Consider the following 72089-nt stretch of genomic DNA (forward strand, 5'->3'; position numbering starts at 1 on the left):
AGTGCCGAGTGCGAGTGTCGAGTGATTGGGAGGACTGAGTGAAATGATACTCTGTAAGTATGCATATGATTTTATCACTGAGTTGCATCGCATTGACATGCACACATTATATACAGGCATAGAGATGTATTTTCCGCATGATGTACTGTATCACATCATTCATGATTTCTCAAACATGTTGACAGATGGGTATAGTAATGCATTTGTTTTACACGGGTTATCTGAAAAGAAAATGAAACATCTCATTTATTATTGAAAGGATTTTGGGAAAATTATTGTTTTCAAACTTATTCATATTTTTGGCGACTTCGGTAAACGATTTGTGTTTTTACTGATGTACTTGAAAGGAAGAATAATCTTTAGAAATAATTATTTAGCTGAGCATTTTATTTATGAGTTATTTCTGGTATTACTTGTTTAAGTTGTTATGAACTATTGTTGGTTATTGAAGTTGGGACCCGGCCTTGGTAAAAGCTCGTCACTACTTTCAACCTAAGGTTAGGTTTATTACTTACTCAGTACATGGAGTCGGTTGTACTGATCCTACACTTCTGCACATGGCGTGCAGATGTTGGCTGTTGTTGTTGCTATACTGGATGGTTGCCGGATTTGAAGATGTACCTACGTTCCTATTGAAGTTGCCTCTTGTTCATGGTAGCCTTAGATTATAAAAACTCTGTTTATGTACTTTTCAAACAGAAAATGTATTTACTTCATATCAGATTTGTAAATTCGATTCTTAGAAGCTCATTATTTGTACTACCAGTTCTTGGGGAATGTATAAGATTAAGACCTTTATTTACTTAAATTACTTTAAAAATTGTTATTGGAATTGGATAGTTAAAAGTTGGCTTACCTAGCGGGTTGGGTTAGGTGACATCATGACTAGTTAGATTTTGGGTCGTGACAAGGTTGTATCAGAGCTCTAGGTTCATAGGTTCTACAAGTCATGAACAAGTGCCTAGTAGAGTCTTGTGGATCGGTATGATGACGTCCATACTTATCTTCGAGAGGCTATAGGGCATTTAGGATATATACTTCCCATCTTTTTTTCCTTATCGTGCGGGATTGATTCAGCTTGAGACATAACTCTTTGAATTCCTTGCACGTATTCTTATGCGCACATGGCTCGGTATCAGATGAGCATCACGGCTTGTGATTCTATGAACGAGGTTCGAGATGTGTATTATGTGTTTTGGTGATGGTCCAGTCTAGAGGACCTGAAGCCAGGTTTAGACCGTAGCTTAAGCTCGGTAGCTTCAGTTGTAACTTGTACAATTGCACTCATATATCCGGTAATGACTCTACAGTGGAATTTATGGCTCGATGAGCGGTGGAATGGCTTTATGATGAGTATGATGTAATTGCGGGATGTGTTAAGATGATTTGAATATGACGAGAAGTGTTTCCTTGAAATGTAAAGGAAGGCCATTGGGTGCTTTATTTTCGTTTTGATGTGACGTACAGTCGTGAGTGTGAATATTTTGAAGGATCTATCACGATTGTTAAATTTTGGGACAAATTAAATTATCATGTCTGGTTAATGAGTTTTGACTCAGATAGACTAAGTGATTGCATAGTAATTGTGACTGCGAAAAGATATAACAAGATGCCAATTTGAGGCTAGAGAGGTGGGTTATCTCCTGGAAAGTAATCTACGTAGGTGTGTTCCTTGTAATGTGAGTGGAGGGTTTCTTTTCTGCCAGTGGGCGTATGTGTGGAGAGTTGAATTTGAATCTAGCTGAGAAAGTTGACTTGAGTGTCAAGAGAATGATTGCGAGCTTAGCAGATGATTTGGGGTATTTTTATGGTTGGCATTGCATGAGTTTGAGAAGAAGTTTTGTTGAACTGATTACGGTATTACGACAGTAATAGAGTATGGGTATTGTGAACTATGGAGTGTTTCAATCTATGTCTTTGAGCCAAGTGGGGGAGTCTGATGTTGACAATATAATTTCATGGTTATGTGTTGAATTTTAATTTTAGTCTGAGGCATACTTGTGGGTTAGTTATGACTTGCAGAGGTGGAGTTCAAGAATGACTGAGTAAGGAAATTTCTGGATACGGGTTATATTGCGCTTGATGAGTATATGAAAATCAAGGGATGAGTGAGTTGTTATCTCTGAATGATGTAGTACGCATGGAGTATGAATTTGATCAGTGGTCTTAAAATAGGATTACCTCTTTGAGTGATGTTGTGCTAATGGGGCACGTGTCTTTCAGCCCATTTGGGCAATGTAATTTTGATTTGAACAAAGTGGGTGACTCTCAAGAAAGTTCCAATAGATTCGAGGTTTATATATAGCAATTGAGAATTTCACCGAACTTGTGTATGGATAAAAATCTGAGATTTGCATTTGATGGTGCATGGACTTGCGGAAATTTCTGTATGACTATGGATTCTACATTTTAATATAAGAAAGGTAAGAAGAAAAATTTCAAATTCACATGAGGTATTCTCAAATTTAGTGTTACAGTTGTGGTATTTTTGAAGGTGCTTAAGAAGAATACAGTTGCTTATGGGTCGTAGGGCATTGTGGTTCTATGCTAGGTTTGTGGGGTGAGCTGTGGCTAAAGATAGTGGCATTTTAGAAAGGAGAATTATCAATTTGAAGACAAATTCGGAAGAAACTCAGAGAAAATAAGACAACTGGTTAGTAGGTTGGATCTGTATGGTAATGGATATGATCGGTTTTTTGGGTGCTTATGATGTGGGGGTTTTCTATAGGTGCTTTATGGCAATACACCTGGGTTTGTCGACCTGCGTGGATGGGTTGATCTAGAAAGATTCACTCTGATGGCTTGATTATGTGCAAATGGATTCCAAAGCATTCTCGAAGATTTCTACCACGGTTTGAGATGGGTATTTTCCTACCGGCCTGAGGAGCATGTTGAGCATTATGATTTTCTACCGGATGGGATCAAATGGAAGGCTTCTGACTGATCGGATATGTATTCTACTTGTGACTCAGAATGCTTATGAGGTTCTCGTATATTTCAAATGATGGCATGATAGATGCGGTGTGCTGTGTGGGATTAAGGTTGGCATGTGCAAGGTCACAGTTTAGCGTTGAAAGGGAGGTCATAAATTCTTAGAGGGAATGAATAATTTTCGATGTTTAGATAAATGCTATAACTATTTGGTATTGCGTGAGTAGGGTATACATTTCATAAGGAACACTATTTTTTGAATTATGGATATTTCATAGGTATTGCGTCATTTTCCTGGTTGATCGACTGCTAATTTTAAGACGTTGCTATGTAACACAAAAGAATAGGAGAAATATTTCTCGTGGGATGATTGTGTATGAGAGATGTGTTAGACATTCAGGCGGTGGAGATGGAATCAGAAATGGTGATTCGTGTGTTCTATGGATTTGGAGCTGATTGTTTCATGGTCGAACTGTAAAGTCATAGCCGAAGCTAGCCAGATAATGGTATGTATTATGCTTCAGTCGTTATGGGTTTTCGGAGGGTTATTTGGAGGATTATTTATCTATTTGTGGGTGACCAGAGTTGATTTGGGAGTCCATTGGTAGGCCCAATTAAGATGTGTATTCTACACCGAGCCGGAATAGTTGGCTCCATACTACTATTGTTAAGGGATGTACCATTCGGTTGATGTTGAACTTATTCATGTTCTGAAATGATCCGTGTGTTACTCCTTTATGCTACGAGGAGTTGTCATGGTGCGGTTCTATTGGGGGCCTCATGGCTGAATTCGAGCGTGATGAGTATTTGGGTATTGCATGATCGATTACGTATTGGTTATGTTCTTTCAGGTTTTGTGTGGCAGTTTTGTCATTTGCCTCTCCATCGTTATTGATTTTGAGCAGGGTGGCTCGAGGTAGATAATATGGACTAGCGTTTGGATGGGGTCACGCGTTGCAGCGGAGTTTTGTTAAGGTATGAACCTTGTGTTGGAATCGTGTGATGGTTCTACGGTGTGTGATGTATTTTATGCATTTCGTTGTGGCGGTACTTGTTAATCTTGCGGGGCAGTTCTCTCATTTGAATCATTTTCCATGACTGAGTACATTTGAATTATTGCGTATTGGCGCACTGATGGCACGGTTTGTGGCTCTGAGTTATATTGGTGTGGCATGTCTGTGGGATAGTTGTGTTTAATAATATAAGGTCATTGGACCCAGAATGGGTACTGCCAGGTTTGATTAAGGTATATTTGGGAAGACGACATTGAAAGTCGACTAAGAAAGGGATTATGGTTCTGGTTAGGGCGAGAGAGTTCCATGACTTGCTGATCTGATAAGGGGTTACGAGATACTGCGTGTTTCTTTTATTATCAACAATGTACAAAGTTTTTGGGGTGATGTTTGGTTCAATATGGGGTTTAATACTAGTACTTGGTTGGTTTTGGAAGTAGTTACTGTGATCAGGAATGGTTCCACGAACATGCGAGTTGTGTAATATGTTAGTTGATTATATTCGTGGTTATGGTTATGGCTTGATACAGCTTGTTCAAACTCAGACAGTGTGTAAATGTAAGATTCGTGTATTGAAAGAAATTCTAAAGGGTTGGAAATTAAATTCCAAGGTTTATGGGCTAAAGTTAAATAAATGATTTCGGTTGTATTGTGTTGTCAAGCTTATATGGAATAGGGTGACGTGGGTTCACCCCCGGGTACGTGTGTGGTAAGATGGAACAGTGATTTGATGGCTTGGAAACAACTCTTGGCAAGTTCGAGGACGAACGTATGTTTAAGTGGGGGAGAATGTAACGACCCGGCTAGTCGTTTTGAGTATTACAACTCCATTTCCCTATTTACTGCTCAAATTGTTCTTTACACTTGTTGTGTGAATTGCCGGGGTAAATGGTTCGGGTCCGGTGAGATTTTGGAATGAATTGGAACACTTAGTTCCAAAGTTTAAAGCTTAAGTTAAAATAGTGACCGAATATCAACTTATGTGTAAACGACCACGGAATGGAGTTTTGATGATTCCAATAGCTCCGTACGGTGATTTTGGACTTAGGAGCGTGTCCGGAAAATTATTTGGAGGTCCGTAGTAGAATTAGGCTTGAAATGGCGAAAGTTAAATTTTTGGGAAGTTTGACCGGGGGGTTGCTTTTTTGATATCGCGGTCGGAATCCGATTCTGGAAATTGGAATAGGTCCGTAATATGAAATGTGACTTGTGTGAAAAAGTTGAGGTCAATCGGACGTGATTTGATAAGTTTCGGTGTCGTTTGTAGAATTTGGAAATTCATTACGCTTGAATCCGCGTAATTCGTATTTTTGAAGTTGTTTGAGGTGATTTGAGAGTTCAACTAGGTTCGTATTGTGATATAAGACTTGTTGGTATGTTTGGTTTAGATCTCGGGGACCTCGGGTTGAGTTTGGGTGGTTAACGGACCAAGGTTCAAAGTTGAAGAATTTCTGGAGGTATGCTAGTTCTGGTGTTTTCGCACCTTCGGAATTGGACTCGCAGGTGCGACGACTTAGGCGCAGGAGAGAGACGGCTGGAAGCTGAGGATTTTCGCATCTACGATGTCTTTCCCGTAGATGCGGTCTCACAAATACAATGGTGCCCTCGCAGATGCGCAAACTTGGCAGGCGAGTGAAGTCCGCAAATGCGATGTTTTGCTCGCACAAGCGAAGGCACAGGTGCGCAAATATTATCTGCAGATGCGGATTAACTGGACAAAACCCTTTAAGTTCGAGGGTTCACGATTTTCACCCATTTTTCGGATTTTGGAGCTCGGTTTGGGCGCTTTTGGAGAGGAAGTTTTCCACACATCTTGGGGTAAGTGTTCTTGACTCCCTTGTGATTATATTTCATGAATTAATCTTCATTTTTGGTGTAAGATTATCATATCTTCAAGAGAAATTGAAGGAAATTTCTATAATGTCACAAAACGAATATTTTGAGTTTTGAATACCGATTCGGAGTCGGATTTAAGTGAAATTAGTATGGTTGAACTTGTAATTGGATGGGTTGTCGTATTTTGTGAGTTTCGACTGAATCAAATTAATTGTGACTAGATTCGAGCCGTTCGGGAGTTGTTATTTATTGATACATCATATCATCACTTTCAGGCTATTTTCATGACATTGTGAGCCCATGAGAGAGAGACTGGAGAGATTGATGACTGAGTGAGGCCGAGGGCCTGATTGTGTGAATTATTATATGGATCGGGGCTGCCCGCATGCAGCAGTCCGTGCAGATTATAGCGCTTGGGCTGTAGGAGCCCCTCATGAGTCTGTACATACCCCCAGTGAGCGCAGGTACCAACTGAGTGCGAGTGCCGAGTGCCGAGTGCAAGTGTCGAGTGATTGGGAGGACTGAGTGAAATGATACTCTGAGAGTATGCAAATGAATTTATCACTAAGTTGCATCGCATTGCATGCACACATTTCATACAGGCATAGTGATGTATTTTTCTCATGTTATACTGTATCACATCATTCATGATTTCTCACACATGTTGACAGATGGGCATAGTAATGCATTTGTTTTACACGGGTTATCTGGAAAGAAAATGAAACATCTCATTTATTATTTAAAGGATATTGGGAAAATTATTGTTTTCAAACTTATTCATAGTCTTGGAAACTTCGGTAAATGATTTGGGTTTTCACTGATGTACTTCAAAGGAAGAACTATTTTTAGAAATCATGATTTAGCTGAGCATTTTATTTCTGAGTTACTTCTGGTATTACTTGTTTAAGTTGTTATGAACTATTGTTGGTTATTGAAGTTGGGACCCGACCTTGGTAAAAGCTCGTCACTACTTTCAACTTAAGGTTAGGTTTGTTACTTACTCAGTACATGAGGTCAGTTGTACTGATACTACACTTCTACACATTGCGTGCATATGTTGGCTGATATTGTTGCTGTGCTCGATGGTTGCCGGATTTGAAGATGTACCTGCATTCCTATTGTAGCTGCCTCTTGTTTATGGTCGCCTTAGATTTATAAAAACTCTATTTATGTACTTTTCAAACATAAGATGTATTTTCTTCGTATCAGCTTGTAAATTCTATTCTTAGAAGCTCATGATTTGTACTACCAATCCTTGGGAAAGGTTTAAGATTCAGAAAATTCCTTTGTTTGATTGTCTTATCACTATTATTGAAATTGGACAGTTATTAGTTGGCTTACCTAATGGGTTGGGTTAGGTGCCATCGCGACTAGAGGATTTTGGGTCGTGACAGGTTTCTAACATGAAAGACAGTCAATTGCTCAAAGGCAAGGAAAAACAAGTAATAACAATGGCAATTCGAATTTACAGTCTCACAGGACGGACCAAGTCAAAATCCCTCGCGGTGCACGCTCACACGCCCGTCACTTAGCATGTGTATCACCTCCAAACACTCACATCATACCAATCCTCGGGGTTTCATACCCTAAAAACCAGATTTAAACCTCCTACTCACTTCAAACCGCGCAAAATCCTACTCCGTAATGCCTTTGCCCCTCGAATCAGTCTCCAAATTCCCCGAATCTAGCCACAAGCATTACGAGATAATTAATATAGGCTAAAGGAATCAATTCCGCAAGAAAAATACGAAATTACAAGCCAAAATCCAAAATTGGTCAAAAGCCGGCCCCGAGCCCACGTCTCGAAATCCGACAAAAGTCACAAAACCCGAAACTCATTTACTCATGAGTCCAACCATACCAAATTTATCCAAATCTGATGTCAAAATCCCAATCAAAACCCAAAATCTTAGTTGAAGAACTTCTTCCCATGTTTTCCCAATTTTTAACCAAAATCCAAAATTTAATGATGAAATTAATGATAGATTAGTGGGATACAACCAAAATCAAGTGTAGAATTATTACCCAACCAATGTCTCTGAAAATCCCTCGAAATCTTATCCAAATCCGAGCTCCCAAACACAAGTTTTGATAAAAATGGCCAAACCGTCGTTTTTGAATCTTTATATCTGCATACTTAATTCCTTCTTCACGAACGCGGTCAAAGCCTCGCGTTCGCATTGAACAAAAAGATGTTGATCAGAATTCCTATTTCGCGAATGCGAGTGCCCTCTCGCGAATGCGTACCTTTCACTGGTGGACCCTACGTGATTGCAGGGCCCTCATCTCGAACGCGTAGGCTTAAATGCTTGAAGCTCCATCTGCCCGTACCTCTCCGTGAGCGCGAGGACCATGTTGCGAACGCATAGCCTCAGGGTTCCACATCTTCGCGAATGTGGGAACCACATCGCAAATGCGAAGAGTAACTCAGCTGGCCTTCCCAGATGCCTTACGCGAACACGATGAAGGAAATGTCTACAACAAAACACCAGAAAATTTGATATCTCCCAAAGTCCAAAAGTGATCCCTAAGTATCCAAAACTCACCTGAGGTCCCCTGGACCTCAACCAAACATACCAATCGATCCTAAAATATCATACGAACTTAGTCGAGCCTTCGAATCACTCAAAACAACATCAAAACACCAATTACACCCGAATTCAAGCCTAAAGAACTTCTAAACTTTCAAATTCCCCAAACGACGCTGAAACCTACCAAACCACGTCCGATTGACCTCAAATTTTGCACACAAGTCATATTCAACATTACAGACCTACTCCAGCTTCCAAAAATCGGAATTCGACCTGGATGTCAAAAAGTTAATCCCTCGGTCAAACTTCCCAAAATTCGATTTTCATCATTTCAAGCCTAAATTAGCTACAAACCTCAAATTCATAGTCCGAACACGCTTCTAAGTCCAAAATCACTTAACGGAGCTAACGGAACCAACGGAACTCCATTTCGGTGTCGTCTTCAAACACTTCCGACCACGGTCAAAAATCTTGAGACTTAAGCTTCTGTTTTAGGGACTAAGTGTCCCGAAACACTCCGAAACCAAAAGCAAGACCTCCCGGCAAGTCACTTAAGCAATAACAGATACGGGGAAAATAGTAAATAAGGGATCGGGGCTAATACACTCAAAATGACCGGCCGGATCATTACAGTAGTAGGTTATTTGTGTAATTATTTTTCACAATAATTTTATTAATATCTTTGTTAGTTGGTCCACTTTCAGAGTGAACGCTTTCTCTTTTGAAAGGGGAAGCTGTGATTACTTCGCTTTGAACTGGTATTAGAATTTCTTCTAAGGGTGGAGTAGTGGCTTCAATTATACTTTTATTTTTGATATACCACTTATTAACTAACATTTGCAAGGGTTCCTTTTGATTTGGAATCTGTCATGTTATTTCAAACCATTTAAAGAATTCAATATTACATTTGATTCTTTTTAGATCTTTTATCCATTTATCTTTAGAAGATAACCTTTGTTATAAGGAATATATATCTACGTACCATTTACTATTAATAATATTGTTGGGGTGTAACCATTGAGCATCTAGACTTTTTCAATCTATTTCAAAGTCAACGGCTCGGATTACTGTTAGTTGATCAACTGTTTTCGTATTTGGGCTTCTTGGAGTAGCTACAAAGGGTTTATTTTGATAAATAACTTGGGGAACAACTTTGTTAAAGTCAACTCCCTTAAGTTTTGTGTTAATTTCTTCAATTAACTCTTCATTACTTTTGTTACTTCTATTATCCTCCTGAGGTTTGGAAGAAGAAGGTCTGGTAAAGGACATTCTTCTACTGAAAGAAGCCTCAGTAGCTGAGGCTAATCTTAAAAACTTTAAGTCAATGGCTCCTGTTGGATATTGAATGACGTGTTCGATGAAAGAACCCTCAGGTTCATATTTTGGTTGGGTTACGGCATCAAAACACCATTCATCTTTTGTCAAAATTTCATCCCATTGAATCATTCTCGGGACAAAAGTGTTACTATGTTCTTGATTTGCTTCCATGAGCATAGTAACTCCTTTATTACTTTCGATTTTAGCTTTTGGAGCTAAGGTTGTCTTCATTAGTCTGTAATACACTCTATATATTACATCTATTTCTCTAGTATTTACTTTGCTATTCATCTTTTTTGTTTTTATATTAAGAGTTAATGTATCCAAAACGTTCTGGTCATTAATGTCAACAGAAAAGTTTGGATAAAAATTAAAGTATATCGGGCCTTGGGCTAGGTTACTTTGCAGAACTCCTAATAATGAATAATCAATGTTTAGTAGTCTATCATCTCTTAATAAGAGACAGAGCGGGGTGTCTAAACCTAATCTATATAAAGGTTTGACTGCCACTTGTACTAATCCAATGTGAAGGAAATTAAATTTCTTTTTGTATTGTTGAATATCTTGTGATGCTTGTAACTTGATTGTTTCTATCGAGTTATTGATGGAAACAATGAATTCACAAGTTTTGATGTTATAGTTTTTTATAAATTCAAAATTACTAGTATGTTATATAGTACTGTATGATTCTCTTGGAATACTCCAATTTTGTAAATCGTTTTCAATTTGGCAATATTAGTTACTGCCAGAGATTGGTTTATGTCATTAAGAATTTTATTCTTATCTGAATTATTCATTTTAAAATTGAGATGTGCTCCTGTTGATGCAGATTTTTGTTTCTTTTAAAACAATTAAGAAAAATAGATAGAAAATTTTTCTTTGTTAATTACAATATTCAGGTTTACAAAGGCCTCATATTTATTAAACCAAGAAAACAAACCTTGTTAGAAATAATAGAAGAACACGGTGATAATGTTGGTCATGTGGAAAGACAGGGCATAAAGCTAATAAATGCCCAGTCACCAACAAGAAAAAGAAAAAGGTTAACACCTTAGAAATTGATGAAAATACTAAAGAAAAGCTATTCACTATTCTTGAACAAAATGATAACAACACCTCATCATCATCATCAGATGAAAGTTATTCTGACAGTGACGATGAATTAATCAATATGGCATATAGCTCAGACAGCAGCAGTAGCGCTAAAGAAGACAACTGTAGCTGCACTGGCGCAATATGTGTGTGTGGTCCACATTCTATCAAATTCATTACTAACAACTCCAAAGAAGTCTTATTTGATATTATTAATCACATAGATGATGAAGAAATCCAAAGAAAATATTTAACAGAATTAAAAAATATCATCATTAATCAAAAGGGAAATCATCATAAAATAGAACCTTTTAATATGAAAGAAGTTATGAATAGATATTCTGTCAAAGATGATAAACCTACTATTCAACATCTACAGATAGAATTAAAATCTGTAAAAGATGAAATAAAAGCGGTTAAGCTTAGACTTGACAAAATAGAAACGGAAAATCTCACAAAAGAAATATTACAAGCAGCCAATAAAAAGGAACCAATTGGTGAATATTTCACAGAAGATGATAATTCAAAAAATGATGACGATTCAGTTAGTGGTACAGGTGTGGCCAAAATTACAAAAGTAAAAGCCCAAAGCTACCGTATTCCCATTACCTTAAAAGTAAAAGATATTACGCTAAATAAATTAGCTCTACTAGACTCAGGTGCAGATAGAAACTGCATAATGAAAGGAATAAGACCAACCAAGTACCTTGAAAAAAGTACTACAAAATTATATTCCGCCACACGAGAAAAATTAAAGATAAATTATAAGTTATCAAAAGCCTACATCTGTAATGAAGGAATTTGCTTTATAAATGATTTTGTGATAACTAGGGATATAAATGAAGCAATTATCCAAGGAATACCATTTATAACTCTGATTAAACCATATCATGATAACTTAGATATAATTTGCACCACCATATTAGAAAAAGAAATAAAATTCCCTTATCTATATTCTATCTCCAAAGAGGAAAGTGACTTCCTCAAATCAAAGACTATTTCTAAAATAAACTTGCTTTCAAATCAGGTAAATTATTTAAAAAATAATATAAAAGTTCACAAAATTGAACAAACTTTAAAAACCACGAGAATGGAGGAAAAGATTAAAAAGTTTCAAGACAAACTCGAACTTGAAGTTTGTTCATGTAACGACCCGGCCGTCGTTTTGAGTATTATAATCTCGTTCCCTCATTTACTGCTCAATTTATGCTTTACAGTTATTTTATGATTTACCGGGTTAGTTGGTTCAGGTCCGGAAGGAATTCGGAATAAAACGAGACACTTAATCTCATAATTGAAAATTTAAGTTAGAAAAGTTGACCGGATGTGGACTTATGTGTAAACGACCTCGGATTCAAATTCTGATAATTTCAATAGTTCCGTATGGTGATTTTGGACTTAGGAGCGTGTCCGAAAAACTATTTGGTGGTCCGTAGTGGAATTAGGCTCAAAATGCCGAAAGTCAAATTTTTGGAAAGTTTGACCGAGGGGTTGACTTTTTGATATCGGGGTCAAAATCCGATTTTGAAAATTTTCATAGGTCCGTTATGTCATTTATGACTTTTGTGCAAAATTTGAGGTCAATCGAATTTGATTTGATAGGTTCCGGCGTCGTTTGTGGAAACTTGAAATTTTAAAGTTCTTTAGGCTTGAATTGGGCTATGATTCGTGGTTTTAGCGTTGTTTGATGTGATTTGAGGCTTCGACTAAGTTCGTATGATGTTTTAGGACTTGTTGGTATATTTAATTGATGTCCCGAGGGGCTCGGGGTGTTTCGTACCATTTCTAGGCTATTCTTAGTTGTTGGTTTTTGGCCACAGAGGTATGCATCGCGATCGCAAACAAATGGTCGCGATCGCAAAGAGCAGTTTTGCTGTTTGGGCACTGTGAATCGCGATCGCGGAAGCCTTTTCGCAATCGCATGAGGAAAATCCTGTTGCACTGACCCGACTTTAGAAGCTTATATCTCGCAATCTATAAGAAATTTGGAGATGATCCAATAATAAAAGTTGTAGCTCTTTGTGTCTAGTTTTCAGAAAGGTAAACCAGTTGTCATTTGGAGTTTTATACAAAAAATTTATGGTAGATACACTATAGGTTGTCTGGGAAGAGTTTGGAAATCTCTGTTGCACAGGGCTGACTTTGGGAGCTTATATCTCGCAATCTATAAGGAGTTGGAAAGTGAGCAACAAATGAAAGTTTTAGCCCTTGGTGTCTAGTTTTCATAAATTTAAACCATTTGCGATATGGACTTTTGTAAAAAACGTTATGAATATTATACTATAAGTTGTCTGGAAGAGCTGGGCACTTGTTCTTCGTGATCGCAAAGCATTTTCCGCGATCGCGAAAGGAAAATTTTAGGCTGGAAATTTTTGTGCTTCGTGATCGCAAAGAGTAAATTACTGGACAGAAAATAAAATCGTGGGTTTTAGCTTCTTTCTTCATTTTCGGATTTTGGAGCTCGGATTGGGCGACTTTGGAGAGGAAATTTTTCACATAACTTGGGGTAAGTGTTCTTGACTCCTTTGTGATTACATTCCATGAATTAATCTTCGTTTTTGGCATTAGATTATTGATTTTTCAAGAGAAATCGGAGGAATTTCTACAATTACATAAAATAAATTTTCGATATTCGAACACCGATTCGGAGTCAGATTTGAGTGAAATTAGTATGGTTGAACTTGTAATTGGATGGGTTGACGGATGTTGTGAGTTTCGTTGGATTCCGAGACGTGGGCCCCACAGGCGATTTTTGAGCTAAATTTTAGATTTTATTGGAAAATAAGTATTTTTTATGGAATTAATTCCAATAAATTTTATTGACTGAATCGATTTAATTGTGGCTAGATTCGAGGCGTTTGGAGGCCAATTCACAAGGCAAAGGCCTAGCGGAGTAAAGATTTACACGGTTTGAGGTAAGTAACAGTTATAAATCTGGTCCTGAGGGTATGAAACCCCGGATTTTTGTGTCATGTGATTATTCTGGATGTGACACACATGCTAGGTGAGGGGCGTGTGGGCGTGCACCGAGGGGATTGTGATTGGTCTATCCCGTGAAACTGTAAAGTTGAATAACTTGTTGTTAGCTATATGCTCTCTATGTGTTGAAGAAAATTGACTGTAAATCATGTTAGAAATCATGCTTAGTCTATGTGAAAGTAATGTTGCGGCCCGTAGAGGTCGCGTACTCATTGAATTATTTGCTAATTGTTGTCTTGTACTTAGTCATGATTTTACTTGCGTATCATACCTCAGTCTTTCTTGATTTTGTTGATACACTATGTTATCTTTATTTGGGCTGATATTTGTGATTTTTGAGAGCCGAGAGACTATAGAGGTTGAGGACTGAGTAAGGCTGAGGGCTTGTCGGCGAGGTAAGGATATTATAGCACGTGAGTTATCCGTGTAGGATATTATAGCACGTGAGTTGTCCGTGCAGCACGTGACTTGTCCGTGTGGATTATAGCGCTTGGGTTGTAGGAGCCCCTCCGGAGTCTGTACACCCCCAGTGAGTGCGGGTACCCATTGAGTATGAGTGCTGAAGGCTGAGAGCCGAGTGGTTGATTTGTTGCGATGAGTGGAGTGACTATTGCCCTGAGAGGCTGTACTTGCTTTGCATTTGTTGTTGCACTTAGTTGTTACCTGTCATTGTTGTGAAATTCTTTGTATAAAACCGATTTGACTTAAACATAAGGAATCGAAAGCATGTCTATTCTCTGTTGGAATTACTGAAAATGAACTATAACTATGTAGCTCGTCATTATCTTCAGTTCCTTAGTTATTATTGTTACTTGGAAGCAAATCAAGAACATAGTAACACATTCGTCTCGAGAATGATTCAGTGGGATGAAATTTTAACAAAAGATGAATGGCGTTTTGATGCCATAACCCAACCAAAATATGAACGTGAGTGTTCTTTCATCGAATAAGTCATTCAGTATCCAACAGGAGCCATTGACTTAAAGTTTTTAAGATCAGGCTTAGCTAGTGAAGCTTCTTCCAGTAGAAGAATGTCCTTTACCAGACCTTCTTCTTCCAAACAACCGGAGGATAATGGAAGTAACAAAAGTAATGAAGAGTTAATTAAAGAAATTAATACAAAACTTAAGGGAGTTGACTTTAACAAAATTGTTCCCCAAGTTATTTATCAAAATAAACCCTTGTAGCTACTCCAAGAAGCCCAGATACGAAAACGGTTGATCAACTAACAATAATCCGAGATGATGACTTTGAAATAGATTGGAAAAGTCTAGATGCTCAATGGTTACACCCTAACAATATTATTAATAGGAAATGGTACGTAGATACCTATTCCTTAAAACAAAGGTTATCTTTTAAAGATAAATGGATAAAAGATCTAAAAAGAATCAAATGTAATATTGAATTCTTTAAATAGTTTGAAATAACATGACAGATTCCAAATCAAAAGGAATCCTTGCAAATGTTAGTTAATAAGTGGTATACCAAAAATAAAGGTATAATAGAAGCCACCACTCCATCCTTAGAAGAAATTTTAATACCAGTTCAAAGCGAAGTAATCACAGCTTCCCCTTTCAAAAGAGAAAGCGTTCACACTGAAAGTGGACCAACTAACAAAGATAATAATTAAATTATTATACAAAATAATTACACAAATAACCTATTACATGTAGTATCAAACCAACTAAAAGATACTAATAAATTAGGGGTTCCCACAAGGTCCATAACAAACCCTAAAATTGAAACACATCCAATAATAAAACTTCCAGAATATTCTAAAGAGAAGTTTCCTCAGTTAAATGTAAAATTTGACTTTACAGATGAACTTCTAAGTAAAATAGAAGAGCAACTTAAAACTAAATTAATCATCTCTAATACAACTTCCAATCAAGCTAGTACTAGTAAAAATAATAAAGCCATAGAACTTCACAATTTACAAATAAATTAAGTACTACTGAAGCCGAATATAATGCTTTAAAAGAAAAAGGAGATTCCCCTGAAAAATTAGCAAAAGCTTCTAAGGAAATTTCTGAAATAATTAGTAAAATAAAATCCTTACTAACAGGAAAAGCAATCTCTACTATTAAAACTATTGACTCCGAAATCAATAGAATTACTAATGAACCCAGACATTGTAATAAAAAGAATTACTACAGTAGAGCATCATTCCTAGATGTCCAATTCGAAAAAGATATATATTTAACTAGCGCCAGTCATAATGGAACTGGAATCACTGAATGGAATATAGATGGATTAGCAGAGAGCCAAATCTATAAAAACAACTTCATGAAATTGGAATTGCAGTTACCACTTATAAAATAAAAAATGCACCAGACAAATACGCTGCAACATTAATAATTTCAGGATTCACTGGAATGCTAAAAAATTCGTGGGACAATTATCTCTCCGAAGAAAATAAAAATCAAATCCTAGGAGCCACTACGGTCGCAACTGTAGTAAAAAATGAATCAGGAATGCAAGTTGCAAAACAAGAAGCTAGAGAAGATGCTTCTGCAACTTTAATCTATTGTATTACTAAATACTTTATTGGAGAACCAAAACTTTTACAAGATAGAAGTTTAGAACTTCTTAATAATCTTAATTGCCTAAAATTAATAGATTTAAGGTGGTATAAAGATATGATCGTAGAAAAGGTAATGATTAGAGAAGACTACGGTAGTGCTTTCTGGAAAGAAAGATTTATCAGCGGACTACCAAGATTATTTGCCGAAAAGGTAAGAACAAAAATCAAAGATAGATTTAACGGACAAATCCCTTATGATAATCTTACCTATGGAGATTTAATCAGTTTCATTAATGTAACAGGTCTTCACTTATGTACAGACCTAAAACTTAAAAGTCTTATTAAAAAGGACATACTTCAATCTAAAATAGAGTTGGGCAGTTTCTGCCAAGACTTTGGTTTTAAAATAATTGCTGCTCCATCTAAAAGAACAAAACAACACAAAAAATCTTCTGAAAAATCTAAAAGACGCCATAAGCATAAAGAAAAGAAAGAAGGAACCCCTAAAAATAGAAGGTTCAAAAGGCATTCTAAAAAAAATACGGTGATAAATGTAGGTCATGTGGAAACACAGGGCATTGAGCTAATGAATACCCAGTCACCAACAAAAAAAGAAAAAGGTTAACACCTTCGAAATTGATGAAAATACTAAAGAAAAGCTATTCGCTATTCTTGAACAAAATAATAACAACACCTCATCAGCATCATCAGATGAAAGTTATTCTGACAGTGACGATGAATTAATAAATATGGCATATAGCTCAGACAACAGCAATAGCTCTAAAGAAGACAAGTGTAGATGCACTGGTGTAATATGTGTGTGCGGTCAAAATTCTATCAAAGTCATTAATAACGACTCCAAAGAAGTCTTATTTGATATTATTAATCACATAGATGATGAAGAAATCAAAAAAAAATATTTAATAGAATTAAAAAATATCATCATTAATCAAAAGGGAAATCATCATAAAATAGAACCTTTAAATATGAAAGAAATTATGAATAGATTTTCTGTCAAAGATGATAAACCTACTATTCAACATCTATAGATAGAATTAAAATCTGTAAAAGATGAAATAAAAGCGGTTAAGCTTACACTTGACAAAATAGAAATGGAAAATCTAACAAAAGAAATATTACAGGCAGCCAATAAAAAGGAACCAATTGGTGAATATTTCACAGTAGATGATAATTCAAAAAATGATGATGATTTAGTTAGTGGTACAGTTGTGGCAAAAATTATAAAAGTAAAAGCCCAAAACTACCATATTCCCATTACCTTAAAAGTAAAAGATATTACACTAAATAAATTAGCTCTACTAGACTCAGGTGCAGATAGAAACTGCATAATTGAAGGAATAATACCAACCAAGTACCTTGAAAAAAGTACTACAAAATTGTATTCCGCCACAGGAGAAAAATTAAACATAAATTATAAGTTATCGAAAGCCCACATCTGTAATGAGGGAATCTGTTTTATAAACGATTTTGTGGTAACTAGGGATATAAATGAAGAACTTATCCTAGGAATACCATTTATAACTCAGATTAAACCATATCATGATAACTTAGATGCAATTTCCACCATCATATTAGGAAAAGAAACAAAATTCCCTTATCTAAATTCTATCTCCAAAGAGGAAAGTGACTTCCTCAAATCAAAGACTATTTTCAAAATAAACCTGCTTTTAAATCAGGTAAATTATTTTAAAAAATGATATAAAATTCACAAAATTGAACAAACTTTAAAAACCCCGGGAATGGAGGAAAATATTAAAAATTTTCTAGAAAAACTCGAACATGAAGTTTGTTAAGAATTACCTAATGCCTTTTGGGAAAGGAAAAGGCATGTAGTTGAACTACCTTATATAAATGAATTCACAGAACATGTCATACCCACAAAGGCTAGACCTATTCAAATGAATCATGAACTTATGAAAATTTGCAAAAGCGAAATAAATGATCTCCTTAAAAAGAAGATTATAAGACCATAAAAATCACCCTGGAGTTGTGCAGCCTTTTACGTTAACAATAGCGTAGAAAAGGAAAGAGGAGCTCCCAGGCTTGTCATTAATTATAAGCCAGTAAACAAAGTCCTACAATGGATTAGGTACTCGATACCTAATAAAAGAGATTTGTTAAAAAGAACTTACAAAGATAATATCTACAGCAAATTTGATATGAAGTCAGGATTCAGGCAAATTCAAATTAACGAAAAGGATAAATATAAAACTGCTTTCAATGTCCCCTTTGGACAATATGAATGGAATGTTATGCCTTTCGGGTTAAAAAAAATACCCCATTAGAATTTCAAAATATAATGAATAATATATTTAACCCATACAGTAATATGTCAATAGTTTATATTGATGATGTATTAATATTCTCAGAAGACATAGATGCTCACTTTAAACATTTTAATACTTTCTTTAAGATTGTAAAACATAACAGTTTAGTGGTAAGTACTAAGAAGATTAAGTTGTTCCAAACAACTATTATAATCTTAGGACATGACCTATACCAAGGCACCTATAAACTAATCTGTAGGGCCATTGAGTTCTCATCTAAATTTTCTGATGAAATCACTGATAAAACCCAATTACAAAGGTTCTTAGGAAGCCTTAATTATGTAGCAGACTTCATTCCTGATATTAGAAAAATCTGTGAACCATTATACAAACGTTTCAGAAAAAATCTAGTCCCATGGAGTCAAGAACAAACTGACACTATCAAAAGAGTCAAATCCATTATTCAAAAACTTCTGTGTCTAGGTATTCCTAATCCTAAGGCATTCATGATGGTCGAAACGGACGCTTCTGATGAAGGGTACGGTGGTATTCTTAAACAACGAGTCTCTCCAAAATCTCCAGAACAATTAGTTCGTTTCACTTCCGGAATCTGAAATTCGGCTCAGAAAAATTATAGTATAATCAAAAAAGAGATTTTGTTTATAGTACTATGTATTACAAAGTTTCAAGATGATTTAATAAATAAAGAATTTTTACTAAGAGTTGATTGTAAATCGGCTAAAGAAATTTTACAAAAGGATGTTAAAAACCTCATTTCAAAACAGATTTTTGTTAGATGGCAAGCATTATTATCTAGTTTTGATTTTCAAATTGAATTTATTAAAGGAGAAGAAAACTCCTTACCCGATTTTCTAACCAGAGAATTCCTACAGGGAAAAAATGAGACCAAACCAGACGGGTCCCTTCAGGGCCTCACCAAAAAAAGAGAATAGGTACTCTGCACTTGCAGACTACTACCCATCTTTACCCGTGAGACCACTTTTAAATATAATGGTAACCACTCCGAGAGTTCCCACTACAAACAAACCGTCAATAATGACAGTTCTTGGATCTATCCCAAAAATAGAAGGACCATTCCAACAAGCTTCCTCAAAAGCTTCTACAAGCCAAAGCCCGACACACCCATCCAAAACAGAAGGTAAAAAACCAGTTTCTCAAGAAAGGGAAACATTCTAAATAATCTCTAAAGCACCAATTAAAGTATTGGTATTAGACAAAGGTTATGAAAATTTTAATAAACAAGATTTAATCAGACCATGCTATACCAATAGAAATTACGTTGAAACCAGTGACCCCATAAAAACAAGGAGGTATTACGAATTAATCCTTACAGATACGGGATCAGCCACCTTTGAGCATACACTACGAGATGTCAAAGATCCCGACAATATTAGGTATTCAAGATTTACCATTAACAAAGTTATTAGCCCTTTTAAATGGGGAATGGATCACTTGCACTCCCCGATTGTGCTCTCCGTACAATATAGGCCACAAACCTATAAATTCAAAGATTACATGGATGCATGGTACAATTTTATTTACCTACGCCCAGGCTCACACACACGATTCGTAAAATACAACGAACAAGCAGCAAAATCAGTCATACCAAGATGGTTCTACGACTGGTGGAAAACATTTGGTGGAACAGAGAAATCAATGTCCCGAAGCTTCCACACTCACTATGAGAGATTTCAAAAGTATCAGGAGATCTCTACTCTACTTCATCATATTAAAATCCGCAAATATTACTTTGCAAAAAGAATTTGATATATAATTAGTTGGTCGTTCGAAATTGAACAAATCGAACGAATAAAATATTTAGTCAAAATACCAAAAATTAAAGGATGGGTTCCTGAATCCAGAGAGACTAAGAAACTCAATCCAACCAGCAAAATGGGATCAACCAGTTCCAAATCAGAATTAAAAAAGAGACTCCTAGAAGTCTTAAACAATATTGATACAGCAAGTCCAATAGAAGTATTGTCACGACCCAAAATCCGTTAAAGGTCGTGATGGCGCCGGACACCACTGCTAGGTAAGCCAACACTAAGTAGTTAATTAAATTCTCATTTTTAATATTTTTGAAATAGTAAATTTACTTCAATTTATCTAGTAAAAGATTAACTTACATAATAAATAACAATGTTTTTCTAATTTCAATACTGAACATCCCATAATCATCCCAGAACCCGGTGTCACAAGTGCATGAGCCTTTTCTAGAAATTTAAAATAAAATACAACGGAATACAATTTGGACAGGAGAGAAAATACAATACTCTGAAGGAGACTCTGCTGGCTGCGGTGCCTCGTATAGAATGCAGCTCACCTAAGTCCCCGCCATAATCTCACCTATGCGCCCACAAGGCCGCTAAACATATGTGTACCTGCACAAAAATGAACAGTAAGTGTAGTATGGGTATGTAAATCAATGCATACCCAATAAGTATCCCGCCTAACCCCGAAGAAGTAGTGACGAAGGGTCGACTTCGACACATAATATGAGATATAAATAGGATATCAATGATATAATTAAGTATGGATTATATGAAAGGTTGCAAGCGCAATATTTTGAAGTAAGTAAGCAGTTCTTTCATAATTAAGAAATCTCCAAAAATTTATCTCCCATTATTTAACAATTTACCTCAGGCCGAGGAGGCAATATCATTATATATAAATTTCAAGAAAAGTAATACAAGCATGCATAAATCATGCCAAGGTCGTACGGCCCGATCCAACAAATATTTAAACTGTGCACTGCTAGAGGGTCGAATGGCGCGAACCATAGATGCATCTACTTAATCTGCCAAGGCGTTCGGCCCATTCCACAAAGATAAACACATTCAAACAGTCAATCAAAACTTCATCAAGGAGGGGTTATCCAAGAAAATGACAATTTCTCTTTTAACAGTCAAGAAATGATGTTTAGCTTTTTAGAAAGTTTATTTACCAAGTTCGATATGATTTAAGCATTTTAAATTGACAACAAGGTTGCGAATATTACAAGTAGAGAATGCTTTTGGGTCCTAGACTACCCGGACTTAAGCATAATAGTAGCTACGCACCGACTCTTGTCACCTCGTGTGTACGTAGCCCCCACAAATAGGAGCACGTATTGATTTATTTCACCTATGGGGTAAATTTCCTCTTACAATATTAGAAAGGAGACTTACCTCGCTCTGAAGTTCCATAACCGGCTTCCGAGCCCTTCAAACAACTTGAATCGATGAACAACGCTCCAAAGCTAGCCAATAATTATGAAAAGTCGATAAAAATCATCCTCGGGCCCACGTGCTCGGATTCCAAAAATTTTCAAAGATAATCTTTACCCATAACCTCACGAACTCAAATATATAGTTTATTCTCAATTCCATACCTAATTTCGTGGTCTAAATCCAAAAATACCAAATTCTAGGTCTTCTACCGAAAATCCCACAATTTATACTAATTTTCATGTTTAAATCCTTATACAAACCATGTATTTAACTTATAATAAGGGGGTATCACTTACCTTGAGTTGCTTGCTGAAACCCTCCCCTTGAAGCTCTTCAAAATTGCCCAAACCAAATGAAAATGGGAGGAAAATGGCCAAAACCCCGCTTAAAAGCATTCTGCCCAGCCCGACCAACGCACCTGCGGCTCCGCAGGTGCGGTCCAAATTCTGCTCATGGGGTCCTCACTGCCCAGCCAAGACCTCGAACCTGCGGAAGTTTCTTTGCTTCTGCGAGCATCACAGGTGCAACCTTCTATGCGCATCTGCACAATTTACGCACCAGCGGTAGCTTCCTTACGCCTGCGCACTCGCAGGTGCGCTTCTCCAGTCCGCTTCTGTGGCTCCCCCAGCTCCAGTCCTTTCTCACTTCTGCGAGCAAATTCGCCACACCCACTATCTCGCACCTGCGGCCAAAGTCGCGCAGGTGCGATTACACTAGAAGCATTAAGCTTTAGAATTTCTCAAGTCCAAAAATCGATCAGTTAACCTTCCGGAATCCACCCGAGGCCTTCGAGACCTCAAACAAATATACCAACATGTCCCAAAACAAGTTACGAACTTAGTCGAGCCTTCAAATCACATCAAACAACGTCGAATTCATGAATCACACCCTATTCCAAGCTTAATGAAAATTAGAATTTCAACTTTTTCATTCGATGCCGAAACCTATCAAATCATGTCCGATTGACCTCAAATTTTGCCCACAAGTCATAATTGATATGACGGACCTACTCCAACTTCTGGAATCAGAATCCGACCCCGATATCAAAAGGTCCAATCCCGGTCAAGCTTCTCAAAATTATCCAAATTTCCAACTTTTGCCAAATGACCCCAAAATGACCTACGGATATCCAAATCCACTTACGGACGCGCACCCAACACCAGAATCACCATACGGATATATTCCTAGGCTAGAAATCTCAAACAGACATTGATAACATTGAAATGCACTTCAACCCAAATTTATGGAATTCTTCCAGAATGCTAACTTCCACAATAGGTGCCTGAACGCTCCCGGGGCATCCAAAAACCCGATCCGAACATACGCCCAAATCTGAAATCATCATACAAACCTGTTGGAACCTTCAAATCCCGATTCCAAGGTCGTTTACTCAAAATTCACACCTTAGTCAATTCCTCCAACATAAGGCTTCCGAAATTAGAATTTTCTCACCAAATCAACTTCGAACTTCCCGAAATTCAATTCCGACCATACGCACATGTCATAATACCTGAAGTGAAGCTGCTCATGGCCTCAAACTGCCGAACGACGCGCTAGAGCTCAAAATGACCGGTCGGGTCGTTACATTCTCTCCCACTTAAACATACGTTCATCCTCGAACGTGCTAAAAACTGCTCTGGAGTTGTCCAACTGGTTAACACCTCGTGCACCCACCCGTGCTATCACAACTCAGTTCAGCACACTGGCTCGAGTAAATATGAAGATTCCCCTTTTTGCTTAGTCAAATTAGCCTTATAGCCAAATTCCAACATCCGGAATCTTCTGCCAGGCCTTTTCCAACGTACGATCACCGTATCAATCACCACATAATGTACCAAAACATGACTACATACCTTTGCTGAATTCACACCATGCACCGCATAATTCACATGACCATAATAACATACTCTGATAACAATAGCCAAAATACTCTGCCAGGCCTTTTCGAGGAAGAATGTTCGTTTAAGAGGTAAAGAATGTAACGACCCGACTTGTCGTTTTAAGAATTTAAGCCCCGCCTGTCAGCATAAGACCCTGAGCAACTTCTTATTATGTGTATTGACTTGCGTGCGTGGTTGAATTCAGTTACCGGAAGATTTGGAGTGATTCGGGACACTTGGTCCCCAAAATAGAAGCTTAAGTCTTAGGGTTTTTACCGTAGTCGGAACTCTGTGAAGACGACTCCGGAATGGAATTTTGATGATGTCAGTAGATCTGTATGGTGATTAAGGACTTAGGAGCATGTCCGAAAAATTATTTGGAGGTCCGTAGAGGAATTTGGCTTGAAATGGCAAAAGATGAATTTTTAAAAAGATTGACCGGGGGGTTGACATTTTTATATCAAGGCCGAAATCCGATTCTGGAAATTGGAATAGCTTCATTATGCCAATTATGACTTGTGTGCAAAATTTTAAGTTATTCCAGATTGATTTGATGTGTTTCGGCACAAGATATAGAATTTGAAATTTCAAAGTTCATTAGGCTTGAATTAGGGTATGATTCGTGGCTTTGATGTTGTTTGATGTGATTTGAGGCATCGAGCAGGTTCGTGTTATGTATTGACTGATTGGCACGATTGGACGGGGTCCCGGGTGCCTCGAGTTTGATTCGGGGTGGTTCCGGACCAAGTTTGGGTGTTTTGATGCTGCTGGTTGCTCGTTCTCGTGTTGTTCTTCGCGTTTGCGAGGAGCCTCTCATGTTCGCCAAGAAGGATTTTGCTGTTAGGACTTTGTTCTTCGCGTTCGCGAAGAAGGAAATTTTGCTATTGGTCGTCTGACTTTAGAGGCTCATATCTCGCAATCTATAAGGAATTTGGAGATGATCCAAAGATGAAAGTTGTAGCCCTTTGTGTCTAATTTTCATAAAGGTAAACCATTTGTCATGTGGAGTTGTGTAAAAAAGGTTATGGTGGATATACTATAGGCTATCCGAGAAGAGTTTGGAAATCACTGTTGCACATGGCTGACTTTGGAAGCTTATATATTGTAATCATTAAGGAATTGGGAGATGAGCAACAAATGAAAGTTATAGCCCTTGGAGTGTGGTTTTCAGAAAGTCAAACCATGTATCATTTAGAGTTTTGTACAAAAGGTTATGACCATTATTCTAAAGGTTGTCTGAGAAGAGTTTGAAAATGACTTTTGAAGAATTTGTTCATCGCGAACGCGAAGAACAAATCCATGGGCAGCAGAATAAAGTCCAAGTTCATGTCATTCTTCCATTTTTGGACCAAGGAAGCTCGGGTGAGGCAAATTTTAGAGAGTTTTTTAAGAAAAACATTGGAGTAAGGATTCCTAACTTGATTTTGATTAAATTACATGAATCTATTATTCTTTTTATCACTAAATTAGTAAATTGGGTTGAAATATTTAGAAAACCCTCTTGGTTTAAATTTAAGATTTGGAGGTCGATTTGTTATTGGAATTCGATATAATTGGTATGGTTGAACTCGTATCGAAATGGGTATTCAGATTTCATGAAAATTATGTCGGGTTCTGAGAGGCGAGTCCCGCACAGACTTTTGTTGACTTTTTGGAATAAAATTTTAAGTCGACATATTATTATCCGCAATTGTTTCCAATGAATTTTAATGAACTTATACAATTAATTTGGATAGATGTGAGCTGTCTGGAGGTCAATTCAAGAAAGAAGGCTATTTTGGAATATCGGCCTAACTTCAAAAGGCAAGTGTCTTGCTTAACCTCGAGTGGGGGAATTTTCCCTTAGGCATTGAGTCATATGTGCAATTTGTGTAATTGAAAATCATGTACGCGAGGTGACGAGTACCTACTTGGTTTATATGTGCAAATTTTATTGAGTTAAAGTCTTGAGCTTATTGTGTAGTAAATTGGGGTAATTGTTGGTATATATTTAATCATCTAATTGTCGTGCCTAAATCCTTGTTGTTGTTGAATTTGTTGTTATATGACAATTTGATGTGATTGTTACTTGATTATTTATGTAATTTCGTGAATTTGTTGGTTTGATAATTATTGGAATTTAATTTTATTATGGATTTTTCCTCTGCAAATTATTAATTAAATGAGCTTAAGAAGAGGTATTTATATAATTATTAAAAATTTGAATTTAATGAAGACTTTGCTTTATGTTGAGTAATATCTATCTCTAATGATTGTTTTAGGGTGCTGTACACATTGTGTGGAGCTTTTGGCTATTTGTTGTGAAATTAATTGACTTGGTTGTAGCTTTGGAATTTGGTTGTGGCCATTGGGCAAATTGTGATATGAATTGATTTTGTTATGTTGCTGTGATAATTTTCCGTGTAAATTGTTGTGTTGTGTGAATTGTTATTTTGGGGAGATAAGGGTGGCATTTCACCGTTGATATTATGTGGTTATAAGGGTGGCATTTCACCGTTGATATTATGTGGTTATAAGGGTGGAATTTCACTGTTGTGTTTGTTGGAATTAAGGGTGGCAAGTGGGCCGGTCCAGGCCCGGGACCGGCCCGGAACTGCGGGCCAAACGGGCGAAACAGACCAGGACCATTTGGCCCAGTTTTAGTGGGCCTGGGCCGGTCCTATAATTTGGGCCCGTCAGGCCCGGGACCATTTAGCCCATCAGGGACCGGACCGGTTCCTTAGCGGGCCAAACCGTCCCAACTGCTATTTTTTAAATTTATTTTTTTTTTTTTAAATATAGCCGTTGGGCTGTCAAAAATAGCCGTTGGCTATTTATAAAATATCCATTTAACCCCCTCCCCCCCCCCCCCAACTTTGTTTTAATCCCAAACTTTTTATAATTACACTTTTTTCCTATTTTCAACTATAAATACCCCACGATTCTTTTATTTTTTTCTTACAAAATCATCAATCTATCACAATCTCTCTCTAATTTTCATCTATAATTGCTACTATTGTTTACTTTATTGTTACAATTTGTGAAACAATTGTGAAGTTGGTGAATTGAAGTCTTCAACGATGACCAATTTTCAACAAGTTGTTCGTCAATTCGGTAAACTCGTTCCAACTCTTAAGTTTTAATATTATAATTTTGTTTGTTTTATTTATTTTCTATTACTTTATTAATTAATATGGCTTCCTTAAAAAAACTTTTTGGTAAAAATAAGGGAAAATCCAAGAGTGACGAATCTAGTGCTCAATCTGTTCCTCCTCCACTGCCCCGGGCTCCCCGAACCAAACTCCATATCCGTCCTACACTTACTATTCTTGATAGTGATAATAGTTTATTACAATGTACTGAAAGTCAATTTTGCCATAATATTAGAGCTGGTGAACAATTAGACCATGAATTAATGAATGCTCTTTATTCTAATTCAACTATTGATGAAAATGATGACGAGGAAATAAATTTTGATGAAACTCAACCGGATGATGATACACCAACTAGTCCTGCTCCTGATGTTAACCTAACTAGTGATAACCCTGCTAATCCAAATGATGCCCCATCTGATACTCCTATTACTACCCCTACTTTTTCTAGACAACCTAGCAAACGGACGGAAACATCTCCCGTTTGGCCATTTTTTACTCAACTAATTCCATAAAATAAGGCTAAGTGTAAAACTTGTGGCACAGAGTTAGTTTTTAAATATTTTGGATCGGGGGGGGGGGGGGGGGGAACTTTGGCTAGACACATAATGAAACGCCCTCAAGATAGAGTGAGATATCTTCGTCTGAAAGCTTTGGCCGAGGGAAAAAGTCTACCCACTCCTAGTCAGGTTGACCCTAGTACCGGTTCAAATCAATTTTAACCGGGAATTAACACTGTTACTGGTGGTATTTTATATTATGATTCGAAAAAAGATCGGGAAGAATTGGCAAAAATGGTAACTGTTATGTGCTTATCCTATAGTTTTCCTTCTGACCCTAACTTTGTGCATTATGTTAGAAAATATTTAATCCTACTTATAAAGGTTTTCCTCGCACAACCGTAAAGAGCGATATTTATAAATATAAACATGAATATGAATAATATTTGCGCTATTTATTACTCATATAAATTATCGTATTGCTATTACAACTGATATTGGTAAAAGTGGTAATGACTGTGATTACCTTATTGTTACCAGTTATTGGATTGATGAGGATTGGATAATGCAAAATGCGCATTATTTCTTATTGAATAATTAATTCACGTCACACAGGGCAGTTTATTGCTAGCACAGTTAAAGATATTTGTAGATATTTTTGCATTAGTGATAAAATAATATCAATTTGAATAGATAATACTACTAGTAACACAAATGGTATAGCTTTGCTTACCACTACGCTAAATCCTGCATTTAGTGATATTTTTCATGTTAGATATATTTTTCATATTTACCATTTAATTGTGGGTGATGATATGAGAATTTTAAATATTGAAATTGAAAAGGTTAAAATGGCTCTTAACTGGCTGTTTAAATATAGAAACCCCATAAACGCAACATTTAATGCACATGTAAGTGATGATGATGAATACCTTACAAATGGGGATTGGGTTAATGTTAAATTACTTGTAGATTTTTTAGAAAAATTTCATATTGCTACAAATAAATTTTCTAGGCAATATTATCCTACTATTTCTAATTGTTTAGTTTATATTGCAGAACTTGGAAATTTGTTTGCTCATTTTTCAGAGGGTGGGGAAATTTATAAACTTGCTATTGATTCTATGAGAAAAAAGTTTAAAAAATATTTTTTCCGAATTCCCCCTATTTATGGTATTTCTGCTTTATTAAATCCTTGTATGAAATTAGGAGGTCCTCATTTTTGGTATGAAACTGTTTATAATGGTTTAGCACTTGAAGATGAGGAATTATCTCAACTTCCGGAAGCAATAGCCTCAATTAGAATAAATTCTCAAACTATTTTTAATACTTATCAAGTTGCATTAAATCATGTTAGACCAAATGTTCCAACTCCTTCTTCTTCTGATTCTCAATCATCTAAAAGAACTGCGAGAGTAAGAGCACTTAGTGCTTGGGAGGGGTTTAGGGGTTCTCAAGGTTCTAGTAGTAGTGATTTTTCACAACTAAATGAGCTTGAAGTTTATTTGTCGCATGTAATTGAGGAAGTGAATCCCGACGGCTCCTTTAATCTTTTGGAATGGTGGAAGGACAAAGAAAAATATTTTTCAGTTCTTTCAAGGATGGCCCGAGATATTTTAACTATTCAAGCTTCAAGAGTGGTATCAGAGAGCGCTTTCAGTCAAGCAAGACTTCAACTCAGTGATTATAGAGCGTCTATGAGGGAGAGTTTGGAAAATTCAGTACTTTTCAGAGATTGGATCCGGTTTTAAAGAAGAAATTTTGGACTTGCTGAATCACAACCAGATGAAGACGAAGCTTACGAAGAAATGCTAGCTGAACTTGCGGAGGATGTTGCTTTGCCCGGAAGTGGCGATGACCAAGCTACTTTTCCGCCACCACCAACGAAAATTCCTCCGGACCTTGATAGATTTATGAAGTTTGTAAGAGATACCATGTAACTTGTATGAACAAATATTAGTATGTATTATGTAACTTATATTTTGGCACATCTTGATTAGTTTCTTTTTCATATCAATGGTGATATTAGCACCTTGTTGTGCTCATTCCATAGGGGAATGAAGACTAAGAAAGATATTGCCATATTTTTTAATGCTATAATAAAATTACAAGGCATATCTTTTTACAATATTTTTGTCTTTAGACTTAGATATTATTTTTAACATCCTTTTGTCTCTAATTTTTATTTTTTTATTTTTAAAAAATCTGTTGGGTCCACTTAGCCCATTTAGCCCGTGGGCTGGGATCGTTTAGCCCGGGATCAAACGGTCCCGGTCCCTACAAAAAGACCGTTTAGCCCGGGACCGTTTGGACAGGACCACTTAGCCCGTTTAGGCCCGGGACCGGCCCACTTGCCACCCTTAGTTAGAATACTGTCTGGGCGGAGCAATAAAGGTGGCTATAGGAGCGATACGGGTGGCAATAAGAGCGATAAGGGTGGCTATTGTTATTGTCTGGGCAGAGCGATAAGGGAGGCTATAGGAGTGATAAGGGTGGCAATAAGAGCGATAAGGGTGGCTATTGTCAGGGACGATATGTGATGATGTGGGGTTGATAATTTTCATGTGATCATTCTATGTATTCAGATAGAGTTCGTGACTCAGTACTACCAGTCATGGGAGGTTGTACATTCATATTTGTTCCGCTGTTAGTTTTTATTACTTATTTAATTAAAAAATGAATGGCTCCAAAAATGTAATTGAAATCGGCTTACCTAGTCTTAGAGACTAGGTGCTATCACGACACCTATGGTGGGATTTTGGGTCGTGACATATTCAAATTTTCAGAATCGGATTCCGGCCCCGATATCAAAAAGTCAACTCCATGGTCAAACTTTTGGAAATCTTTAGCCTTTAAATTCCTAGTTTCCATTAAATGGTCATAACTTGAGCTAGGGACCTCTAAATTAAATTTCGGGCATACACCCAAGACCCAAATTATGATACGCACATACCGAAACTATCAAAACACTGATCCGGATCTGTTTGCTCATGCTTCCACTTCCACTCAGGAATTTCTAACTTCTGAAGCAAACCACCAAGTCTCTGATGCTCGTACTTAACCTGCTGACAATTCAGACACCGAGCTACATATGCAACTATATCTTTTTCATTCTCCTCCACCAATAATGTTGCCGCAAATCTTGATACATTTTGGCGGTACCTGGATGAATAGAATACCTTGAACTGTGTGCCTCTTCAAGAATTAATTCCTGAAGACCATCCACATTAGGCACACAAATGACCCTGCATTCACAGAACTCCATCTTCCCCCATAGAAACCTGTTTGGCATCACCGTGCTGCACCATGTCCTTAAGGACAAGTAAATGAGGATCATCATATTGCCTCTCTCTGATGCGCTCATATAAAGAAGACCAAGAGACTGTGCAAGCTAGAACACGATTGGGTTCTGAAACATCTAACCCCATGAACTGATTAGCCAAAGTCTGAACATATGTAGCTAATGGCCTCTCTCCAACCGGAATATAAGCAAGACTGCCTATACTCACAGCCTTTCTACTCAAAGCATCGGCCACCACATTGGCCTTTCCGGTGTGATATAAAATGGTGATATCATAGTCTTTCAACAACTCCAACCATCTTCTCTGCATCAAATTAAGATCCTTTGGTTTGAATAGATATTGAAGGCTACGATGATCAATAAATACCTCACACGAAACACCGTAGAGGTAATGCCTCCAAATCTTCAGCGCATGAACAATGGCTGCCAATTCTATGTCATGAACAGGATAATTCTTCTCATGAACTTTCAACTGTCACGACACATATGCAATTACCTTCTCATCTTGCATTAATACTGCACCAAGCCCAATGTGAGATGCATCACAATATACCGTATACGATCCTGAACCTGTGGGTAATACCAACATTGGCGCCGTAGTCAAAGCAGTCTTGAGTTTCTGAAAATTCAACTCACATTCATCTGACTATTTGAATGGGACACCTTTTTGGGTTAGTCTGGTCAATGGGCTTGCTATAGATTAAAACCCTTCCACGAACCGACGATAATAACCTGCTAAACCCAGAAAACTCCGGATCTCTGTAACTGAAGTAGGTCTAGGCCAATTCTGAACAACCTCAATCTTAATAGGATCCACTTTTATGCCTTCTGCCAATACAACATGCCCCAAAAAGGCAAGTGAGTCTAACCAAAACTCACATTTTGAAAATTTGGCATATAACTGATTATGCTTCAAAGTCTGAAGCACACTCCGAATATGATGCTCATGCTCCTCTCGACTGATGGAGTAAATCAAGATATCATCAATGAATACAACCACCAAAGAATCCAAATAGGGTTTTAACACCTGATTCATCAAATCCATAAATGCTGCTAGGGCATTTGTCAACCCAAATGACATCACTAGGAATTCAAAATGCCCATACCGAGTCCGAAAAGCAGTTTTAGGGACATCAGATGCCCTAATCTTCAACTGATGGTAACCAGACCTCAAATCGATCTTCGAAAATACCTTAGCACCCTGAAGCTGATCAAATAAGTCATCAATTCTTGGCAGTGGATATTTGTTTTTGATAGTGGCCTTGTTCAACTGTCGGCAATCTATACACATCCGCATAGAGCCATCTTTCTTCTTTAAAATAGTATTGGTGAACCCCAGGGCGAGACACTGGGTCTAATGAATCCCTGATCAAGCAAGTCTTGTAACTGCTTCTTTAATTCTTTCAACTCTAGCGGGGCCATACGGTATGGTGGAATAGAAATGGGCTGAGTGCCCGGAGCCAAATCAATACAGAAGTCAATATCTCTTCCGGGTGGCATCCCCGGAAAATCTGCAGGAAATACTTCTGGAAATTCACGAACAACTGGTACTGAGTCCATAGAAGGGACATCCACACTGAGATTGGGAATATAAGCCAAATAGGCTAGGTATCCTTTCTCTACCATACGTCGAGCTTTCATATAAGAAATAACTCTGCTGGCAGAATGACCAAAAGTTCCTTTCCACTCTAACCAAGGTAACCCCGGCATGGCTAGGGTCACTGTCTTGGCATGACAATCCAATATAGCATGATACGGTGACAACAAATCCATACCCAAGATGACATCAAAATCTACCATATCAAGAAGTAAAAGATCCACATTAGTCTCAAGACTATCAATAGTATCCACACATGAACGATAGACATGATCTACTATAACAGAGTCTCCCACCAGTGTAGATACACACACAGAAGCACTCAGAGAATCACAAGGCACAACCAAATATGAAGCAAAATAGGAGGACACATAGGAATAAGTAGATCTTGGATCTAATAGAACTGAAGCATCTCTATGGCAAACTGGAATAATACCTGTGATCACAGCTTCAGATGACGCGGCCTCAGGCCTAGCTGGAAAAGCATAAAATCTGGGCTGAGCCCCACCATTCTGAACTGCGTCTTTAGGACGGACTCTAACTGGCTGGCCTCTACCTCTATCGGTTTGGCCTCCACCTTTAATGGCCTGACCTCCCCTCTAATGGCCTGACCTCCACCTCTAGCTGCCTGACCCCTACCTCTAGCTGGCTGAGCAGGCAGTGAAGCAACTGGTGCTGGTATGATGGCACGAGAATCCTACCGAGATCTGTTACTCGCTAATCTAGGGCAATACCTCCTGATGTGACCAATGTTCCCACACTCAAAACACCCATCCTGATGCCGTGGCTCCTAAAGCTAAAGTTGACCTGGATGGGCCGGATAACCGCTGTAGTAACTCTGGAGTGGTGGTGCACTGATAGGAGCTGAATGTGCATTAAATGCTTGCTGCCCATAGTAAGGCATAATAGGACCGTGACTCCTTGAAGCACCGTGAGATGCATGAAGTGCTGAATGAAACTGTCTGGGAGGATACCCCCGACCAAAATTACTCCTGCCTCCAGACGAGGCACCACTGAAACCACCAAACTGACGAGGCCTCTTATCAGACCTCTGCCCTCTCTCCTGTGCAAGAACCATCTCGATCCTCCTCGCGACATTAGTAGCCGCCTGAAAAGAAATCTCACTTTTGGTCTCCTTGGCCATCTGAAGCCTGATAGGGTGAGTGAGTCCCTCAATAAACCTCCTCATTCTCTCTCCCTCAGTAGGTAGTAAAAGGAGATCATGACGGGCCAAATCCATAAAACGGGACTCATACTGAGTAGCAGTCATTCTGCCCTGCTGTAGATGCTCAAATTACTTACGAAATTCCTCTCTTAGTGTGATAGGAAGGAACTTCTCCAGAAATAGCTGAGAGAACTGCTCACAGGTAAGTACAAGTGATCTAACTTGTCTGGTCAATGTATAATATCTCCACCACCTCTTGGCGGAACTCGTCATCAGAAGTACAGCGAAATCAACCCCATTGGTCTCGAATATACCCATGTTCCGCAGCACCTCGTGGCAGCATTCAAGATAATCCTGTGGGTCCTTAGAAGGTGTACCACTGAAGTGAACTGGAAAGATTTTAGTAAACTTATCCAGTCTCAATAAGGCCTCAAAAGACATGGCGGGCCTATCACCGGTTTGTGCCGCAACAACTGGCTGAACTACCCCAATTGGCAGGGCTGCTGGAGCTAGAGTCTGGGGAGCCATCTACTCCGGAGCGGGAGTAGTGGGAGTTTGTACTCCTCACCCAGCCTGTGAGATGGTTGGTGCCACTAGAAATGTACCATTCTGGGCCGCACCCTCCATAAGACCCACCAACGGACTAGAGCGTCGTGAAGCACTGGAGTAGCTATGAATCCTTCTGGGACCTGAACTGGTCCAACTGGTACATTCTGAACTGGAACCTCCTCCTGAAGGTCCACCTGAGGTTCTTCAACAGGTGCTGCTGCTCGCGCTCTGCACTGAGCTCTACCTCGGCCTCTAGCACGACCTTGGCCTCCACCTCTATCCTGGCCATAGCTTCTACCGGGGGTTCTGGTCCCTGTCTATCGGTAAAGGTATTACGTGTTCTCACCATCTGCGAGAGAATAAGAGTAGAATGGTTCAATCATCGATGATAGAATAAAATTGCACCACGGAATAAGAAAGAAGTGATATTGTTCCTAAACTTCATATCCTCGGAGAGATAAGTACAAATATCTCCGTACCGACCCTTCAGACTCTACTAAGCTTGCTCGTGACTCGTGAGACCTATGTAACCTAGTGCTCTGATACCAACTGTCCCGACCCGAAATTCCCACCTTCAGACTGTGATGGCGCCTAACATTTCACTTGCTAGGCAAGCCAATGTTAGAATAATATTATCAATTTTTATAACAAATTTTAAATTTTACTAAGATTTCATGATATGAACGTTATATGCTTTATCGCTCGTCACTACTGCTCAGTCTTTATTTATTATTGTTACTTACTGACTTGGCGTACTCACGTTACTCCCTGCACCTTGTGTGCAGATCCAGGTGTAGCTGGACACGGTAGCGATTGTTGATTATTCTAGTTGCAGATTTTCTCAGAGATAGCAAGGTAGTTGTTTGGCGATCGCATCCCCTGCTCTTCTCCTTCTTATATTCCTCTAGTTGTATTTAGCTATTTTTCAGGCTGAGTTAGCTTTGATATTATTAGTCAGATTGTAGTAGATGCTCATGACTAGTGACACCCCGATGTCGGGTTTTTCTTTTCCGCAATTTTGTTTAATTTAAACTCCTTTACAAAGGTTTTAAGCTAAATAGCCCTGGAATTATCCTTAAAATGAAAAAAAAATATCGGTTTGTTTTTAGAATGTGTCGGCTTGCCTAGTACCATGATAGGCGCCATCACGACAGGGGTTAGTTTGGGCCGTGAAAGAATCGGGCCTGACCACCACCTGACCAGCCTCCCCCTCTTGGGCGACCTCTAGCTGCCTGACCCCTACCCCGAGCTGGGTGGGTGGGTGGTGTAACTGCTGTGCTAGTGCTGTTGGTCGAGAATTCTGCTTTAAAGCCCCACTCAACAGCCTAGGATAATCTCTCATGACATGACCCAATTCTCCGCACTCGAAACAACCCCATCTCTGACGGAACTGCTGCTCCTGATAACCCGAAGAATTACCTGTAGAAGCCTGAGCGGACGAGGCATGATGAGAACTCTGCGCTGGTAGTGCACTGAATGAAGACTGGCCTGAGTGAGCACTGTAAGAACCGTGGCTAGCCGATGCACCACGATGAGCGGAACGAGTCGCCTGAGCGTGTTTGAAAGAATGACCCCTACTGTGGTAAAACTGACCCCCTGAAGGAACACCGCTGAAATCACCTGAACCACGAGACCTCTTAGCCTCCCTTTCAACCCGCTCCTGGCTGCGAACCATCTTAATCTGACGAGCAATGTCGCCTCTCAAAAGTAGCACCCGACACTCTCTCTCTAGTCATGAGTAATCACAGCTGAAAAGTGAGGCCATCTATGAACCTCCTGATCCTCTCCCTGTCTGTGGGAATCAACCAGATAGCATGATGGGCCAATTCTAAAATCTCATCTCATACTGTGTCACAGACATATCTCCCGAACGAAGCGGCTCAAACTGCCTGCGTAGCTCCTCTATGCGGGACTAAACACGAACTTCTCTAGGAATAGACCAGAGAATTGTTGCCAGGTAAGGGGCGCTGCGCCGACCGGCCTAAACCTCCCACCATCTGAAGGCAGCCCCAGAAAACTGAAAAGTAGTGACAAGACCCCACTGGTCTCCAGAATACCCGTTGTTCGAAGCATCCGCTGACACTTATCCAGAAAACCCTGAGCATCCTCTGACTCAGCACCGCTAAATAGTGGAGGTCAAAGCCTCTCAAATCTCTCAAGTCTCCTCTACTCATCATCTGCCATAATAGGAACTACCAAAGCTTGAGCAGCTGCAATTGGCTGGGCTGGTAATACCCTCAGTATATGAAGTCCCTACACTACCTGGTCTGGAGTACGGGCAATAAGGGTATGAGTACCTCCCCCGCCCTGAGAAGTGGCAGGTGTGGCCTGAGCCGAAACCACATGAGCAAGACCAGTGCATGCTATCAATATTTGGGCCAAAATCTCTTGAAGGCCTGGAATCTCAATGGGCAAAGCTGGTGCCTGAGCTGGTCCTGTCGGCTCAGCTATATCTGGAATCTGCTCCTGAGCTGGAGCAACTGGTAGTCCTATAGGTGCTGGTCCAACTGTGGTAGGAGCTACACCTCGACCTCTACCTCAGCCCCAGCCTCTACCACGGCCTCGGCCTCTCGCGGCCCTAACTGGTGGCACTGGTGGCTGACCGTCCGATCCGGTAGTACGTGTTCTCACCATATGTGAGAGAATAGAATAATAGAAATTTAGTTTACGGAATCAACAAATTCGCACGATAGAATACAAGAAAGTAAAATTTTTATAAGGGTTCAGTAGCCTCTCAAAGATAAGTACAGACGTCTCCGTACCGATCCGCAAGACTCTACTAAACCTGCTCATGACTCGTGAGACCTATGCAACCTAGGCTCTGATACCAACTTGTCACGACCCAAAATTCTAACCTGTCGTGATGGCTCCTATCTCAATACTAGGCAAGCCGACAATCTCAATAAGCCACGATTTCTTTTAAGTTTGAAAATATAATAATTAAATTCAATCCACAAATCTCACAAATACCGATACAAATACTCCCAAAACCTGGTGTCACTGAGAACATGAGCATCTAATATGAATACAAGTCTGGAAACTATGGTCTACAATAATCTAAGACCAAATACAATAAATAAGGATATAGGGAAGGAGAGACAAGGTCTGCGAAACATGGCAGCTACCTCTGAATCTCCAAAAATTCAACTGAGCATAGTAACTCCTTTATTACTTTCGATTTTAGCTTTTGGAGCTAAGGTTGTCTTCATTAGTCTGTAATTCACTATGTATTACAGTTATTTCTCTAGAATTTACTTTACTATTCATGTTTTTTGTTTTTATATTAAGAGTTAATGCATCCAAAACGTTCTGGTCATTAATGTCAACTGTAAAGTTTGGATAACAATTAAAGTATATCGGGCCTTGGGCTAGGTTACTTTGCAGAACTCCTAATAATGAATCATCAAAGTTAGTAGTCTATCATCTCTTAATAAGAGACAGAGAGGGGTGTCTAAACCTAATCTATATAAAGGTTTGACTGCCACTTGTATTAATCCAATGTGAAGGAAATTAAATTTCTTTCTGTATTGTTGGATACCTTGTGCTACTAGTAACTTGATTGTTTCTATCGAGTTATTGATGGAAATAGTGGATTCACAAGTTTTGATGTTATAGTTTTTATAAATTGAAACTTACCAATATGGTATATAGTATTGTAGGTGTAATGACCTGATCGGTCATTTTTATCTCTAGCACGTCATTCAGCGGTTTGAGACCCTGAGCAGCTTCACATCAGGTATTATGACTTGTACGCGTGGTCGGAATTTAATTTCGTCAAGTTCGGAGTTAGTTTGGGAAGAAAATTCTAAATTCAGAAGCTTTCAGTCGGAAAAATTGACTAAAGTGAGATTTTGCGTAAACGACCTCGGAATCGGGATTTAAAGGTTCCAACAGATTCGTATGATGGTTTTGGACTTGGGCGTATGTCCGGATCGGGTTTTGGATGGCCCGGGACCATTTCGGCGCCAATTGTGGAAGGTTGGCATTTTGAAAGAATTTCATAAATTTGGGTTGAAGTGTATTTCAATGTTATCGATGTCCGTTTAGGATTGCGGGTCTAGGAATAGCTCCATATATTGATTCTGGTATTGGGAGCGCGCCCGAAAGTAGATTCGGAGGTCCGTAGGTCATTTTGGGGTCATTTGGCGGAAGTTAGAAATTTGAAGGGTTTTGAGAAGTTTGATCGGGAGTGGACTTTTTGATATCGGGGTCGGATTCTGATTCCGGAAGTTGAAATAGGTCCGTAATGTCGAATGTGACTTGTGTACAAAATTTGAGGTCAATCAGACGTGATTTGATAGGTTTAGGCATCGAATATAAACGTTTGAAGTTCTAAAGTTCATTAAGCTTGGAATGGGGTGTGATTCATGAATTCGACATTTTTTGATGTGATTTGAGGCCTCGAACAAGTTCGTGTTATGTTTTTAGACTTGTGTGGGTGTTTGGTTTGGAGCCCCGGTGGCTCGGGTGAGTTTCGAAGTAGCTTCAGAGTGTTTTGTAAAGAAGTTAGATTGCTGGTTCTGGTGTGATCGCATTTGCAATGTATTGGTCGCAAATGCGACCATCGCATTTGCGAAGAAGTGTTTGCATTTGCGAAGAAGTGTTCGCATTTGCGAACCTGGGCTGCTGAGGGAAAGATCGCATTTGCGAAGAATTTATCGCTTTTGCGATGCTGTCCTCTTCGCATTTGCGAGGATCCTGGTCGTAAAAGCGACCATGACAGGGACAGCTTGGCTTCGCATTTGCGGTGCTTTTTACGCAAATGCAGTGCATTTGTCGCAAATGCGGCCATCGCATTTGCGAGCAAGATGTCGTAAATGCGACATCTGCAGCTGGAGCCAAGAGCTTTTTATTCCGAGATTTAGCCCATTTCCCTCTTTTCCCATTTGGTCTTAGGCGATTGTTTAGAGAATTTTGAGAGGGGGTTCCATTATCATCAAGAGGTAAGTGATTTCTTCTAGTTGTGAGTTAAATACAAGGTTTATATATGGATTTAGACATGAAAATTTGTAGAAATTTGGGATTATGAAGAAAAACCTAGAAATTGGTGTTCTTGGATTTTCATCATAATTTTGGGCCTGAAATTGAGAATAAATTATATATTTGAGTTCGTAGTACTATGGGTAGTGTTTGTCTTCGAAAATGTTCGAAATCCGGGCACATGGGCCCGAGGGTTGCTTTATCGATTTTTCGAGCGGAGTTGGAAATTGTTATAAACTGAATTAGAGTATTAGAGCATATATTAATGGATTTGCACATTTATTGAATAGTTTTGGAGCGATGGGCATCGGTTCGAGTTGTTGGAAAGGCTTTGGAGCCGGTTATAGAACTTTGGAGTGAGGTAAATCTCCTGTCTAACTCTATGAGGGGGAAAACTACCCCTAGGTGATGTATTTAATGTGTGCAACTTGTTGCAGGGACTACGTACGCACGAAGTGACGAGAGTCCGTACGTAGTTAGATTCATGTTATTGTCCGGGTAGACTTAGGTTCACACCATGCTATACTTGTACTATAGGGATTATCCTTGCTTGGTTAATTCCTTATTTTACATCTCTAATTGAGACTAGACTTGCTATTATACAGACTTCACGATTTCACGATTCGTCACCGAATAACTTCACTCCTCCTATGGCATATATATATATATATATATATATATATATATATATATATATATATATATATATATATATATATATATATACACACACACACACACACACTTCATTGAAAGGTTTTTGTTAAAGAAATTACAACTCATACGTTTATTTGTATTTCACTTCTTATGGGATCGGGCCGTTCGCCTCGGCAGGATTTATGTACCACATTCTCATGGGAGCAGACCGTTCGCCTTAGGGGGTTAATTAATTTATCATATGGTTCGTGCCATTCGACCCTTGGCAGTGCACAATTTTATTATTATATTGGATCGGACCGTACACCTCGGCATTTCCTATATCATATCCCCATGAAATCATGAGAAAAACTTGGCAAGAAGCCAGTGTATCTGTGAAATTCCCAGATTTGAATTATGGTTAAGCTACTTGATGAGATCCTCTCTCTCTCTCTCTCTCTCTCTCTCTCTATATATATATATATATATATATATATATATATATATATATATATATATATATATATATATGCTCCGATTAAGGAGGGAATTTCTAATGGAGAGCTTGAGTTCCTCGTGAAGAGGGGAATTTGTAACACGTGATTTATACTTGTTTATTTCATTTATTTACTCTGCCTCACACTTACTTACCTCTTTACTATACCATATGTTGTTGGACCACTAGTGAGTGTCGATTTAGACACCTCGTCACTACTTCTCTGGGGTTAGGCTAGATACTTACTGGGTACACGTTGCTTACGTACTCATGCTACACTTGCTGCACATTTTTGTACAGGTACATATGTGACTAGTGGTCTTGTGAGAGAAGAGGCGTGTATGCATACGAGGACTTACGTGAGCTACATTCCACATTACGACCCGCAGCCGACAGAGTCTCCTTCAGAGTATTTATATTTCTCCTGTCCAAATTTGTATTCCGGACAGATGCTGTATTTTATTTTACATTCCTAATTGATGCTCATGCACTCGTGACACCGGGATTTGAGGTGACTATGAGTTGTTGTTTTATTGAAATTTGTTAAAAATATTATCATTTACTCTGTAAATTTCATCTTCTACTATTTCATGGAAGGAAAAATATAATTTCAAAATATTAAAATGAGAGCCAAATTGAGTATTTATGGTTGGCTTGCCTGACAGCGGTGTCCGACGCCATCACGACCTTTAATAAATTGTGGGTCGTGACAGTAGGATTCTCTTGGAATACTCCAATTTTGTAAATTGTTTTCAATTTTGGCAATATTAGTTACTGCTAGAGATTGGTTTATGTCATTAAGAATTTTATTCTTATTTGTATTATTCATTTTAAAACTGAGATGTGCACCTGTTGATGCGTATTTTTATTGCTTTTAAATTAAAAATAATATAAGTTCTTTGGTTTTTATAACCAATTAAAGCTTGTTTGTAATTGTTTATTTCTTCTGTTATTTCTAACAAGGTTGGTTTTCTTGGTTTAATAAATATGAGGTCTTTGTAAACCTGAATATTGTAATTAGCACAACATATTATCTATCTATTTTTCTTAATTATTTTAAAAGCAACCATTTGTTTTTATTATATAATCTTATTCTTTTAAAAGAAGGATGTCTTTTCATTAAAGAAAACTTTCCAAAGTTTTATCAGTATTCGAGAAGCATACTATCTTTAAGGCGTAAGTCTACTTTCTCTGTTATCCTATCATGTATTATTAGTCTTAATAGTTCTATAATGTTCGTAATTGTATAGTGTCTACTATTTATCTTCTTCTTCACTTACTGATTTTTTCTTAAGTTATCTTGGTTGTGTTCTTAGTTCTATATTATCTTGGGGTTGGGGATTAAACGTGTTAACTGTGTCATGTTGTGTCCTATCTATGATGGCACTCCCTAGCCTATGGACGACACCAACTGACGGCAGTTTAATAAGGTTTAATCAACATCCTACAAGGATCCCTCACACTAGGAACATAGAACAATAACCTCATGCTATAGAAGAAGATCTGAAGTTTTAAAGAAGATGAATAGTAAACCTATGCAAGGATGAACAACATAAAATAATTAAGGTCTACAACATGAACATGATAACAAGATTTCATAGTGTTATTAGTATTTTTTAGCGTTTAAGTGTCATAAAATGAGAATTCGTCCTGATTCCCATATTTTCAAGTGCAATAGCCCATGCCTTATGGGTGGGCCCGGACCCCTGGACCCAGACCGTGTAAAATTTATGCGAACAATAGAAAATGACCTAAGGAACATTGGTCACCGACCCTCCATGACCGTTCCTCATTTTTCAGCGTTTAGGTGTCATAAAACGAGAATTCGCTTCGATTCCCATATTTTCGTGTGCTATAGGCCACACCTTCCGTGTGGGCTCGAAAATGGACCCACACAGCCTAAACTTTATCCGGACAATATAAAATGACCTAAGGAACATTAGTCATCGACCCTCTATTATCGTTCCTCATATTTTAGATTTTATGGCCACAAAACTAAAACACAACCCGATTCCCATATTTTCGTGTGCTACAGCCCACGCCTTCCGCATGGGCCTGGGCCCCCGGACACGGACCACATAAATTTTATCCAAACAATAGAAAATGACCTAAGGAATATTGGTAACCGACCTGCAAAAATCGTTTCTCATTTTTTAGCGTTTTAGGGACATAAAAGGAGAATTCGGCCCGATTCCTATTTTTTGGTGTGCTATAGCCCACGCCTTCCGTGTGGGTCCAGGCCCCTGGACCCAGACCGCCTAAAATTTATGCGAACAATATAAAACGACCTAAGGAACATTGATCACCACCCCTCCTTGACTGTTCCTAATATTTTAGCGTTTAGGTGCCATAAAACAAGAACTTGGCCTGATTCCCATATTTTCGTGTGCCAAAGCCCACGCCTTCCGCGTGGGCCCAGGCTCCCGGACCGCCTAAAATTTATCCGAAAAATAGAAAATTACCAAAGGAACATTGGTCACCGACATGCCATGATCGTTCCTCATTTTAAGCATTTTAGGGCCATAAAACAAGAGTTCGATCTGATTCCTATATTTTCATGTGCTATAGCCCACGACTTCTTCGTGGGCCCGGGCTCCTCGAATCGAACAACCTAAAATTTATCTGAACCATCGCAAATGACCTAAGGAACATTGGTCACCGCCCCGCCATGACCGTTCCTCATATTTTGGCATTTTAGGGCCAGAAAACGAGTACTCAGTCTGATTCCCATATTTTCGTATGCTATATCCCACGCCTTCCCCGTGGGCCTAGGCTCCCTAGCTCCCGGACCCTGACCGCCTAAATTTAGCCGAATAATTGAAGATGACCTAAAGAACATTGGTCACCGACATGCCATGATTGTTTCTTAGTTTTAGCGTTTTAGGGCCAGAAAATGATAATTTGACCCGATTCCCATATTTTCATGTGCTGTAGCCCACGACTTCCGCGTGGGCCTGGGCCCCCGGACACGGACCACCTAAAATTTATCCAAACAATAAAAAATGACCTAAGGAACATTGGTAAATGACCTGCAATAATCGTTTATCATTTTTTAGCACTTTAGGGACATAAAAGTAGAATTCGGACCGATTCATATATTTTTGTGTGCAATAGCCCACGCCTTCCGCATTGGCCCAGGCCCCCAGACCCAGACTGCCTAAATTTTATGCGAACAATAGAAAATGACCTAAGGAACATTGGTCACCAACCCGCCATGACCGTTACTCATTGTTTAGCATTTTGGTGGCATAAAATGAGAACTCGGCCTGATTCCCATATTTTCGTGTGTCATAGCCCACGCCTTCCGCGTGGGCCCTGGCTCCCGGACCGCCTAAAATTTATCCGGATAATAGAAAATGACCTAAGGAAGTTTTAGGGCCATAAAACGAGAGTTCGATCTAATTTCAATATTTTCGTGTGCTATAGCCTACGACTTCTCCGTGGGCCCGGGCTCCTGGAATCGAACCACCTAAAATTTATCCGGCCCATCCAAAATGACGTAAGGAACATTGGTCACCGCCCGCCATGACCGTTTCTCATATTTTGGCATTTTAGTGCCACAAAACGAGTACTCGGTCTGATTCCCATTTTTTCGAGTGCTATAGCCCAGGCCTTCCGCGTGGGCCTAGGCTCTCGGACCCTGACCGCCTAAAATTTATCCGGATAATTGAAAATGACTTAAAGAACATTGGTCACCGACACGCCATGATTGTTTCTTATTTTTAGCGTTTTAGGGCCATAAAACGAGAATTCGGCCCGATTCCTATATTTTCATGTGCTATAGACCACGCCTTCTGCGTGGGCCCAGGCCCCAGACCCAGACCGCCTAAAATTTATGCAAACAATAGAAAACGACCTAAGGAACATTGGTCACCGACCCTCCATGACTGTTCCTCATGTTTTAGCATTTTAGGGACATAAAAGGAGAATTCAGCCCGATTCCTATATTTTCGTATGCTATAGCCCACGCCTTTTGCGTGGGCCCAGGCCCCCGGACCGAGACCACCTAAATTTTATGCTAACAATAGAAAATGACCTAAGGAACATTGGTTACCAACCCCCGATAACCGTTCCTCATTGTTTATATTTTAGGTGCTATAAAACGAGAACTCGGCCTGATTCCCATATTTTCGTGTGTCATAGCCCACGCCTTCCGCGTGGGCCTGGGCTCCCGGACCTGGACCGCCTAAAATATATCCGGATAATAGAAAAAGAACTAAGGAACATTGGCCACTGACATGCCATGTTCGTTCCTCATTTTTAGCGTTTTAGGGCCATAAAATGTAAGTTCGATCTGATTCCAATATTTTCATATGTTATAGCCCACGACTTCTCCGTGGGCCCGGGATCCTGGAATCGAACCACCTAAAATTTATCCGGACAATAAAAAATGACCTAAGGAACATTGGTCACCGCCTCGCCATGACCGTTCCTCATATTTTGGCATTTTAGGGCCATAAAATGAGTACTCGGTCTAATTCCCATATTTTCGTATGCTATAGCCCATGCCTTCCACGTGGGCCTAGGCTCCCTGGCTCCCGGACCCGGACCGCCTAAAATTTATCCGAATAATAGAAAATGACCTAAGGAACATTGGTCACCGCCCCGCCATGATCGTTCCTCATTTTTAGCATTTTAGGGCCATAAAACGAGAGTTCGATCTGATTCCTATATTTTCATGTGCTATAGCCCACGACTTCTCCGTGGGCCCGGGCTCCTGGAATCGAACCACCTAAAATTTATCCGGACCATCAAAAAAGACCTAAGGAACATTGGTCACCGCCTCTTCTTGACCGTTCCTCATATTTTGGCATTTTAGGGCCACAAAATGAGTATTCGGTCTGATTCCCATATTTTCGTGTGCTATATCCCACGCCTTCCGCGCGGGCCTAGGCTCCCTGGCTCCCAGACCATGATCGCCTAAAATTTAGCCGGATAATAGAAAATGACCTAAAGAACATTGGTCACCGACACGCTATGATTGTTCCTTATTTTTAGCGTTTTAGGGCCATAAAATGAGAGTTCGATCTGATTCCAATATTTTCGTGTATTAAAGCCCACGACTTCTCCGTGGGCTCGGGATCCTGTAATCGAACCACCTAAAATTTATCCGGACCATCAAAAATGACCTAAGGAACATTGTTTACCGCCTCGCCATGACCGTTCCTTATATTTTGGCATTTTAGGGCCACAAAATGAGTACTCGGTCTGATTCCCATATTTTCGTGTGCTATCCTATGCCTTCCGCGTGGGCCTAGGCTCCCTGGCTCCCGGACCCTGACCGCCTAAAATTTAGCCGGATAATTTAAAATGACCTAAAGAACATTGGTCACCGACACGCCATGATTGTTCCTTAGTTTTAGCATTTTAGGGCCATAAAACGAGAGTTCGACCCGATTCCCATATTTTCATGTGCTATAGCCGACGACTTCTGCGTGGGCCCGTATTCCTTAACCAGGACCTCCTAAAATTTAGCCGAACCATCAAAAATAACCTAAGGAACATCGATCACTGCCCCGCCATATTGTTCCTCATATTTTAGCATTTTTGGGTCATAAAATGATCTAAGGAACATTGGTCACCGCCGTGCCATGACCGTTCCTCATTTTCGGGAGTTTTAGGGCCATAAGATGAGAACTCAACCCGATTCCCATATTTTCGTGTGCTATCGCCCAAGCCTTCCGAGTGGGTCGAGCCCTCGGACCTGGATCGTCTAAAATTTATTCGGACCATCGAAAACGACGTAAGGAACAAATGGCACCACCCAGCCATGACTGTTCCTCATATTTTGGGCCATAAAACAAGAATTTGGGCCGATTCCTATATTTTGGTGTGCTATAGCCCACGCCTTCCACGTGGGTCCAGTCCCCCGGACCCAGACCGCCTAAAATATATGCAAACAATAGAAAACGACCTAAGGTACATTGATTACCAACCCTCATTGACTGTTCCTCATATTTTAGCGTTTAGGTGCCTTAAAACAAGAACTTGGCCTTATTCCCATATTTTCGTGTGCCATAGCCGACGCCTTCCGCGTGGGCCCGGGCTCCCGGACTCGGACCGCCTAAAATTTATCCGAATAATAGAAAATGACCTAAGGAACATTGGTCACTGCCCCGCCATGATCGTTCCTCATTTTTAGCATTTTAGGGCCATAAAACGAGAGTTCGATCTGATTCCTATATTTTCATGTGCTATAGCCCACGACTTCTCCGTGGGCCCGGGCTCCTGGAATCGAACCACCTAAAATTTATCCGGACCATCAAAAAAGACCTAAGGAACATTGGTCACCGCCTCTCCATAACCGTTCCTCATATTTTGGAATTTTAGGGCCACAAAATGAGTATTCGGTCTGATTCTCATATTTTCGTGTGCTATAACCCACGCCTTCCACGCGGGCCTAGGCTCCCTGGCTCCCAGACCATGATCGCCTAAAATTTAGCCGGATAATAGAAAATGACCGAAAGAACATTGGTCACCGACACGCCATGATTGTTCCTTATTTTTAGCGTTTTAGGGCCATAAAATGAGAGTTCGATCTGATTCCAATATTTTCGTGTGTTAAAGCCCACGACTTCTCCGTGGGCCCGGGATCCTGTAATCGAACCACCTAAAATTTATCCGGACCATCAAAAATGACCTAAGGAACATTGTTTACCGCCTCGCCATGACCGTTCCTCATATTTTGGCATTTTAGGGCCACAAAATGAGTACTCGGTCTGATTCCCATATTTTCATGTGCTATCCCATGCCTTCCGCGTGGGCCTAGGCTCCCTGGCTTCCGGACCCTGACCGCCTAAAATTTAGCCGGATAATTTAAAATGACCTAAAGAACATTGGTCATCGACACGCCATGATTGTTCCTTAGTTTTAGCATTTTAGGGCCATAAAACGAGAGTTCGACCCGATTCTCATATTTTCATGTGCTATAGCCCACGACTTCTGCGTGGGCCCGTATTCCTTAACCAGGACCTCCTAAAATTTATCCGGACCATCGAAAATAACCTAAGGAACATCGATCACTGCCCCGCCATATTGTTCCTCATATTTTAACATTTTTGGGTCATAAAATGACCTAAGGAACATTGGTCATCACCGTGCCATGACTGTTCCTCATTTTCGGGAGTTTTAAGGCCATAAGATGAGAACTCAACCCGATTCCCATATTTTCGTGTGCTATCGCCCAAGCCTTCCGAGTGGGTCGAGCCCTCGGACCTGGATCGTCTAAAATTTATTCGGACCATCGAAAATAACATAAGGAACAAATGGCACCACCCAGCCATGACTGTTCCTCATATTTTGGGCCATAAAACAAAAATTTGGGCCGATTCCTATATTTTGGTGTGCTATAGCCCACGCCTTCCACGTGGGTCCAGACCGCCTAAAATATATGCGAGCAATAGAAAACGACCTAAGGTACATTGATCACCAACCCTCATTGACTGTTCCTCATATTTTAGCGTTTAGGTGAGTTAAAACAAGAACTTAGCCTTATTCCCATATTTTCGTGTGCCATAGCCCATGCCTTCCGCGTAGGCCCCGGCTCCCGGACTCGGACCGCCTAAAATTTATCCGAATAATAGAAAATGACCTAAGGAACATTAGTCACCGCCCCGCCATGATCGTTCCTCATTTTTAGCATTTTAGGGCCATAAAACGAGAGTTCGATCTGATTCCAATATTTTCATGTGCTATAGCCCACGACTTCTCCGTGGGCCCGGGCTCCTCGAATCGAACCACCTAAAATTTATCCGGACCATCAAAAAAGAACTAAGGAACATTGGTCACCGCCTCTTCATGACCGTTCCTCAAATTTTGGCATTTTAGGGCCACAAAATGAGTATTCAGTCTAATTCCCATATTTTTGTGTGCTATATCCCATGCCTTCCGCGCGGGCCTAGGCTCCCTGGCTCCCAGACCATGATTGCCTAAAATTTAGCCGGATAATAGAAAATGACCTAAAGAACATTGGTCACCGACACGCTATGATTGTTCCTTATTTTTAGCGTTTTAGGGCCATAAAATGAGAGTTCGATCTGATTCCAATATTTTCGTGTGTTAAAGCCCACGACTTCTCCGTGGGCTCGGGATCGTGTAATCAAACCACCTAAAATTTATCCGGACCATCAAAAATGACCTAAGGACCATTGTTTACCGCCTCGCCATGACCGTTCCTCATATTTTGGCATTTTAGGGCCACAAAATGAGTACTCGGTCTGATTCCCATATTTTCATGTGCTATCCTATGCCTTCCGCGTGGGCCTAGGCTCCCTGGCTCCCGGACCCTGACCGCCTAAAATTTAGCCGGATAATTTAAAATGACCTAAAGAACATTGGTCACCGACACGCCATGATTGTTCCTTAGTTTACATTTTAGGGCCATAAAATGAGAGTTCGACCCGATTCCCATATTTTTGTGTGCTATAGCCCAGGACTTCCACGTGGGCCCGTATTCCTTAACCAGGACCTCCTAAAATTTAGCCGGACCATCGAAAATAACCTAAGGAACATCGATCACTGCCCCGCCATATTGTTCCTCATATTTTAGCATTTTTGGGTCATAAAATGACCTAAGGAACATTGGTCACCGCCGTGCCATGATCGTTCCTCATTTTCGGGAGTTTTAGGGCCATAAGATGAGAACTCAACCCGATTCCCATATTTTCGTGTGCTATCGCCCAAGCCTTCCGAGTGGGTCGAGCCCTCGGACCTGGATCATCTAAAATTTATTCGGACCATCGAAAACGACGTAAGGAACAAATGGCACCACCCAGCCATGATTGTTCCTCATATTTTGGGCCATAAAACGAGAATTTGGGCCGATTCCTATATTTTGGTGTGCTATAGCCCACGCCTTCCACGTGGGTCCAGTCCCCCGGACCCAGACCGCCTAAAATATATGCGAACAATAGAAAATGACCTAAGGTACATTGATTACCAACCCTCATTGACTGTTCCTCATATTTTAGCGTTTAGGTGCCTTAAAACAAGAACTTGGCCTTATTCCCATATTTTCGTGTGCCATAGCCGACGCCTTCCGCGTGGGCCCGGGCTCCCGGACTCGGACCGCCTAAAATTTATCCGAATAATAGAAAATGACCTAAGGAACATTGGTCACTGCCCCGCCATAATCGTTCCTCATTTTTAGCATTTTAGGGCCATAAAACGAGAGTTCGATCTGATTCCTATATTTTCATGTGCTATAGCCCACGACTTCTCCGTGGGCTCGGGCTCCTGGAATTGAACCACCTAAAATTTATCTGGACCATCAAAAAAGACCTAAGGAACATTGGTCACCGCCTCTCCATGACCGTTCCTCATATTTTGGAATTTTAGGGCCACAAAATGAGTATTCGGTCTGATTCCCATATTTTCGTGTGCTATAACCCACGCCTTCCACGCGGGCCTAGGCTCCCTGGCTCCCAGACCATGATCGCCTAAAATTTAGCCGGATAATAGAAAATGACCTAAAGAACATTGGTCACCGACACGCCATGATTGTTCCTTATTTTTAGCGTTTTAGGGCCATAAAATGAGAGTTCGATCTGATTCCAATATTTTCGTGTGTTAAAGCCCACGACTTCTCCGTGGGCCCGGGATCCTGTAATCGAACCACCTAAAATTTATCCGGACCATCAAAAATGACCTAAGGAACATTGTTTACCGCCTCGCCATGACCGTTCCTCATATTTTGGCATTTTAGGGCCACAAAATGAGTACTCGGTCTGATTCCCATATTTTCATGTGCTATCCCATGCCTTCCGCGTGGGCCTAGGCTCCCTGGCTCCCGGACCCTGACCGCCTAAAATTTAGCCGGATAATTTAAAATGACCTAAAGAACATTGGTCATCGACACGCCATGATTGTTCCTTAGTTTTAGCATTTTAGGGCCATAAAATGAGAGTTCGACTCGATTCCCATATTTTCATGTGCTATAGCCCACGACTTCTGCGTGGGCCCGTATTCCTTAACCAGGACCTCCTAAAAATTATCCGGACCATCGAAAATAACCTAAGGAACATCGATCACTGCCCCGCCATATTGTTCCTCATATTATAACATTTTTGGGTCATAAAATGACCTAAGGAACATTGGTCACCGCCGTGCCATGACTGTTCCTCATTTTCGGGAGTTTTAGGGCCATAAGATGAGAACTCAACCCGATTCCTATATTTTCGTGTGCTATCGCCCAAGCCTTCCGAGTGGGTCGAGCCCTCGGACCTGGATCGTCTAAAATTTATTCGGACCATCGAAAATGACGTAAGGAACAAATGGCACCACCCAGCCATGACTGTTCCTCATATTTTGGGCCATAAAACAAGAATTTGGGCCGATTCCTATATTTTGGTGTGCTATAGCCCACGCCTTCCACGTGGGTCCAGTCCCCCGAACCCAGACCGCCTAAAATATATGCGAACAATAGAAAACGACCTAAGGTACATTGATCACCAACCCTCATTGACTGTTCCTCATATTTTAGCGTTTAGGTGCGTTAAAACAAGAACTCGGCCTTATTCCCATATTTTCGTGTGCCATAGCCCACGCCTTCCGCGTAGGCCCGGGCTCCCGGACTCGGACCGCCTAAAATTTATCCGAATAATAGAAAATGACCTAAGGAACATTAGTCACCGCCCCGCCATGATCGTTCCTCATTTTTAGCATTTTAGGGCCATAAAACGAGAGTTCGATCTGATTCCAATATTTTCATGTGCTATAGCCCACGACTTCTCTGTGGGCCCGGGCTCCTCGAATCGAACCACCTGAAATTTATCCGGACCATCAAAAAAGACCTAAGGAACATTGGTCACCGCCTCTTCATGACCGTTCCTCAAATTTTGGCATTTTAGGGCCACAAAATGAGTATTCGGTCTAATTCCCATATTTTCGTGTGCTATATCCCACGCCTTCCGCGCGGGCCTAGGCTCCCTGGCTCCCAGACCATGATCGCCTAAAATTTAGCCGGATAATAGAAAATGACCTAAAGAACATTGGTCACCGACACGCCATGATTGTTCCTTATTTTTAGCGTTTTAGGGCCATAAAACGAGAGTTCGATCTGATTCCAATATTTTCGTGTGTTAAAGCCCACGACTTCTCCGTGGGCCCGGGATCCTGTAATCGAACCACCTAAAATTTATCCGGACCATCAAAAATGACCTAAGGAACATTGTTTACCGCATCGCCATGACCGTTCCTTATATTTTGGCATTTTAGGGCCACAAAATGAGTACTCGGTCTGATTCCCATATTTTCGTGTGCTATCCTATGCCTTCCGCGTGGGCCTAGGCTCCCTGGCTCCCGAACCCTGACCGCCTAAAATTTAGCCGGATAATTTAAAATGACCTAAAGAACATTGGTCACCGACACGCCATGATTGTTCCTTAGTTTTAGCATTTTAGGGCCATAAAACAAGAGTTCGACCCGATTCCCATATTTTCATGTGCTATAGCCCACGACTTCTGTGTGGGCCCGTATTCCTTAACCAGGACCTCCTAAAATTTATCCGGACCATCAAAAATAACCTTAGGAACATCAATCACTGCCCCGCCATATTGTTCCTCATATTTTAGCATTTTTGGGTCATAAAATGACCTAAGGAACATTGGTCACCGCCGTGCCATGACCGTTCCTCATTTTCGGGAGTTTTAGGGCCATAAGATGAGAACTCAACCCGATTCCCATATTTTCCTATGCTATCACCCAAGCCTTCTGAGTGGGTCGAGCCCTCGGACCTGGATCGTCTAAAATTTATTCGGACCATCGAAAACGACGTAACGAACAAATGGCACCACCCAGCCATGACTGTTCCTCATATGTTGGGCCATAAAACAAGAATTTGGGCCGATTCCTATATTTTGGTGTGCTATAGCCCACGCCTTCCACGTGGGTCCAGTCCCCCGGACCCAGACCGCCTAAAATATATGCGAACAATAGAAAACGACCTAAGGTACATTGATCACCAACCCTCATTGACTGTTCCTCATACTTTAGCGTTTAGGTGCGTTAAAACAAGAACTTGGCCTTATTCCCATATTTTCGTGTGCCATAGCCCACGCCTTCCGCGTAGGCCCGGGCTCCCAGACTCGGACCGCCTAAAATTTATCCGAATAATAGAAAATGACCTAAGGAACATTGGTCACCGCCCCGCCATGATCGTTCCTCATTTTTAGCATTTTAGGGCCATAAAACGAGAGTTCGATCTGATTCCTATATTTTCATGTGCTATAGCCCACGACTTCTCCGTGGGCCCGGGCTCCTCGAATCGAACCACCTAAAATTTATCCGGATCATCAAAAAAGACCTAAGGAACATTGGTCACCGCCACTTCATGACCGTTCCTCAAATTTTGGCATTTTAGGGCCACAAAATGAGTATTCGGTCTGATTCCCATATTTTCGTGTGCTATATCCCGCGCCTTCCGCGCGGGCCTAGGCTCCCTGGCTCCCAGACCATGATCGCCTAAAATTTAGCCGGATAATAGAAAATGACCTAAAGAACATTGGTCACCGACACGCCATGATTGTTCCTTATTTTTAGCGTTTTAGGGCCATAAAACGAGAGTTCGATCTGATTCCGATATTTTCGTGTGTTAAAGCCCACGACTTCTCCGTGGGCCCGAGATCCTGTAATCGAACCACCTAAAATTTATCCGGACCATCAAAAATGACCTAAGGAACATTGTTTACCGCATCTCCATGATCGTTCCTCATATTTTGGCATTTTAGGGCCACAAAATGAGTACTCGGTCTGATTCCCATATTTTTGTGTGCTATCCTATGCCTTCCGTGTGGGCCTAGGCTCCCTGGCTCCCGGACCCTGGCCACCTAAAATTTAGCCGGATAATTTAAAATGACCTAAAGAACATTGGTCACCGACACGCCATGATTGTTCCTTAGTTTTAGCATTTTAGGGCCATAAAACGAGAGTTCGACCCGATTCCCATATTTTTGTGTGCTATAGCCCACGACTTCCGCGTGGGCCCGTATTCCTTAACCAGGACCTCCTAAAATTTAGCCGGACCATCAAAAATAACCTAAGGAACATCGATCACTGCCCCGCCATATTGTTCCTCATATTTTAGAATTTTTGGGTCATAAAATGACCTAAGGAACATTGGTCACCGCCGTGCCATGACCGTTCCTCATTTTCGGGAGTTTTAGGGCCATAAGATGAGAACTCAACCCGATTCCCATATTTTCGTGTGCTATCGCCCAAGCCTTCCGAGTGGGTCGAGCCCTCGGACCTGGATCATCTAAAATTTATTCGGACCATCGAAAACGACGTAAGGAACAAATGGCACCACCCAGCCATGTCTGTTCCTCATATTTTGGGCCATAAAACGAGAATTTGGGCCGATTCCTATATTTTGGTGTACTATAGCCCACGCCTTCCACGTGGGTCCAGTCCCCCGGACCCAGACCGCCTAAAATATATGCGAACAATAGAAAACGACCTAAGGTACATTGATTACCAACCCTCATTGAATGTTCCTCATATTTTAGCGTTTAGGTGCCTTAAAACAAGAACTTGGCCTTATTCCCATATTTTCGTGTGCCATAGCCCACGCCTTCCGCGTGGGCCCGGGCTCCCGGACTCGGACCGCCTAAAATTTATCCGAATAATAGAAAATGACCTAAGGAACATTGGTCACCGCCCCGCCATGATCGTTCCTCATTTTTAGCATTTTAGGGCCATAAAACGAGAGTTCGATCTGATTCCTATATTTTCATGTGCTATAGCCCACGACTTCTCCGTGGGCCCGGGCTCCTGGAATCGAACCACCTAAAATTTATCCGGACCATCAAAAAAGACCTAAGGAACATTGGTCACCGCCTCTCCATAACCGTTCCTCATATTTTGGAATTTTAGGGCCACAAAATGAGTATTCGGTCTAATTCCCATATTTTCGTGTGCTATATCCCACGCCTTCCGCGCGGGCCTAGGCTCCCTGGCTCCCAGACCATGATCGCCTAAAATTTAGCCGGATAATAGAAAATGACCTAAAGAACATTGGTCATCGACACGCCATGATTGTTCCTTATTTTTAGCGTTTTAGGGCCATAAAACGAGAGTTCGATCTGATTCCAATATTTTCGTGTGTTAAAGCCCACGACTTCTCCGTGGGCCCGGGATCCTGTAATCGAACCACCTAAAATTTATCCGGACCATCAAAAATGACCTAAGGAACATTGTTTACCGCCTCGCCATGACCGTTCCTCATATTTTGGCATTTTAGGGCCACAAAATGCGTACTCGGTCTGATTCCCATATTTTCGTGTGCTATCCTATGCCTTCCGCGTGGGCCTAGGCTCCCTGGCTCCCGGACCCTGACCGCATAAAATTTAGCCGGATAATTTAAAATGACCTAAAGAACATTGGTCACCGACACGCCATGATTGTTCCTTAGTTTTAGCATTTTAGGGCCATAAAATGAGAGTTCGACCCAATTCCCATATTTTTGTGTGCTATAGCCCACGACTTCCGCGTGGGCCCGTATTCCTTAACCAGGACCTCCTAAAGTTTAGCCGGACCATCGAAAATAACCTAAGGAACATCGATCACCGCCCCGCCATATTGTTCCTCATATTTTAGCATTTTTGGGTCATAAAATGACCTAAGGAACATTGGTCACCGCCGTGCCATGACCGTTCCTCATTTTCGGGAGTTTTAGGGCCATAAGATGAGAACTCAACCCGATTCCCATATTTTCATGTGCTATCGCCCAAGCCTTCCAAGTGGGTCGAGCCCTCGGACCTGGATCGTCTAAAATTTATTCGGACCATCGAAAACGACGTAAGGAACAAATGGCACCACCCAGCCATGACTGTTCCTCATATTTTGGGCCATAAAACGAGAATTTGGGCCGATTCCTATATTTTGGTGTGCTATAGCCCACGCCTTCCACGTGGGTCCAGTCCCCCGGACCCAGACCGCCTAAAATATATGCGAACAATAGAAAACGACCTAAGGTACATTGATCACCAACCCTCATTGACTGTTCCTCATATTTTAGCGTTTAGGTGCCTTAAAACAAGAACTTGGCCTTATTCCCATATTTTCGTGTGCCATAGCCCACGCCTTCTGCGTGGGCCCGGGCTCCCGGACTCGGACCGCCTAAAATTTATCCGAATAATAGAAAATGACCTAAGGAACATTGGTCACTGCCCCGCCATGATCGTTTCTCATTTTTAGCATTTTAGGGCCATAAAATGAGAGTTCAATCTGATTCCTATATTTTCATGTGCTATAGCCCACGACTTCTCCGTGGGCCCGGGCTCCTGGAATCGAACCACCTAAAATTTATCCGGACCATGAAAAAATACCTAAGGAACATTGGTCACCGCCTCTCCATGACCGTTCCTCATATTTTGGCATTTTAGGGCCACAAAATGAGTACTCGGTCTGATTCCCATATTTTCGTGTGCTATATCCCACGCCTTCCGCGCAGGCCTAGGCTCCCTGGCTCCCAGACCATGATCGCCTAAAATTTAGCCAGATAATAGAAAATGACCTAAAGAACATTGGTCACCGATACGCCATGATTGTTCCTTATTTTTAGCGTTTTAGGGCCATAAAGTGAGAGTTCGACCCGTTTCCCATATTTTCGTGTGCTATAGCCCACGACTTCCGTGTGGGCCCGGATTTCTGGACAAGGACCTCCTAAAATTTATCCGGACAATCGGAAAGAACCTAAGGAACATCGATCACTGCCCCGCCATATTGTTTTTCATCTTTTAGCATTTTTGGGCCATAAAATGACCTAAGGAACATTGGTCACCTCCGTGCCATGACCGTTCCTCATTTTCGGGAGTTTTAGGGCCATAAGATGAGAACTCAACCCGAATCCAATATTTTCGTGCGCAATTGCCCAAGCCTTCCGAGTGGGTCGAGCCCTCGGACCTGGATCGTCTAAAATTTATTCGGACCATCGAAAACGACGTAAGGAAAAAATGGCACCACCCAGCCATGACTGTTCCTCATATTTTGGGCCATAAAACAAGAATTTGGGCCGATTCCTATATTTTGTTGTGCTATATCCCACGCCTTCCGCGTGGGTCCAGGCCCCCAGACCCAGACCGCCTAAACTTTATGCGAACAATAGAAAACGACCTAAGGAACATTAATCACCAACCTTCCTTGACCGTTCCTCATATTTTAGCGTTTAGGTGCCATAAAACAAGAACTTGGCCTGATTCCCATATTTTCGTGTGCCATTGCCCACGCCTTCCACGTGAGCCCGGGCTCCCGGACTCGGACCACCTAAAATTTATCCGAATAATAGAAAATGACCTAAGGAACATTGGTCACCGCCCCGCCATGATCATTCCTCAGTTTTAGCATTTTTGGGCCATAAAACGAGAGTTCGATCTGATTCCTATATTTTCATGTGCTATAGCCCACGACTTCTCCGTGGGCCCGGGCTCCTGGAATGGAACCACCTAAAATTTATCCGGACCATCAAAAATGACCTAAGGAACATTGGTCACCGCCTCGCCATGACCGTTCCTCATATTTTGGCATTTTAGGGCCATAAAATGAGTACTCGATCTGATTCCCATATTTCCGTGTGCTATAGCCCACGCCTTCCGCGTGGGCCTAGGCTCCCTGGCTCGCAGACCATGATCGCCTAAAATTTAGCCGGATAATAGAAAACGACCTAAAGAACATTGGTCACCGACACGCCATGATTGTTCCTTAGTTTTAGCGTTTTAGGGCCATAAACGAGAGTTCGACCTAATTCCCATATTTTTGTGTGCTATAGCCAACGACTTCCGTGTGGGCCCGGATTTTTGGAACAGGACCTCCTAAAATTTATCCGGACCATCGAAAATAACCTAAGGAACATTGGTCACCGTCGTGCCATGACCGTTCCTCATTTCCGGGAGTTTTAGGGCCATAAGGTGAGAACTCAACCCGATTCCCATATTTTCGTGCGCTATCGCGCAAGCCTTCCGAGTGGGTCGGGCCCTCGGACCTGGATCGTCTAAAATTTATTCGGACCATCAAAAACGACGTAAGGAAAAAATGGCACCACCTAGGCATGACTGTTCCTCATATTTTGGGCCATAAAACGAGAATTTGGGCCGATTCCTATATTTTGGTGTGCTATAGCCCGCGCCTTCCGCGTGGGTCCAGGTCCACGGACCCAGACCGCCTAAAATTTATGCGAACAATAGAAAATGACCTAAGGAACATTGATCACCAACCCTCCTTGACCGTTCCTCATATTTTAGCGTTTAGGTGCCATAAAACAAGAACTTGGCCTGATTCCCATATTTTTGTGTGCTATAGCCCACGCCTTCTACATGGTCCCGGGCTCCCGGACTCAGACCGCCTAAAATTTATCCGAATAATAGAAAATGACCTAAGGAACATTGGTCACTGCCCCTCCATGACCGTTCCTCATATTTTGGCATTTTAGGGCCATAAAACGAGTACTCGGTCTGATTCCCATATTTTCGTGTGATAAAGCCCATGCCTTCCGCGTGGTCCTAGGCTCCCTGGCTCCCAAACCATGATCGCCTAAATTTTAGCCGGATAATAGAAAACGACCTAAAGAACATTGGTCACCGACACGCCATGATTGTTCCTTAGTTTTAGCGCCATAAAACGAGAGTTCGACCCGATTCCCATATTTTCGTGTGCTATAGCCCACGACTTCCGCGTGGGCCCAGATTTCTAGACCAGAACCTCCTAAAATTTATCCGGACAATCGAAAATAACTTAAGGAACATCAGTCACTGCCCCACCATATTGTTCCTCATATTTTAGCATTTTTGGGCCATAAAATGACCTAGGAAACATTGGTCACCGTCGTGCCATGATCGTTCCTCATTTTCGGGAGTTTAAGGGCCATAAGATGAGAACTCAACCGGATTCCCATATTTTTTTGTGCTATCGCCCAAGCCTTCCGAGTGGGTCGAGCCCTCGGACCTGGATCATCTAAAATTTATTCGGACCATCAAAAACGACGTAAGGAAAAAATGGCACCACCCAGGCATGACTGTTCCTCATATTTTGGGCCATAAAATGAGAATTTGGGCCGATTCCTATATTTTGGTGTGCTTTAGCCCACGCCTTCCGCGTGGGTCCAGGTCCCCAGACCCAGACCGCCTAAAATTTATGTGAACAATAGAAAACGACCTAAGGAACATTGATCACCAACCCTCCTTAACCGTTCCTCATATTTTAGCGTTTAGGTGCCATAAAACAAGAACTTGGCCTAATTCCCATATTTTTGAGTGCCATAGCCCACGCCTTCCGCGTGGGCCCGGGCTCCCGGACTCGGACTGCCTAAAATTTATCCGAATAATAGAAAACTACCAAAGGAACATTGGTCACCGCCCCGCCATGACCGTTCCTCATATTTTGGCATTTTAGGGCCACAAAATGAGTACTCGGTCTGATTACCATATTTTCGTGTGCTATAGCCCACGCCTTCCGCGTGGTCCTAGGCTACCTGCCTCCCAAACCATGATCGCCTAAAATTTAGCCGGATAATAAAAAATGACCTAAAGAACATTGGTCACCGACACGCCATGATTGTTCCTTAGTTTTAGCATTTTAGGGACATAAAACGAGAGTTCGACCCGATACCCATATTTTCGTGTGATATAGCCCACGACTTCCGCGTGGGCCCGGATTTCTAGACCAGGACCTCCTAAAATTTATTCGTACCATTGAAAATAACTTAAGGAACATCGGCCACTGCCCCGCCATATTATTCCTCATATTTTTGCATTTTTGGGCCATAAAATGACCTAGGGAACATTGGTCACCGCCGTGCCATGATCGTTCCTCATTTTCGGGAGTTTAAGGGCCATAAGATGAGAACTCAACCCGATTCCCATATTTTCGTGCGCTATCACCCAAGCCTTCCGAGTGGGTCGAGCCCTCGGACCTGGATCGTCTAAAATTTATTCGAACCATCGAAAACGATGTAAGGAAAAAATGGCACCACCTAGGCATGACTGTTCCTCATATTTTGTGCCATAAAACGAGAATTTGGGCCGATTCCTATATTTTGGTGTGCTATAGCCCACGCCTTCCGCGTGGGTCCAGGTCCAGGTCCCCGGACCCAGACCGCTTAAAATTTATGCGAACAATAGAAAACGACCTAAGGAACATTGATCACCAACCCTCCTTGACCGTTCCTCATATTTTAGCGTTTAGGTTCCATAAAACAAGAACTTGGCCTGATTCCCATATTTTTGTGTGTCATAGCCCACGCCTTCCACGTGGGCCCCGTCTCTTGGACTCGGACTGCCTAAAATTTATCCGAATAATAGAAAATGACCTAAGGAACATTGGTCACCGCCCCGCCATGACCGTTCCTCATATTTTGGCATTTTAGGGCCACAAAACGAGTACTCGGTCTGATTCCCATATTTTCCTGTGCTATAGCCCACGCCTTCCGCGTGGTCCTAGGCTACCTGGCTCCCAAACCATGATCGTCTAAAATTTAGCCGGATAATAGAAAATGAACCTAAAGAATGTTGGTCACCGACACGCCATGATTGTTCCTTAGTTTTAGCGTTTTAGGGCCATAAAACGAGAGTTCGACCCGATTCCTATATTTTCGTGTGCTATAGCCCACGACTTCCGCGTGGGCCCGGATTTCTAGACCAGGACCTCCTAAAATTTATCCGTACCATTGAAAATAACTTAAGGAACATCGGTCACTGCCCCGCCATATTGTTCCTCATATTTTTGCATTTTTGGGCCATAAAATGACCTAGGGAACATTGGTCACCGCCGTGCCATGATCGTTCCTCATTTTCGGGAGTTTAAGGGCCATAAGATGAGAACTCAACCCGATTCCCATATTTTCGTGCGCTATCACCCAAGCCTTCCGAGTGGGTCGAGCCCTCGGACCTGGATCGTCTAAAATTTATTCGGAATATTGAAAACGACTTAAGGAAAAAATGGCACCACCCAGGCATGACTGTTCCTCATATTTTGGGCCATAAAACGAGAATTTGGGCCGATTCCTATATTTTGGTGTGCTATAGCCCACGCCTTCCGCGTGGGTCCATGTCCCCGGACCCAGACCGCCTAAAATTTAAGCGAACAATAGAAAACGACTTAAGGAACATTGATCACCAACCCTCCTTGACCGTTCCTCATATTTTAGCGTTTAGGTGCCATAAAACAAGAACTTGGCCTGATTCCCATATTTTTGTGTGCTATAGCCCACGCCTTCTACATGGTCCCGGGCTCCCGGACTCAGACCGCCTAAAATTTATCCGAATAATAGAAAATGACCTAAGGAACATTGGTCACTGCCCCTCCATGACCGTTCCTCATATTTTGGCATTTTAGGGCCATAAAACGAGTACTCGGTCTGATTCCCATATTTTCGTGTGATAAAGCCCATGCCTTCCGCGTGGTCCTAGGCTCCCTGGCTCCCAAACCATGATCGCCTAAATTTTAGCCGGATAATAGAAAATGACCTAAAGAACATTGGTCACCGACACGCCATGATTGTTCCTTAGTTTTAGCGCCATAAAACGAGAGTTCGACCCGATTCCCATATTTTCGTGTGCTATAGCCCACGACTTCCGCGTGGGCCCAGATTTCTAGACCAGAACCTCCTAAAATTTATCCGGACAATCGAAAATAACTTAAGGAACATCAGTCACTGCCCCACCATATTGTTCCTCATATTTTAGCATTTTTGGGCCATAAAATGACCTAGGAAACATTGGTCACCGTCGTGCCATGATCGTTCCTCATTTTCGGGAGTTTAAGGGCCATAAGATGAGAACTCAACCGGATTCCCATATTTTTTTGTGCTATCGCCCAAGCCTTCCGAGTGGGTCGAGCCCTCGGACCTGGATCATCTAAAATTTATTCGGACCATCAAAAACGACGTAAGGAAAAAATGGCACCACCCAGGCATGACTGTTCCTCATATTTTGGGCCATAAAATGAGAATTTGGGCCGATTCCTATATTTTGGTGTGCTTTAGCCCACGCCTTCCGCGTGGGTCCAGGTCCCCGGACCCAGACCGCCTAAAATTTATGTGAACAATAGAAAACGACCTAAGGAACATTGATCACCAACCCTCCTTAACCGTTCCTCATATTTTAGCGTTTAGGTGCCATAAAACAAGAACTTGGCCTAATTCCCATATTTTTGAGTGCCATAGCCCACGCCTTCCGCGTGGGCCCGGGCTCCCGGACTCGGACTGCCTAAAATTTATCCGAATAATAGAAAACTACCAAAGGAACATTGGTCACCGCCCCGCCATGACCGTTCCTCATATTTTGGCATTTTAGGGCCACAAAATGAGTACTCGGTCTGATTCCCATATTTTCGTGTGCTATAGCCCACGCCTTCCGCGTAGTCCTAGGCTACCTGCCTCCCAAACCATGATCGCCTAAAATTTAGCCGAATAATAGAAAATGACCTAAAGAACATTGGTCACCGACACGCCATGATTGTTCCTTAGTTTTAGCGTTTTAGGGACATAAAACGAGAGTTCGACCCGATACCCATATTTTCGTGTGATATAGCCCACGACTTCCGCGTGGGCCCGGATTTCTAGACCAGGACCTCCTAAAATTTATTCGTACCATTGAAAATAACTTAAGGAACATCGGCCACTGCCCCGCCATATTATTCCTCATATTTTTGCATTTTTGGGCCATAAAATGACCTAGGGAACATTGGTCACCGCCGTGCCATGATCGTTCCTCATTTTCGGGAGTTTAAGGGCCATAAGATGAGAACTCAACCCGATTCCCATATTTTCGTGCGCTATCACCCAAGCCTTCCGAGTGGGTCGAGCCCTCGGACCTGGATCGTCTAAAATTTATTCGAACCATCAAAAACGACGTAAGGAAAAAATGGCACCACCTAAGCATGACTGTTCCTCATATTTTGTGCCATAAAACGAGAATTTGGGCCGATTCCTATATTTTGGTGTGCTATAGCCCACGCCTTCTGCGTGGGTCCAGGTCCAGGTCCCCGGACCCAGACCGCTTAAAATTTATGCGAACAATAGAAAATGACCTAAGGAACATTGATCACCAACCCTCCTTGACCGTTCCTCATATTTTAGCGTTTAGGTTCCATAAAACAAGAACTTGGCCTGATTCCCATATTTTTGTGTGTCATAGCCCACGCCTTCCACGTGGGCCCCGTCTCCTGGACTCGGACTGCCTAAAATTTATCCGAATAATAGAAAATGACCTAAGGAACATTGGTCACCGCCCCGCCATGACCGTTCCTCATATTTTGGCATTTTAGGGCCACAAAACGAGTACTCGGTCTGATTCCCATATTTTCCTGTGCTATAGCCCACGCCTTCCGCGTGGTCCTAGGCTACCTGGCTCCCAAACCATGGATCGTCTAAAATTTAGCCGGATAATAGAAAATGAACCTAAAGAATGTTGGTCACCGACACGCCATGATTGTTCCTTAGTTTTAGCGTTTTAGGGCCATAAAACGAGAGTTCGACCCGATTCCTATATTTTCGTGTGCTATAGCCCACGACTTCCGCGTGGGCCCGGATTTCTAGACCAGGACCTCCTAAAATTTATCCGTACCATTGAAAATAACTTAAGGAACATCGGTCACTGCCCCGCCATATTGTTCCTCATATTTTTGCATTTTTGGGCCATAAAATGACCTAGGGAACATTGGTCACCGCCGTGCCATGATCGTTCCTCATTTTCGGGAGTTTAAGGGCCATAAGATGAGAACTCAACCCGATTCCCATATTTTCGTGCGCTATCGCCCAAGCCTTCCGAGTGGGTCGAGCCCTCGGACCTGGATCGTCTAAAATTTATTCGGAATATTGAAAACGACTTAAGGAAAAAATGGCACCACCCAGGCATGACTGTTCCTCATATTTTGGGCCATAAAACGAGAATTTGGGCCGATTCCTATATTTTGGTGTGCTATAGCCCACGCCTTCCGCGTGGGTCCATGTCCCCGGACCCAGACCACCTAAAATTTAAGCGAACAATAGAAAACGACCTAAGGAACATTGATCACCAACCCTCCTTGACCGTTCCTCATATTTTAGAGTTTAGGTGCCATAAAACAAGAACTTGGCCTGATTCCCATATTTTTTGTGCCATAGCCCACGCCTTCCGCATGGGCCCGGTCTCCGGGAATCGGACTGCGTAAAATTAATCCGAATAATAGAAAATGACCTAAGGAACATTGGTCACCGCCCCACCATGACCGTTCCTCATATTTTGGCATTTTAGGGCCACAAAACGAGTACTCGGTCTGATTCCCATATTTTCGTGTGCTATAGCCCACGCCTTTCGCGTGGTCCTAGGCTACCTGGCTCCCAAACCATGATCGCCTAAAATTTAGCTGGATAATAGAAAATGACCTAAAGAATATTGGTCAACGCCATGATTGTTCCTTAGTTTTAGCGTTTTAGGGCCATAAAACGAGAGTTCGACCCGATTCCTATATTTTCGTGTGCTATAGCCCACGACTTCTGCGTGGGCCCGGATTTCTAGACCAGGACCTCCTAAAATTTATCCGGACCATCGAAAATAACTTAAGGAACATTGGTCACTGCCCCGCCATATTGTTCCTCATATTTTAGCATTTTTGGGCCATAAAATGACCTAGGGAACATTGGTCACCGCCGTGCCATGATCGTTCCTCATTTTCGGGAGTTTAAGGGCCATAAGATGAGAACTCAACCCGATTCCCATATTTTCGTGCGCTATCGCCCAAGCCTTCCGAGTGGGTCGAGCCCTCGGACCTGGATCGTCTAAAATTTATTTGGAATATCGAAAACGACGTAAGGAAAAAATGGCACCACCCAGGCATGACTGTTCCTCATATTTTGGGCCATAAAACGAGAATTTGGGCCGATTCCTATATTTTGGTGTGCTATAGCCCACGCCTTCCGCGTGGGTCCATGTCCCCGGACCCAGACCGCCTAAAATTTATGCGAACAATAGAAAATGACCTAAGGAACATTGATCACCAACCCTCCTTGACCGTTTCTCATATTTTAGCGTTTAGGTGCCATAAAACAAGAACTTGGCCTGATTCCCATATTTTTGTGTGCCATAGCCCAAGCCTTCCGCGTGGGCCCGGTCTCCTGGACTCGGACTGCATAAAATATATCCGAATAATAGAAAATGACCTAAGGAACATTGGTCACCGCCCCGCCATGACCGTTCCTCATATTTTGGCATTTTAGGGCCACAAAACGAGTACTCGGTCTGATTTCCATATTTTTATGTGCTATAGCCCACGCCTTCCGCGTGGTCCTAGGCTCCCTGGCTCCCAAACCATGATCGCCTAAAATTTAGCCGGATAATAGAAAATGACCTAAAGAACACTGGTCACCGACACTCCATGATTGTTCCTTAGTGTTAGCGTTTTAGGGCCATAAAACGAGAGTTCGACCCGATTCCCATATTTTTATGTGCTATAGCCCACGAGTTCCGCGTGGGCCCGGATTTCTAGACCAGAACCTCCTAAAATTTATCCGTACCATTGAAAATAACTTAAGGAACATCGGTCACTGCCCCGCCATATTGTTCCTCATATTTTAGCATTTTTGGGCCATAAAATGACCTAGGGAACATTGGTCACTGCCGTGCCATGATCGTTCCTCATTTTCGGGAGTTTAAGGGCCATAAGATGAGAACTCAACCCGATTCCCATATTTTCGTGCGCTATCACCCAAGCCTTCCGAGTCGGTCGAGCCCTCGGACCTGGATCATCTAAAATTTATTCGGAATATCGAAAACGACGTAAGGAAAAAATGGCACCACCCAGGCATGACTGTTCCTCATATTTTGGGCCATAAAACGAGAATTTGGGCCGATTCCTATATTTTGGTGTGCTATAGCCCACGCCTTCCGCGTGGGTCCATGTCCCCGGACCCAGACCGCCTAAAATTTAAGCGAACAATAGAAAACGACTTAAGGAACATTGATCACCAACCCTCCTTGACCGTTCCTCATATTTTAGCGTTTAGGTGCCATAAAATAAGAACTTGGCCTGATTCCCATATTTTTGTGTGCCATAGCTCACGCCTTCCGCGTAGGCCCGGTCTCCCGGACTCGGACTGCCTAAAATTGATCCGAATAATAGAAAATGACCTAAGGAACATTGGTCACCGCCCCGCCATGACCGTTCCTCATATTTTGGCATTTTAGGGCCACAAAACGAGTACTCGGTCTGATTCCCATATTTTTATGTGCTATAGCCCACGCCTTCCGCGTGGTCCTAGGCTCCCTGGCTCCCAAACCATGATCGCCTAAAATTTAGCCAGATAATAGAAAATGACCTAAAGAACACTGGTCACCGACACGCCATGATTGTTCCTTAGTTTTAGCGTTTTAGGGCCATAAAACGAGAGTTCGACCCGATTCCCATATTTTCGTGTGCTATAGCCCACGACTTCCACGTGGGCCCGGATTTCTAGACCAGGACCTCCTAAAATTTATCCGTACCATCGAAAATAACTTAAGGAACATCGGTCACTGTCCCGCCATATTGTTCCTCATATTTTAGCATTTTGGGCCATAAAATGACCTAGGGAACATTGGTCACCGCCGTGCCATAATCGTTTCTCATTTTCGGGAGTTTAAGGGCCATAAGATGAGAACTCAACCCGATTCCCATATTTTCGTGCACTATCGCCCAAGCCTTCCGAGTGGGTCGAGCCCCTGGACCTGGATCATCTAAAATTTATTCGGACCATCGAAAACGACGTAAGGAAAAAATGGCACCACCCAAGCATGATTGTTCCTCATATTTTGGGCCATAAAACGAGAATTTGGGCCGATTCCTATATTTTGGTGTGCTATAGCCCACGCCTTCCACGTGGGTCCAGGTCCCCGGACCCAGACAGCCTAAAATTTATGCGAACAATAGAAAATGACCTAAGGAACATTGATCACCAACCCTCAATGACCGTTCCTCATATTTTAGCGTTTAGGTGCCATAAAACAAGAACTTGGCCTGATTCCCATATTTTTGTGTGCCATAGCCCACGCCTTCCGCGTGGGCCCGGGCGCCCGGGATCGGACCGCCTAAAATTTATCCGAATAATAGAAAATGACCTAAGTAACATTGGTCACCGCCCCGCCATGACCGTTCCTCATAGTTTGCCATTTTAGGGCCACAAAACGAGTACTCGGTCTGATTCCCATATTTTCGTGTGCTATAGCCCACGCCTTCCGCGTGGTCCTAGGCTCCCTAGCTCCCAAACCATGATCGCCTAAAATTTAGTCGGATAATAGATAACGACCTAAAGAACATTGGTCACCGACACGCCATGATTGTTCCTTAGTTTTAGCGTTTTAGGGCCATAAAATGAGAGTTCGACCCGATTCCCATATTTTCGTGTGCTATAGCCCACGACTTCCGCGTGGGCCTGGATTTCTAGACCAGGACCTCCTAAAATTTATCCGGACCATCGAAAATAACTTAAGGAACATCGGTCACTGCCCCGCCATATTGTTCCTCATATTTTAGCATTTTTGGGCCATAAAATGACCTAGGGAACATTGGTCACCGCCGTGCCATGATCGTTCCTCATTTTCGGGAGTTTAAGGGCCATAAGATGAGAACTCAACCCGATTCCCATATTTTCGTGCACTATCGCCCAAGCCTTCCGAGTGGGTCGAGCCCTCGGACCTGGATCGTCTAAAATTTATTCGAACCATCGGAAACGACGTAAGGAAAAAATGGCACCACCCAGGCATGACTGTTCCTCATATTTTGGGCCATAAAAGGAGAATTTGGGCCGATTCCTATATTTTGGTGTGCTATAGCCCACGCCTTCCGCGTGGGTCCAGGTCCCCGGACCCAGACCGCCTAAAATTTATGCGAACAATAGAAAACGACCTAAGGAACATTGATCACCAACCCTCATTGACCGTTCCTCATATTTTAGCGTTTAGGAGCCATAAAACAATAACTTGGCCTGATTCCCATATTTTTGTGTGCCATAGACCACGCCTTCCGTGTGGGCTCGGGCTCTCGGACTCGGACCGCCTAAAATTTATCCGAATAAGAGAAAATGACCTAAGGAACATTGGTCACCGCCCCGCCATGACTGCTCCTCATATTTTGGAATTTTAGGGCCACAAAACGAGTACTCGGTCTGATTCCCATATTTTCGTGTGCTATAGCCCACGCCTTCCGCGTGGTCCGAGGCTCCCTGGCTCCCAAACCATGAATGCCTAAAATTTAGCTGGATAATAGAACATGACCAAAAGAACATTGGTCACCGACACGCCATGATTGTTCCTTAGTTTTAGCGTTTTAGGGCCATAAAACGAGAGTTCGTCCCGATTCCCATATTTTCGTGTGCTATAGCCCACGACTTCCGCGTGGGCCCGGATTTCTAGACCAGGACCTCCTAAAATTTATCCGGACCATCGAAAATAACTTAAGGAACATTGGTCACTGCCCCGCCATATTGTTCCTCATATTTTAGCATTTTTGGGCCATAAAATGACCTAGGGAACATTGGTCACCGCCGTGCCATGATCGTTCCTCATTTTCGGGAGTTTAAGGGCCATAAGATGAGAACTCAACCCGATTCCCATATTTTCGTGCACTATCGCCCAAGCCTTCCGAGTGGGTCGAGCCCTCGGACCTGGATCGTCTAAAATTTATTCGAACCATCGGAAACGACGTAAGGAAAAAATGGCACCACCCAGGCATGACTGTTCCTCATATTTTGGGCCATAAAACGAGAATTTGGGCCGATTCCTATATTTTCGTGTGCTATAGCCCACGACTTCCGTGTGGGCCCGAATTTCTAGACCAGGACCTCCTAAAATTTATCTGGACCATCGAAAATAACCTAAGGAACATTGGTCACCGCCCCGCCATGACCGTTCCTCATATTTTGGCATTTTAGGGCCACAAAACGAGTACTCGGTCTGATTCCCATATTTTTATGTGCTATAGCCCACGCCTTCCGCGTGGTCCTAGGCTCCCTGGCTCCCAAACCATGATCGCCTAAAATTTAGCTAGATAATAGAAAATGACCTAAAGAACACTGGTCACCGACACGCCATGATTGTTCCTTAGTTTTAGCGTTTTAGGGCCATAAAACGAGAGTTCGACCCGATTCCCATATTTTCGTGTGCTATAGCCCACGACTTCCACGTGGGCCCGGATTTCTAGACCAGGACCTCCTAAAATTTATCCGTACCATCGAAAATAACTTAAGGAACATCGGTCACTGTCCCGCCATATTGTTCCTCATATTTTAGCATTTTGGGCCATAAAATGACCTAGGGAACATTGGTCACCGCCGTGCCATAATCGTTTCTCATTTTCGGGAGTTTAAGGGCCATAAGATGAGAACTCAACCCGATTCCCATATTTTCGTGCACTATCGCCCAAGCCTTCCGAGTGGGTCGAGCCCCTGGACCTGGATCATCTAAAATTTATTCGGACCATCGAAAACGACGTAAGGAAAAAATGGCACCACCCAAGCATGATTGTTCCTCATATTTTGGGCCATAAAACGAGAATTTGGGCCGATTCCTATATTTTGGTGTGCTATAGCCCACGCCTTCCACGTGGGTCCAGGTCCCCGGACCCAGACAGCCTAAAATTTATGCGAACAATAGAAAATGACCTAAGGAACATTGATCACCAACCCTCAATGACCGTTCCTCATATTTTAGCGTTTAGGTGCCATAAAACAAGAACTTGGCCTGATTCCCATATTTTTGTGTGCCATAGCCCACGCCTTCCGCGTGGGCCCGGGCGCCCGGGATCGGACCGCCTAAAATTTATCCGAATAATAGAAAATGACCTAAGTAACATTGGTCACCGCCCCGCCATGACCGTTCCTCATAGTTTGCCATTTTAGGGCCACAAAACGAGTACTCGGTCTGATTCCCATATTTTCGTGTGCTATAGCCCACGCCTTCCGCGTGGTCCTAGGCTCCCTAGCTCCCAAACCATGATCGCCTAAAATTTAGTCGGATAATAGATAACGACCTAAAGAACATTGGTCACCGACACGCCATGATTGTTCCTTAGTTTTAGCGTTTTAGGGCCATAAAATGAGAGTTCGACCCGATTCCCATATTTTCGTGTGCTATAGCCCACGACTTCCGCGTGGGCCTGGATTTCTAGACCAGGACCTCCTAAAATTTATCCGGACCATCGAAAATAACTTAAGGAACATCGGTCACTGCCCCGCCATATTGTTCCTCATATTTTAGCATTTTTGGGCCATAAAATGACCTAGGGAACATTGATCACCGCCGTGCCGTGATAGTTCCTTATTTTCGGGAGTTTAAGGGCCATAAGAAGAGAACTCAACCCGATTCCCATATTTTCATGCGCTATCGCCCAAGCCTTCCGAGTGGGTCGAGCCCTCGGACCTGGATCGTCTAAAATTTATTCGGACCATCGAAAACTACGTAAGGAAAAAATGGCACCACCCAGGCATGACTGTTCCTCATATTTTGGGCCATAAAAGGAGAATTTGGGCCGATTCCTATATTTTGGTGTGCTATAGCCCACGCCTTCCGCGTGGGTCCAGGTCCCCGGACCCAGACCGCCTAAAATTTATGCGAACAATAGAAAACGACCTAAGGAACATTGATCACCAACCCTCATTGACCGTTCCTCATATTTTAGCGTTTAGGAGCCATAAAACAATAACTTGGCCTGATTCCCATATTTTTGTGTGCCATAGACCACGCCTTCCGTGTGGGCTCGGGCTCTCGGACTCGGACCGCCTAAAATTTATCCGAATAAGAGAAAATGACCTAAGGAACATTGGTCACCGCCCCGCCATGACTGCTCCTCATATTTTGGAATTTTAGGGCCACAAAACGAGTACTCGGTCTGATTCCCATATTTTCGTGTGCTATAGCCCACGCCTTCCGCGTGGTCCGAGGCTCCCTGGCTCCCAAACCATGAATGCCTAAAATTTAGCTGGATAATAGAACATGACCAAAAGAACATTGGTCACCGACACGCCATGATTGTTCCTTAGTTTTAGCGTTTTAGGGCCATAAAACGAGAGTTCGTCCCGATTCCCATATTTTCGTGTGCTATAGCCCACGACTTCCGCGTGGGCCCGGATTTCTAGACCAGGACCTCCTAAAATTTATCCGGACCATCGAAAATAACTTAAGGAACATTGGTCACTGCCCCGCCATATTGTTCCTCATATTTTAGCATTTTTGGGCCATAAAATGACCTAGGGAACATTGGTCACCGCCGTGCCATGATCGTTCCTCATTTTCGGGAGTTTAAGGGCCATAAGATGAGAACTCAACCCGATTCCCATATTTTCGTGCACTATCGCCCAAGCCTTCCGAGTGGGTCGAGCCCTCGGACCTGGATCGTCTAAAATTTATTCGAACCATCGGAAACGACGTAAGGAAAAAATGGCACCACCCAGGCATGACTGTTCCTCATATTTTGGGCCATAAAACGAGAATTTGGGCCGATTCCTATATTTTCGTGTGCTATAGCCCACGACTTCCGTGTGGGCCCGAATTTCTAGACCAGGACCTCCTAAAATTTATCTGGACCATCGAAAATAACCTAAGGAACATCGATCACTGCCCCGCCATATTGTTCCTCATATTTTAGCATTTTTGGGCCATAAAATGACCTAAGGAACATTGGTCACCGTCGTGCCATGACCGTTCCTCATTTTCGGGAGTTTTAGGGCCATAAGATGAGAGCACAACCCGATTCCTATATTTTCGTGCGCTATCGCCCAAGCCTTATGATTGGGTCGAGCCCTCGGACCTGGATCATCTAAAATTTATTCGGACCATCGAAAATGACATAAGGAAAAAATGGCACCACCCAGGCATGACTGTTCCTCATATTTTGGGCCATAAAACGAGAATTTGGGCCGATTCATATATTTTGGTGTGCTATAGCCCACGCCTTCCGCGTGGGTCCAGGTCCCCGGACCCAGACCACCTAAAATTTATGCGAACAATAGAAAACGACCTAAGGAACATTGATCAGCAACCCTCCTCGACCGTTCCACATATTTTAGCGTTTAGGTGCCATAAAAAAAGAACTTGGCCTGATTCCCATATTTTTGTGTGCCATAGCCCACGCCTTCCGCGTGGGCCCGGGCTCCTGGACTCGGACTGCCTAAAAGTTATCTGAATAATAGAAAATGACCTAAGGAACATTGGTCACCACCCCGCCATGAACGTTCCTCATATTTTGGAATTTTAGGGCCACAAAACGAGTACTCGTTCTGATTCCCATATTTTCGTGTGCTATAGCCCACACCTTCCGCGTGGGCGTAGGCTCCCTGGCTCCCAGACCATGATCGCCTAAAATTTAGCCGGATAATAGAATATGACCTAAAGAACATTGGTCACCGACACGCCATGATTGTTCCTTAGTTTTAGCGTTTTAGGGCCATAAAACGAGAATTCGACCCGATTCCCATATTTTCGTGTACTATGGCCCACGACTTCCGTGTGGGCCCGGATATTTAGACCAGGACCTCCTAAAATTTATCCGGACCATCAGAAATAACTTAAGGAACATTGGTCATTGCCCCACCATATTGTTCCTCATATTTTAGCATTTTTGGGCCATAAAATGACCTAAGGAACATTGGTCACCGTGCCATAATCGTTCCTCATTTTCGGGAGTTTCCGGGCGATAAGATGAGAACTCAACCCGATTCCCATATTTTCGTACGCTATCGCCCAAGCCTTCCGAGTGGGTCGAGCCCTCGGACCTGGATCGTCTAAAATATATTTGGACCATCGAAAACGACGTAAGTAAAAAATGGCACCACCCATCCATGATTGTTCCTCATATTTTGGGCCATAAAAAGAGAATTTGGGCCGATTCCTATATTTTGGTGTGCTAAAGCCCACTCCTTCCGCGTGGGCCAGGTTCTCGGACCCAGACCGCCTAAAATTTATGCGAATAATAGAAAACGACCCAAGGAACATTGATCACAACCCTCCTTGACCGTTCCTCATATTTTAGCGTTTAGGTGCCATAAAACAAGAACTTGGCCTGATTCCCATATTTTCGTGTGCCAGAGCCCACGCCTTCCACGTGGGCCCGGGCACCCGGACCCGGATCGCCTAAAATTTATCCGAATAATAAAAAATGACCTAAGGAACATTGG

Source organism: Nicotiana tabacum, chromosome 21, assembly GCF_000715075.1.
Source record: "Nicotiana tabacum cultivar K326 chromosome 21, ASM71507v2, whole genome shotgun sequence".
Taxonomy (NCBI): Eukaryota; Viridiplantae; Streptophyta; class Magnoliopsida; order Solanales; family Solanaceae; genus Nicotiana; species Nicotiana tabacum.